This window comes from Chenopodium quinoa, unplaced genomic scaffold (genome assembly GCF_001683475.1).
Source record: "Chenopodium quinoa cultivar QQ74 unplaced genomic scaffold, ASM168347v1, whole genome shotgun sequence".
NCBI lineage: Eukaryota > Viridiplantae > Streptophyta > Magnoliopsida > Caryophyllales > Amaranthaceae > Chenopodium > Chenopodium quinoa.
The window spans coordinates 11082677-11154765 of record NW_018742204.1 but is presented as its reverse complement, the minus strand read 5'-3'; the positions used below and the strand labels follow the sequence as shown (position 1 = coordinate 11154765).

General features: G+C 35.8%; 2 protein-coding genes and 1 long non-coding RNA gene across 22 annotated transcripts; all 3 read right to left on the bottom strand.

Moving 5' to 3' along the window:
- Nucleotides 1-15897: 15897 nt before the first annotated feature.
- On the bottom strand, nt 15898-19909 carry LOC110718291. The gene is made up of 3 exons (XR_002510893.1): nt 19487-19909; nt 17720-17740; nt 15898-16133 (listed from the first exon to the last, which is right to left on the bottom strand). It is a non-coding gene; the product is annotated as an uncharacterized LOC110718291 (long non-coding RNA).
- A 6621-nt stretch (nt 19910-26530) lies between these two features.
- Nucleotides 26531-36866, bottom strand: LOC110718154 (ABC transporter C family member 3-like). 2 transcript variants are annotated; one of them, XM_021896992.1, is made up of 10 exons: nt 36695-36866; nt 30534-32371; nt 30345-30431; nt 29638-30246; nt 29171-29335; nt 28417-28708; nt 27813-28333; nt 27667-27730; nt 27326-27565; nt 26531-26940 (listed from the first exon to the last, which is right to left on the bottom strand). In XM_021896992.1, the coding sequence occupies exons 1-10, from the start codon at nt 36702-36704 to the stop codon at nt 26807-26809; spliced, it is 3960 nt and encodes a 1319-aa protein (XP_021752684.1). In that variant the 5' UTR covers nt 36705-36866; the 3' UTR covers nt 26531-26806. The 2 variants fall into 2 exon arrangements, with proteins under 2 accessions (XP_021752684.1, XP_021752751.1); XM_021897059.1 differs by lacking the exons at nt 26531-26940; nt 27326-27565; nt 27667-27730; nt 27813-28333 and having other exon boundaries at nt 28508-28601.
- A 2838-nt stretch (nt 36867-39704) lies between these two features.
- On the bottom strand, nt 39705-44506 carry LOC110717071. Of its 19 annotated transcripts, none has more exons than XM_021896862.1 (6): nt 44133-44499; nt 42376-42405; nt 41570-41634; nt 41167-41271; nt 40120-40186; nt 39705-40031 (listed from the first exon to the last, which is right to left on the bottom strand). In XM_021896862.1, the coding sequence occupies exons 3-6, from the start codon at nt 41614-41616 to the stop codon at nt 39720-39722; spliced, it is 531 nt and encodes a 176-aa protein (XP_021752554.1). In that variant the 5' UTR covers nt 41617-41634; nt 42376-42405; nt 44133-44499; the 3' UTR covers nt 39705-39719. The 19 variants fall into 19 exon arrangements, 18 of the variants coding, with proteins under 18 accessions (XP_021752554.1, XP_021752497.1, XP_021752157.1 ...); XM_021896805.1 differs by lacking the exon at nt 44133-44499 and adding an exon at nt 42738-44126; XM_021896465.1 differs by having other exon boundaries at nt 41167-41788; nt 44133-44506.
- Between the last annotated feature and the right edge of the window lie 27583 nt (nt 44507-72089).

Here is a 72089-nt window from a genome sequence, read left to right as displayed (position 1 = left end):
TAATGGTGAATCTTAGGCTAGGTAAGCTAATGATGTAAGGACCGAGCCCCCAAGTCTAGCTCTAAGTGAAAAGGGATGAGCATTGGAGATTCCTTGATATGATCATGGTGCAAGTGTGTGAATGTGAATATGAATGCATGTTTATTACGGCCGCACCTCGATGTGAGGTTGCCTACGTATTCGTTAGGAATCAGGCCGAACGTAGCTCTAGCCGAACCTCGCACAAGTGTGTGTACCTCAAAAATGTCTTTTAAGGGTTGTAACGCGGTTAGGCTAAAGGTTATAAAAGAAGGGGATAAAGGCTCAAGACCCTAGACAAGCCCCCAAGGTGTGTAACCTTGCTTCTGAATCTTTGTATTTTCATGCTTGGGTTTCTACCGTTTTTTTAGCTCTCTTTGCTTTAGCATTTATTTTTATTTTTATAAGTGTGAGCAATCTCGATCATGCGGTCTATCACTCACTTAGCATTCATGTTTCTCAGGCACGGTACCGAGCACTTGATAAGAGACGCAATCTGAGACGTGTTCTTATCGAAGATATTTTCATATCAAAGACATTGGAACTCTTGCCCTTTTGTACACTTTTATTTATTTTTTTTGCTTATTTTAATTTTCTGAATTCAGTCATGCTTTTTAGAATTGCATAAGTTGCACACCATCCCATCCCAAGGTTAGGTAAATGTAGGTTGAAAAAAGAAAGGTCTATCGTTAGACGAGGCTCAAAGTGGTTTATGAATAAAGGATTTGTAAATTAGAAAGGCGAAAGGAGATATGATGTGGCTACAAGGGTTGCCTTAAATCATTGGTATACCTTGTGTTTAATTCGACATTGTTTTTTTTTTTAATTTAATATAATGAAATGATCAAAGGTAAGGAAATAAATGCTCATTTTATTAAAAAGGGAAAAGAAAAGAAAAACTACAAAAATAATCTAAAGGAAAAGAAAAGGTACCTATGCTAGACTTATTGGGGATAGGAAAAAATGAAAAAGAAATAGAAAAAGAGGTCACGAAATCTTGTTGTTGAAGCTCGCCTCTTGTCTTGTGTTGTTTCCTTTATCATCACTCGTTCTTCTTGTTAACTGGAGGTATGGGAAGCTTGTTATTATCAATCAAATGTTGGATAGCCTCCTTTAGCTTCCAACAGCTCTCAGTAGTATGACCCCTACCTTGGTGGTACTTGCAGTGTTCGTCTGGATTCCAACTAGGCAATCTTTTCTTAAGTGGGGGATCTTTAATAGGTCCTATGGGAGTAATGATTCCCTTGGCATGGAGTCGATCGAAAGCATCATCGTAGCTGATTCCGATAGGGGTAAATTCCCTTTTCGGTTGCTTTCGATTACTCATGGCTAGGATCTCACTAAGGTCGAAAGTATCAACACTATTACTGGAGTAGGTGTTTTCGGAAGAAGAAGGATAGTCGTTCTTCTTCCCTTTACAGCCACTGATACTATTGTTACTAATCTTCGCCTTCTTGTCGCGTGGAGGAACATGAAGGAGATTTGAATCAATGAGATCTTGAACACGATCTTTGAGGGCGAGACATACTTCGGTGGTGTGATCACGACCTCTATGGTATCGACAATAAGAATTTGGATCCCAATTGGGAAACCGTTTTTCAGGTGGAGGGTCTTGACTGGGACCAATGGGGTGGATAAGACCTTGATCGTGAAGGTAGTCGAAAGCTTCATTGTAAGTCATTCTTATTGGCGTGTATTCTTCAACGGTCCGTTTTTCTTGTGGCTTAGGAGCATTGAGTTCTTCATTAAACTCTTGGCGAGAATTTTGTTCAATGGCCATCACCCGATTTGCTAATCCTTCTACCACATTCAAAAGCATGGCAATGACGTCTTGCAGTTTTCGAATTTCCTCTTTTAGACATGACGAGTCTTCCTTGGTATTATCTAAGAAAAGACTTTCATCCTCCTCAATTATGGCCACTTCATCGAGAGAGGTCATATAAATTGTCTCGATCATAGGCTCTCCCACAGGTGTGATAAGAAGTGATGGATCAAAGGATGCTTGGTCATCTTCGATGGCTAGAATTTCGGAAGTTTCATTGTCATCGATCAGATCTTGAATGGCTTCTTTGAGTTTCCAACACTCCTCGGTGTCGTGACCCTTTCCTTGGTGATATTTACAATGCTTATTAGGATCCCACTTAGGTGGCTTGGCTTCTGGAACCGGATCTTTGATGGGCCCTATGGGCATGACTAGTCCTTTGTGATGTAGCTTCTCGAAAGTCGTTTCATAACTCATGCCAAGTGGAGTGAACACCCTTTTTGATCTTTGGATTCGTGGTTTAGAGATGTTTGTAGCATGTACCTCACTAGAGGAATAAGAAGGATGGTCGCTCTTCTTTCCTCTCGCACTATTATCTTTCAAAAGGTCATCTTCAATGTCAATGCCTATATTATAAACACCTTTGAAAGTATTCAAGTCGTGTTGGTACTTTAAGTGCTTTGAATACTTCCCTTGGAGATTCTTGAAAAACATCCTCACAGATTCTTTTTCGGTAGGAGCCTTGACCATATTAGCAGAAGTTTCCCTCCATTTATTGAAGAAAGAAGTGAACCCTTCGTTTTCCTTTTGTTTTAACATCTCAAGTTGTTTGTGGTCTGTTTCGTCTTGGATGTTGCATTTATATCTATCTATGAAAGCTCTTGTTATCGACTCCCAAGAAGAGGTTTTTTATTTCTCGAGAGAAAAGAACCATTGTTGGCAAACAGTTTCGAGAGATAGTGGGAACAGAGAGGGAAAAACCTTCTTATCGATACCCTTAATGCTCATTATAGTTTCAAATGCTCTTAAATGAAAGTATGGGTTATCAGTTGCTCTGAATTTTGGGATGTCGTTGGCGTTGAACTTTTGCGGAAGGAGTTCCTTGTCCAGCGAGACCCCTTGTGAACTCATGCCCTGAAATTTATAGTCACTAGATAGCTTGCTTAGACTCTCTTGCATGAGGTTCATCTGTTGTTGCTTCACGGGGTCATCGACCCTAAGTGCGAGAAGTTTCAGTGTCTCAGTCACAGTATCTAGTTGATTCCTGAGCTCATTGACTTCTTCTTGAGTTGCCATTATCCTTTTAGCCTTCCTCTTTTGACGAATCGGTTTATCGAAAAGTGAAACTTGAATAAAGAGGTTGTCCTTGATTAATCGCCCTTCTCCTCTCGACCAAGTACTGTGGAAAAGGAATTTGGGGATATTCATTATTAATTATTTGACTCAAACTTTATTCAACATGCAATGGATGGAGGAAGTGAAGAAATATTGGAATAGAATGTGAAAGAAGATTTAGATGGAGGGATATGAAGAATTAGGAATAGAATGTACCCCTTGACTCAAATGACGGAAAAGACCGAATTGTGCATGAACCTAAGACATGGTCATGGTGATGCATACTCGAAGTGTGTGCTTAGACTAGTGAGTGTAGGTGACATGTTAAGACTCGTGTCATGACCATGTGGCTAGACAATGTGACTAGACTCAAGCAAAGACTAAGTTAAGACTTCACGTATATGCATTAAACTGGACAGACTGTGGTAATTTAGTCATAACTTTTTATCTGTGACTCTTATTGGGAAGAAACCAACGCCAAATTAAAGATAAAACTCGGGGCTATAGATCCATATGTTGTACGACTCGTAGTTATTCCTATAACTCCGGATATGACCAAAACAAGTTAACGTTTGTGCAATATACGGGAATAAAAATTCGGGTTGACTTAAAGGAACTATGACTCGATTTTATGTTTATTTATTAGCTCAAATTAATTAATTAATTAATTAAACAAAGTCCTTTAGTCATTAATCAGTTTATTTAGTCTTAACACAAGTCAACAAACGGTTAAGAGAAACATAGAATATATATGCACAACAAATAATGCACAATTAGTCAAGTAGACACAATATGATGCAATGCGTAATACTGGCATATTTCTGGCTCGGTATTAAAGGAAATTGGCGCCAGCAAACAGAGACTGGCGCCAGCTTTTAACTGTAGCGCCTGGCGCTAATACTGGCGTCCGGCGCTACGACTAAAATGCTAGCGCCAAGCTCTGGCCCCTGACGCTACTTCCCACATGCCTCATCAGCTTTCTGTGCTCGATAAAATCTTCCAGTTTCGCGCGGTGTTATTTCAGTCCTAGTTGTGAAAGACATTTCTCAAATTTCCTACGTGTAAAATCCTATGTTTTTAACTCATTACGGATGGTCTTTCCAATGAGATCTTTTTTATGCATATGACAATAATGTTAATCAAAATTACGCACATGAAATACTTAGAACTTTTCGAGTCTCATCCACTCATTCTAAATCATTGCTGAAACAAATTCAGGAATTAAAATAGAAATCCTCCCCAGTGGAGTCGCCAAAAACTGTAGGGAATAATTTCAAGCCTTTAAAATCCCACTAGCTCGAACCCCACTGTGATCATACACTAAAGTACGGTGGCGTCCAAAAGGGAAGAATATAGAGCAAAAGAGTCGCCAACAAGTTTTTAAGGAACTTGTAAACCATTCACGAGGTGAAGGTTACACCCCTTAACGATCCAAGAGATTGTCAACTCCATAAGGTCATGAACCAAATAAGGGTTCGGGGATGATGGTACAAATCCAACCTAAAAGAGATTGAACCTGCCCTAATAATAGGCCTCTACTTTATTCTGATCGTGTTCATGTGCGCTTTCTGACTAACATGCAATCAACCTGTTCATCTATGTTGGTTGAATATAATGCACAAACAAATCTATTATTGGAGATCACTTGAATTATAATCACAATTAACCCTAAACAAGATTATTAATTATCTTATTAAGCGTGATTACAAGTACAAAATTCCCTTTAAACATGCATAAAAGGTGTGATCAAGCAATAACAATATAAATCAAGCAACATAATAATCAAAGTATAAAATATAATCATGATTAATGAAATAATCATCATAATAACAATCATATTAACCATAATAATAATCATGTTAATATTAAAGCATAATAATAGCAAGATCCTAGGCATGATACTAACAAGATTAATAACAAACCCTAGCATGTCACTAAGCAATAAAAATCAAATCTTTAACCCTAACATGATACTAACAATCATAAATATTAGGAAGAGCATAGGAAGCATCACAACAATCATATTTAATACTAAAATTACCCTAGACATGATACTAGGAATATCATAATAACAATATAAACATGATTTCTACATCATAATATCAATTAAAACCATTAAAGCACTTACTTTGATGCCTCGTACCTCTTTCTAATAACAAAATACACGCGTTAGTAACTTCAAGGAAAATAATAATCAAAACAATTAAATTAAATAATTGAAATAGAGATTTGGGACCAAACCCTCAGAAATTAAACCTTTCACGCCTAGGGCGAAGGCAACTTCGAATATGGCTAGGTGTTTCTAGATCTTGTGAATGCAGAATCTTGTATGAAAAAGCAAGAAAGAATTGAATGAAAGAATGCTAAAGAATTAATGATTGTTGATGAAAGCTTGAGAATTGGTTGTTGGTGAATGTAGATGATGAATTGGTGAAAATTGGTGAATATCGAATCCAAACGGAATTTTTTAATACGATATTTATAGAGAAAATCAGCCAAAAAGATAATTTAACAAAACAGAGTCTGACGCTCAGGAAACAGAGCTGGCGCCAGGCGCCAATGGCTAGCGCCTGGCGCCAACCCTGATTCCAGGCGCCAATGCCTGGGGTCGGACGCCAAACTGGATTTTAACGCGTTTTCGAAAATCTGATAAATTTCCCGTACAGGAAGATAAAATAATATAATTTCTTCGAAAATGCTATTTGATTTTGATTAAAACTCTTAAAAGTCAACAAAGATTCTAGAAGACTAAAACCATTCCTAATTGCATTAGGAATGATAAATCACATTAGGCCCTCCCCTAGATCATTGGGCCGCACATAAAGCTCAAACCGGGCCCAGTTTAGTAAATTGGCCATAACTTCCTCAATATTCAACGGAATTGGGCTTATAATATATCATTGAAAAGGTCTTTGCAAGCCACATCCAACTACACTACTATTGGACCCATATCATGGACCAACCAAACTGAATTGGCTGTTTTCTTAAAATAAAGTTTTCAAAAACAGAGAGAGCAGAAAAGAAATAAAATCTTTCCGCAACACTAGACCTTTCCACACTTTTGTTTCATTCGATTATGATTTGATGTGAAAGGTACTCATCACTGGGTTTAGTTTTGTGGAGGCACAAATGGGTGTCTACAGTAGGCAACCCTTTACGGGTGCGGCCACTTTATTTTTCGACATCTCCGCGTTCCAGAATTAATTAAAAATTCAACAGAAGATCGGCGGATTATCGCCGTCGCAGATAAGAGCCTGGCACCAGCCAACAACCATCAGCGCCAGCCGATGGAATTGGCGCTTGGCGCAAGACTGCTCTGGCAGGCGCCTACCGCAAATATATGGCGCCAGTTTCAAAATAAATTCTGGGCAAATCTCAATGTTTTTCGGAAAATTTTCGACTTCCGTACTCGAAGAATTTCTGGAAGAAATCAATTTTTTCTGTTTTCATTGCTTTAATAAAATAAATTTAAAGTAAATAATTTAATTAAAAGCTGAAATTTCATTAATAAAATAAAATTACATTATTGATGGAATTTAAATAAAGCTGAAATAAATTAACCTTAAATGAAAAATAAACTAAGTCTAATAAATTGAAAGTTAAGCAATGCTCCTAATCCTTCTTTTCTTTTCTATCCCTTTTCCAATTTTTGTCTGCTTCCTCCTCCTCATCCATAACTTTAGCTAGTAGGCATTCTTTAGAGGACCTACATTCAATCTTAGAATAGATAGTCTCCCCTTCTGCTAATACTCCATGTTTCTTTTCCACCCAAGTCTTTTTATCTGTGGTGTCAGCTTTCCTTTTCCCTTTATCTTTGGTGACACCTTTCTTCCTAGGCATTGCAGGTGTTTTGAATTCAACTCCTGCACCTAAGCGTTCCTTGGCAGGAATCACCCTGTCACCTAGACGACTCTTCACATCAGTTTTACCCTGATCTTTCTTCGAATCCTTCGAAGGCTTCTTCAGCAACCACTTCTTCACATCATTGGACAAAGAAAGAGGAACCTTTTGGGTAACCACTTCCCATAAAGGTCTAGCACTCCAGTAAGCATCAAATCTGTTCACTTCTTGAGAAACAGGGTACTCATAGGGAAGACGAAGATCCCCGGAAGGAATATTCTGAAGCAAGCCGTATTGTCTTTTTACCCTGCAGGGGTAATAATAAGTCACACGAGACAAGCTTGGAAGCCGGCAGAAAGGTTGCTTGTTAACACCAACCATCCTTTCTATTTTCCACCATGGGACGACCCACTTGATAGCAAAATTGCGAGATTCAAAGACCTTTCTCCATCCATGGCGCCCAATTTTAGGAAAGCGTTTCTTCCTTCTCACGAAGCAATTGGGAGTATACTTCTCAATATCGTCCGGAGGGCTAATTAATCCTAGCCTTTCCATTAGCCACATCTGTAAAAAATTGCGATGCAAATAAATTATTATTACAATACAAAAATATATATATTTTTTTTTATTTCTGTAATTAAAAATATTATTTTTCTACCTGTAATAAAATTGGAGAGCCACGTAAAGGTGCTTTTGGGTCCCTTTTCAATTCATCAAGACTAATCCTAGTCACTCCAACTATCAATGGCATTGGATTTCTCCCTGATTCAATTTGTTCTAAAACAGTGGTTATAATTGATTGACCTTCATTATTTTTACCACTACTAAGAAAAAATTGATTAAGCATGCAAAATAAGAACGCCCTTCTTCTATATATATGAAATGATTCAGAAAGAGGTTTATCAAAATAATGGGGTGCAAATTCTTTCAAATTCACTATGTTACCATCTACTATTTTTGATAAATCCCTTTCTTTCAAATTAAAGAAGCGCCTCAAAATCCTTATAATAATATGGATCTACTCTAGGGATTACTATGAGGTTAGGGATTACTATGAGGTCTATTGCAGGGAAGCCTAAATTTTAGCACCAAATTCCTCTAGCAAAGGGCTAATCTCATCATACCCTATTCTAAAGCAATGAGTATCAACATTCCAAAATTCTAGAGCGGTATGTATGAAATCTAATTCAAGATCTACCCCTTTGATGCCATAAATTCCCCCCAAGTGAAACAAATCTAATTCTTTTCTTTCTCTAGTATTAAGAGATTGACACCATTCATGAGTGTATTGGGTGAAGGTTTTGGTGGCTAAAGACATGATTATATTTTTCTAAAGCAAAGAATTATTTTACTTGCTGGAATTATGAGAAGAATCGGCTGGGCAGAGGGCTATTTATACGCAAATTGCGAGAATTTTTAATCAGAACGAAATACGGAATCAACGTCAATTGGCGTCAAAACCCCGTAATTGGCATATCAGATGCGTTTGCTTAAATCACGTTTTTAATTGACGCTGATTCTGTATTTCGTTCTGATTAAAACGCGATTTAAGCAAACGCATCTTATATGCGCAAAATTGTTTGTCACACTTCTCTTGCACACACAAACATACACATAATAATAGCAAACAAAATAAACTCAAAATAGCATAAATATGCAAAATGTGTCTAAAAATAGTGAAGTCTAAGGCAAAGTTCTATGAAAAGTCAAAATAAAATATACACAGGAACAAACTACGGCGCCGGAGGACGTATACCCATCATATCATAAAATTGCGCCGTACGAGGATTCACCTCTCCAGCTCCAGCTCCAGCTCCAGCTCCAGTCTCCGCGGGAGGAGGAAAACTCAATGTAGGACCACTCCACCCAGGATCAACCTGATGCTGAGGCTGCGGAGGCTGCTGCGATGACGAGCCTACCTCGTACATCCCACCACCTCTGAAAGCCGAGGTAGCCTCTCCTACCGGTGCAGCATGAGCACCCTGAGAAGAAGATCTCGATCCCTCTGCAATGTCAGCACGAGCAGCCTTAGAGCGACCGCCTCCACCCCCTGACGTAGTACGATGACGTCTCGAGCTAGACCTCGCCGGATCCCTCCGCACCTCAGGTCTCGTGTGGGTGTGAGAAGCAATAGGCTGGCCGTGTAAAAAGAATGAAATCAGAAATAAGGCAAAATCGAAGCGGTAATGCAAAAAATATGTAAAGAAAGACTACCTCTTGAATGACGTCGTACCGACGGCAGGTGGCTGCATTCCTCATCCGAACGAGCTGGCTCCGGAAGGCATCTATACATCGTGCCATTGCCAAAACCACCTGGCGCGAAAACTGTCAGAGAAATAAGTCAGTAAATATGCATAATATATGGACAGAAATTGCAAATAAATCAAGCTTACTCAAGTCTGGTGGCGAGGAATGGACCGCTCTACAAAGCCCTCACCCTCGGGAGCCGGAGGAATCATCTCCTCAATCGACCCATATGTCCCCTGGTAATGGACGGACATACGGGGTGGCACAAACTCAGCAGCACCCGTCCTGAAAAAGCAAAAGTCAGTAAGACATTACTTGGGGGCTACTTCATGGAAAGTAAAAGCTAAAAATCTTACCCTCACATCCTCAGCCGGTACGGGGGCTGGAGCTAACAACGGCAATAGCTCCTCAGCATAGCACTGCCCAGGGATCGCGTAGGACCGCCAAGGGGTACCAGCTCCCTCAGACATGCTCAACAACCGCGCATCGTCGAACATATGACGCGGTGGAGCAGCCGGAACGACGAAGACATCAAAGGAATGTTGTCTAGCAACCCTTTCTCTTAAGTACACGATCGCTCCATAAGTCCCCAGGAAATAGCGGCGCTCAGCAGAATACTGTGCGGCTAACCCAGCAGAATAGCCGCCCCACGGTCAGTACACCACCTCAGGCAGAACATCAATCAGGCGAGAGTATACCTAAACCATCGCGAAAGAGCAAATAAATAATAAGAAGTCGTACCGCGATGATCCAGTTTCGGACATGTGTAGTAGACATATCCACATGGAGGCCGCCCCAAGAAGCACTCACTGGAAATCCGCGCGGCGATGGTCTCGCCGGCGCAGCAGAGGGGAAGTACTCGTAGAACCAGATCTACAAGGAATAAATTGTGAGTAAATGCTAGCTAATATGTAGAGCTAAACTTTATAGGGAATAATGTTTACCTCTACGACCTTCCAAAAGGCGGACAAAGCAACATTCATCCCAAACGACCGGTGTCGACACGAGTCTCTCAATGCACGAACAAAGTCAGCGTAGGCCAAGCTGGCCCAGTCATAAGTCCCGATCCGGTGAAGTTCGCAGACAGCAGGAAGGTAATAAAGCAATGCCCTACTACCTTTGTCAGGGGAGAATGTCCCTGACAACAACATCAGCGCAAAGATGCGCACCCGCTGCTCTCGGGTAGTCGCATCATCATCAAAAGTCGTTGCCAACGTTGAGCGGCGAATTCCCCTAGCACTAAACTGAGTCGTCTCGACCTCAGCTCGGGCCCGAATAGCGATCGGCCCCAACAGCTCCTCGACCTCCGCAGAAAAGACGTCGATTCCACTGTCGAACGACAGTGGCACAGAGGTGAACTCTAGTCCTGTAATGAGACTGTAGTCCGTAGGGGTGACCATCAACTCGCCCCAAGGGAAATGGAAAGTGTTGGTGGTGTCCCAGAAGAACTCCACCAAAGCGCGCACTACATGATGACCCCCGCTGGAGGCAACCATAGCCTCGGAGGTCTCGAACAGGGTAGACAGTCCACAAGACTACAATAGGAGTCTCGTATCTCGATCCCTGGCGATGTAAATCTTGTACAAATCCCCCAAACCACCACAGCGCGTCCTCCCGACCGTGATGCCCCGTCTCACCCTCTCGGAAATGTGGTGGACGGAGGCGAAGAACAGGGTCCGCTCATCCCACTCGGGAAGTCGACCAAGCGAAGTAGAAGGTGTGATGTCATCCTCTACGGGCTCATGCTCCCGTCAGGTATTTCCGGAACGTGAACCCGAGCCTCGCTGTCTAGCCATGCTACATTGTGAAAAATCATCATAAATTAAGGTTCTATATTATCTAAGGTTCGCCTAGCCGCATGATACTATGTTCGCAAAAAAAAGAGTACGTAGTACTAAAACAGAGCACAAATTCAAATTGAGCATATACGGCATTTTTTCAATCAATCACACAATTTCTTGCAACACTATAGTGATTATTGTGATAAATTGGACAAGAATTGCTAGCAAAAACATCAAGAACAAGTCACATTATTCTTCATGACCTTAGGAGGTCCAACAATGGAAAATTGCTCATTTCTTCACCAAATCGAGTCAAACAAGTCTCAAATTACTCCCAAGGAAATATATAAACATAATCAAGCAATTTCATGGCATAAAACTTGACAAACAAAGCAAATTGAGCATTATAAATTTCGAATTTACATGAAATTCGTGAATAAACATGCCAAAAATTCATAAAAACTGATGCGAGTTTGAAGAAAACTTACATAGATCGGGAAAGTAGATGAAAAGAGCTTTAATTTGCAACAAATTTGAGTAAATTCGGTTGAGAAATGAGCAAGAACCGAGCAATTGAAGTTTTCGGATTTTTTTCGAGCAGTTTCGCGACGAGCAAGCAGCAAAATGAAGAAGAAAGGGGTATTTAAGGAAATCCCCGTGCTGGAGCCAAGCCCTAAGCATTGGCATCAAAAATTAGGCTTTGCGCCTGGCGCCAATCTCAGCGCCTGGCGCTAAGGCTGATTGAGTGGCACTGATAGCTTTTCAGCGGCGCCAGAGCACCCAGCCACTTGGTGAGGTTGTTCTACCTTTCTGTAACATATTTTTGGGTTCCTTGGTACGCCAGTTAGCCCCTCTAAGAAATTTGACATGATTTAGTAATCGGCTTGATTACATAAAGTGATCGACCTGATAAAAGATCGTCTCACTTAGCTTGAAGCACCTAAGCATTGGCTCATTAACAAATAAAAAGCACCGGCGTATAGGTTCAAAAGCAAAAGACACTGACATAATGGTTCATTTGCAAAAGGCACCGATATACAGGTTCAAAGCAACAGAAGCACCGACGTACAGGCAGCGGAAGCAAAGTTCAGGCGAACTTTTAAAGATCGACAGGCATGGATCTTCGGTAATTCTCTTAGGAAAATTATCGCATCAAATGAGGATGACTTCAAGAGAGGATATCTTCGACGGCATTTCCTAGCTTATGGAGTGTTGTCACAAACAACTGGAGGTAATTTCAGGCGAAGTTATCTTCGATCATATTCCTTTGGACGTGGAATATTATCAATGCGGATGGAGATTATTTCAAGAGAAATAATCTTCGATAGTATTCCCTTGGACGTGGAATATTATCAATGCGGGTGAGGATTGTTTTGAGAGAAATACTCTTCGATGATGTTCCCTAAGACGTGGAATATTATCATAGCGGAGGAGGATCATTTCAGGCGAAGCAATCTTCTATATTCGGAAGCAGTTACAGGCGTAGCGGTTTTCAAGCGGGATGGCATTCTCTAGCTTGCAGGAGGTCATCAAAATAATCGGTTACTTTCGGAGACGCGTGCTCGATGGTGCAAGATACGCGTTTCTTAACTCTTTTATCTGTTTAACTAACGTTAGTTTGCAGGTATCGGCGTTGCAAGAGTCATTTAGGATCGCAAAACGTTTTGAATCATTCTCCGTCCCTATCGATACTTTGACTTTTGTTTTCGAAACTCGCGTTTCTCCAAACTCAGTCAAAGTGGGGGCTTCTGTAGACACCCATTTGTGTCTCCCCAAAAAAAAAACCCAGTGATGAGTACCTTTCACGTCGAATCATAATCGAATGAAGCGAAAGTGTGGAAAGTCTAGTGTTGTGGATAGTTTCAATTTCTTTTCTCTTCTCTCTATTTTTGAAAACTTATTTTAAGAAAACAGCCAATATAGTTTGGTTCGTCCATGATATGGGTCCAATAGTAGTGTAGTTGGATGGGGCTTGACAAGAGCTTTCCAACGATATATTATAAGCCCAATTCCGATGAATATTGAGGAAGTTATGGCCAATTTACCAAACTGGGCCCGATTTGAGCTTCATATGCGGCCCAATGATCTAGAGGAGGGCCTAATATGATTTATCATTCCTAATTCAATTAGGAATGGTTTTAGTCTTCTAGATTCTTCTAGAAGGTTCTTTTCATTCCTAATTCAATTAGCATTGATAAATTGACTTTTTGTTGACTTTTCAAAATCAAATAGCATTTTCGAGTAAGTTATATGATCTTATCCTCCAGTACGGCAAACTTATCTGATTTTCGAAAACGCGTTAAAACCAGGCTTGGCGCCTGGCGCTAGTGTTGGTGCCTAGCGCCAGTTAGCCAGGGCTTGCGCCAACTCTGTTTTTTGTGCGTCAGACTCTGTTTTGTTTATTTTATCTTTTTGGTTGATTTTCTCTATAAATAACGTATTAAAAACTCCGTTTTCACTCACCAATTCTCACGAATTTTCACTTACAATCAGTTTTCCTTCGCAATCATTAATTCTCTAATCCTCTCTTAATCATTCACCAATTCTCACGAATTATCATCAACAATCAGTTTTCATTCATCATCAATTCTCTCTAATTGTCTTTCAATTCTTTCCTTGCTTTTTTAATACAAAATTTTGCATTCACAAGATCTAGAAACACCTAGCCATATTCGAAGTTGCCTTCGCCCTAGACGTGAAAGGTTTAATTTCTGAGGGTTTGGTCCCAAATCTCTCTTTCAATTATTTAATTTAATTTTTTTGTTTATTATTTTCCTTAAAGTTACTAACGTGTGTATTTTGTTATTAGAAAGAGGTACGAGGCATCAAAGTAAGTGCTTTAATGGTTTTAATTGATTTTATGATGTAGAAATCATGTTTACATTGTCATTATGATATTCCTAGTATCATGTCTAGGGTAATTTTAATATTAAATATGGTTGTTACGATGCTTCCTATGTTCTTCCTAATATTCATGATTGTTAGTATCATGTTAGGGCTAAAGATTTGATTTTTAATACTTAGTGACATGCTAGGGTTAGTTATTAATCTTGTCAGTATCATGCCTTGGATCTTGCTATTATTATGCTTTAATATTAACATGAACATGATTATGATTGTTATAATTTATTATGATTATGATTGTTGTTATTACTATGATTATTATTTTTATGATTATTATTATCTTGATGATGATTATAATTTTATTGTTGTGATGTTGATTATTACTTATGTTGCTTGATACATTATTTATTTTTATTGCTTGATCACACCTTTTATTCCATGTTTAAAGGGAATTCGTACTTGTAATCACGCTTAATAAGATAATTAATAATCTTGTTAGGGTTATTGTGATTATAATTTCAAGTGATCGCCAATAATAGATTTATGTGTGCATTAAATTCAACCAACATAGATAAACAGGTTTAGGGTTAATCTATTGATTGCATGTTAATTAAAAAGCGCACATGAATACGATCAGAATAAAGTAGAGGCCTATTATTAGGGCAGGTTCAATCTCTTTTAGGTTGGATTTGTACCTTCATCCTCGAACCCTTATTTGGTTATAGACCTTATGGAGTTGACGATCTCTTGGATCGTTAAGGGGTGTAACCTTCACCCTGTGAACGGTTTACAAGTTCTTAAAAAACTTGTTGGCGACTCTTTTGCTCTATCTTCTTTCCCTTTTGGACGCCACCGTACTTTAGTGTATGATCACAGTGGGGTTCGAGCTAGTGGGATTAAAGCTTAAAATATTCCCTACAGATACATTGTGATAACAATACTACCTTGGCAAGGGCTTATAGCCAAGTTTATAATGGTAAGTTAAGGCACATTGGAGTACGACATAGATACATCCAAGGGCTTATCAAGGATAGTGTGATCACTATTGATTATGTTCGAACGAATCTAAATCTCTCCGATTATTTTACAAAGGCATTGGCTAGAGATGTTAACAATAGGATGGCAATCGGATTAGGATTGGAGCCCTAAATAATCACAATTAGGAGGATCTCAACTTAACACTCAATAAGACGTTGGGTCTTAAGTTCAATGAGATCAATTCTCTTATTTGATGATTGGGAACTTGTTTATTCATCCAGGGTAAAGTTCCGGTTTACTGTGATGTAAAGAGTTGTTTTAAACTTAATTGAATTCCTGATAAAGTGATTTGGTCACATGAGCATGTTGGAAGTCTACCTATGTAAGTACGAGGCTTAGCCGCTTCAAGAAGCTATTAGGGACATAGCTTTGATTTACTTATGAACAGATATGGACATATGGCTTATAGTGTCAAGTTAATATGTATTTAAGTAATTAATCTTATGTGTGTAATATCTTCAAGTTTCCAATATGTGTTGCTTTTGGTTCAAACGTTTTACGATACCAAATGGATACAGATTCTTGAATTGTATGTTGCACTAAGTGGGAGTTCAAGTCTTTGTACACTTTCATTTATGCATAAGATTGTTTTGTGATGATAATGTTATTTGCAATGAGTCTTGTTAAATACTCTAAATTGGGGAGGATTGTTGAATGATTTAGAGTATTTACGATAAATTCCATGTTGTATAATTAATTGCTTAGGATATGGTATTGTAATTGATTAAACAAGGATTAGAACAAGAACATAACCCAAGTAGCAGCAGCATATCATGTTCAATTGGAACAAGGAAGATGACTGAATTCAAAGGGGAAATTATCAGACGCCGCAAAGCCGCCCTATCGAGCTAGCACAGCCCGATCAGGCGCGCAAGCAATACTGGGTTGGCTATAATCTGCTGCCCGATCGAGCAGTCACCACCCAATCGGGCGCGCGTCTGAGGTTGGTAGAATTGTCTGAGGTCTTAATTTTTTTTTTAAAAAAAAACTTATTTAATTTGATTTTTGTAAAATGTAAATTATTTGATCCAAACAAAAACACAGTTCATCTTTATAATTTGATTAACATTTATACAAGTAATATGTAATATCTATAGATTACATTGATTTATACTTTTAAAATTCATCTCTTCCAGACCCTTGCCTTTTCCAATTTCAGCAGCCCCTTCACTTTGTGCTCATTGGCATACCCCTTCCAATTTTAGCAGCCCCTTCACCGTATGCTCATAGGTGGCCCTTTTCTAATGTACATGGTCTTCATAGCTAGGCTGCAAAAATTAAGCATCAAATAAAAATAAATAAATAAAATTGAAACTAATAGAATAATAAGATGATCATAATGAATTGTTCCTCAGCTCACTATCACTCATCTACATTAACCAAGGAAGAATCATTCAAATTACAACAAATTAATATAAATTCTAGATCAATGAAAAATGTGAAGTCTTCTTGCGCAAAAGCTACATGCACCAACGCGCTTCTTCCAAACCATCAAATCATCAATATGTAACTAAGTCAAACATAAAATTTTATACTACGTATTCACCTATATATTGGAAACACCAAATATCTAATGTCTAATTTGATTCATTTCAACAGATTGGAGGCTATCACAGCACCACCCCAACATTGTCTTTTGTGAAAACATTATTATTGTTGAATGGTAATTAAGTTTACAGGTCATCAAGGCAAACATCCATTGTAAAATTTCATCCTGAAGCTAAGGAATAACTTAACAATTGTATCACGCTAAATTGAAGTATCAACCATGATCCCACATTCTCCAATATGACTCAATACATATTCATAAACAATCCTTTTAAGGCTATAAATGAACATCTCTACTAGTCTTGACCTATCCCATCCAATAGAACTTAAACAATATTTTCTTAACAGTATCATCTGTAGGGAATAAATTTCAAGCGTTAATCCCATAGCTTGAACCCCACTGTAATCATACACTAAAGTACGGTGGCGTCCAAAAGGGAAGAAGATAGAGCAAAAGAGTCGCCAACAAGTTTTAGGAACTTGTAAACCGTTCATAGGGTGAAGGTTACACCCCCAAACGATCCAAGAGATCGTCAACTCCATAAGGTCATGAACCAAATAAGGGTTCGGGGATGAAGGTACAAATCCAACCTAAAAGAGATTGAACCTACCCTAATAATAGGCCTCTACTTTATTCTGATCGTATTCATGTGCGTTTTCTGATTAACATGCAATCAATAGGTTTAACCCTAAACCTGTTTATCTATGTTGGTTGAATTTTAATGCACAAATAAACTATTATTGGCGATCACTTGAATTATAATCATATTAACCCCCTAACAAGATTATTAATTATCTTATTAAGCGTGATTACAAGTATAGATTCCCTTTAAACATGCATAAAGGCGTGATCAAGCAATAACAATAAACATCATCAAGCAACATAATAATAATAATATTAATAATAATTATAATCATCATAATAAAAATAAATTATAATAATCATAATCATAATCATAATCATAATCATAATCATAATCATAATCATAATCATGTTAAAGCATAATAATAGCAAGATCCTAGGCATGATACTAACAAGATTAATAACAAACTCTAGCATGTCACTAAGCAATAAAAATCAAATATTATCCCTAACATGATACTAACAATCATAAATATTAGGAAGAACATAAAAGACATCATAGAAATCATAATTGACATTATATTCTTTACCCTAAACATGATACTAGGAATTTGTTGTTGTCATTCAAAACATCAAGCATCCTAACATGATACTAGGAATCATAATAACAACCTAGACATAATTTCTATATCATAATAACAATAAAACCATTAAAGTACTTACTTTGATGCCTCGTACCTCTTTCTAATAACAAAATACACGCGTTAGTAACATCAAGGAAAATATAAACAAACAGTTAAATTAAATAATTGAAAGAGAGATTTGGGACCAAACCCTCAGAAATTAAAATCTTTCACGTCTAGGGCGAAGGCAACTTCGAATATGGCTAGGTGTTTCTAGATCTAATGAATGCGGAATTTTGTATATAAAAAGCTAGTTTAGAAAAAGAGAAAGAAAGTAATCAAGGAAAATCTTAATGAGAGTCGGTGAATGAAAATAGAGAGAATTGGTGAATGATTAGAAAAGAATGAGAATGAAAACTGGTTGTAGGTGATTATAATTGAAAACTGGTTATCGAAAACGGAGTTTTTAATACGTTATTTATAGAGAAAACCAGCCAAAAAGATAAAATTATTAAAACAGAGTCTGGCGCACAGAAAACAGAGCTGGCACCAGGCGCCAACATTAGCGCCAGTGTCTGGCGTTAGGCGCTAATCCTGTTTTTAACGCGTTTTCTAAAATCAGATAAATTTTGCCGTACAGGAGGATAAAATCGTATTTTTTCCTCAAAAATGTTCTTTGATTTTAATTAAAACTCTGAAAAGTCAACAAAAGTCAATTTATCAATGCTAATTGAATTAGGAATGAAAAGAACCTTCTAGAAGAATCTAGAAGACTAAAACCAATCCTAATTGCATTAGGAATGATAAATCATATTAGGCCCTCCCCTAGATCATTGGGCCGCATATAAGGCTCAAACCGGGCCCAGTTTAGTAAATTGGCCATAACTTGCTCAATATTCATCGGAATTAGGCTTATAATATATCGTCGGAAAGGTCTTGTCAAGCCCCACCCAACTACACTACTATCGGACCCATATCATGGGCCAACCAAACTGGATTGGCTGTTTTCTTTGAATAAGTTTTTAAAAACAGAAAGAAGAGAAAAGAAATTAAAGCTATCCGCAACACTAAACCTTCCACACTTTCGCTTTATTCGATTATGATTCAACGCGAAAGGTACTCATCACTGAGTTTGGTTTTGGGGAGACACAAATGGGTGTCTACACCATCAAAATTCAAAAGTCCCACCAACAATCTCTACCATGGAAATTTGTTTAGAGAAATAAAACATCCCCTCAAAGTAATAAGGAGGCCAGGTAGAATCGAGGCTAGGGACTTCTCTACCTCCTGAACCCTTATACTTTCCAAATCACTAAGAACATATTCTTCTACCCCATCTCAAGATTGGCTGATCTAAATGGAATTTGCCAAATAGGCTAACTATAGTAGACAAACTATAAATTATAATCTTAATATATCACTTTACAACTCCATCAAATACTTACATCTTCAAGCCAAAATCATTAAATCAATAATTTTTCCTATAAATTGTCAACTTTAAAAAAATTAAGAAGCAATAACAATCCACATTATCAATCCTAAGTCTGAGACACAAACTCAGAACCACATAATCACAAATTTACCCCAGATAAATCTAAAATAAACATAGTAAAATTTAAAAAATCATACCCCACTTCATAAAAATTAAAAATGTCATCATACCCTAAAAACGTAACAATTAAATTTCCCAAAAAAATTCATCAACCTAGAAACTTGAACTAAACCCCACCATTACCTTATACTTCAATTCAAAAGAAATCAATTTCGGATATTAGTCCTCATTACATCATTGATCATTTCCAACAAGTATCAAACCCTAAGAGAGTGAAATCAAATTAAAAGAAAACAATTGCAAAATCAGAGATACCTTGTATGAAATTAGAGAAATTTTTTTAGGTTTTTGAGAATCGGGAAGAAGATTGAGGTCGACATCTGAATAAATGAGCTCAAATCAGAGCAGTACCACCACCGGATTTATTACCATCGCCTACGAGTTCATCACATTCCTCCTAACCGTTTTTAAAAATCGGATCCTTTATCACTAATATCTTCTTTGCCATTTTCAAACTTTAATGAGCTCAAATGGTTAAAAATGGTTGAAAATGGTGAAATATGGGTTGAAAATGGTGAAATAAGAAATGACTGAGTACTTTTTTTTACACAGAATGATCGAGTACTTCAAATGGGTCAAAAGCAAATAAAAAATCAAAAAAGTAACTTTATATATCTAATGTATTATACCATATATCAATATACAACCTTTTTTCTTTTTATTTTGCATATACTTCACTTTTTATTGTTTACCGGGCCCCACCCCGTTGAAAGGAAGCATTGTTCTGTTAAATATGCATTTGCTAATGCATATCCAAACTTCATTTCTACTTCCTCGTTGTTATAAAAACAAGATCTAACTCTAACAATAGTTTTCATGTACTTGGATCTTATGCCTTTTTTTAGGCCTTACCTAATTTCAACTTCGGGCTTAGACTTTGTACTAGCTATATTAGTATCTTAACTAGTATAGTGTCCGTGCGATGCACGGTTTATAAATCAAATTATTAAACCCGTAGGAAAAATAAAAATGAAAACAAAGGTAATTCATTTGCTATTAAGGGACTTGATTACTAATGGTCAATAAAAAAAAATTAAAGAAATGTTATTTGAATAGTATTCTATGTTATTTGAATTTCTTTTAATTTTTTATAATGTTATTTTATTAATTGAAAAATAATTTAATAATACTCCACATAGCTATATAAGAAGTGAACTAATTTATTTATATCTCTTGTTGAAAAAAACTAAAATTTTCTTATCATACCATCCGCATCAGTAGCTACAATCAATCTTATATATACATGTTTTATTTACCCGTCGCACTCATTAAATCTATAGACACAATAATAACCTTATATATATTTGACCTACCAGAACATATATTTTCCTAAGTTAAGCATTGTGCCAAAAACTATATATTATATAATAGTCATATATATAACCAACAGCTGATTAAATTAAATTTAATATACAACACAAATACTTCGTATATAGATATGGATACTAATATATAAATAAAATATACGGAGTATATATTACTAAGATTTATCCCTACCTTAATTATAAAATGGTTAACAAAACTCTTATAATAGTGCATGGACATTTATATATCTAAAAATGTTCTTTTTACATATATTTTCCCCCATTTAATTTTAAAAGCCTTAAAATTGTCTCTTGAATTCGCTAAATTGATTTAAAAGGTTATGTTTATTTCAATATTTAAAGCCATTTACTATTTTCATTTCCTTTTGTTTTAATTTTTCTATTTAGAATTTATTAGACTATTAGGTTTCAAGATCAAAGTCAATATCTTTTTTCCGTACAATCACTAAATCAAAGTCCCTCAACTAAAGTTTTGGACATTTCATAGTTACACAACATCCAACACATTTATTGATTATATGCAAATAATTTTAATAAAACTACGCATTCGATATAAGTTATTAAACAATTTAACTATATATACATTTTGATAGGTTTATATCTTTCATATTAACAAAAATTTACAAATGTTATTATTATATTTAGAAAAAAAATTTAGACTTTGGAGTTTTGTATAAGATAGATAAAGGATAAGTTAATTCCCGTCATATATGCATTGAGTTTTGGGTGTCTATCCGGTCCACTCTTTGGGCTAATCCAGATTTGAGGATCTGTTCTAGGCTATTAGGTTCCACTCCCCTTCCGATTGTTGTTGCAGGGGAGCAAACACAGGTCCTCCTTACCAAGTGTAGTCTCAATCACCACTACACCAACAACCAAACACTTGGTATGGAGGACACGTGTTATAAAATATTATAATATATACATATACTTTTTTATATTATAAAAAATATTATATTATATATACATATTATTATAGTTAAAAGTATTATTATGTATAAAACAACATAAATTATTGCACATGATTGTTGTATATCTAGTATAGTACATGAGCAATGCACGATTTTTAAATCAAAATGTTAGTTTTTATAAAAAAAATTCATAAGTAATAGCATTGTTAATACGAATATTACAATTTAAAACACGAGTAATAGTTATAATACATTTTATATCTATCCTTTTTCCGTCAAATGTCTAATTCAATTTAACATTTATTCTTCTTGTTTAGATTGGTTATTGGTTCAGTTTTTTTTTTTTTAATTGCAAGAAAAACAAAAGGTCATTGTAAAAGACATTGTATAGAAAATGAAAGGCCGATTAAAATTAAATTTTTGTTCAAGATTATGTATTTTTTTCCAAGACAACATTTCGGCTCAGCATTAAGTATTTGTCAAGGAGTACAACAAACGATAAAAGTAATTTTTACACTATTTTGTATCTTTATCAAAAACTTTTGTATTCAACCGATTACTTGAATTGAATTTAGGATAACTTGTAGACTATTTTGGGTAACTTTTATCAATAAAGCATAAATAACTTTCATTCATTACAGGGTAGCTTTTATAATAGGTGCACAATATTTTATTGTACATCTGATTTTTTTTAAATGTTTGTATTGATTTCATAATTGACGTCAAACTAAATTATATCGATTTTATTTAATTTTCATAAAAAAAATATTAGCCTTTCAAAATACGAAATATTTGTTTCCTTAATTATACCACTATAATCATATTGTTTCAAATTAGTTATTATTCTTAAATTGACTATAAATAAAGATTGGAAAGACTTTATGGATTATTTGTAGTATTGGAAAGTATATATTTATTATAAAAAAATTAAATCAATATTTATGTTAGGAAATCATGAAAATCTTATATGTGGATAGAAACTTGTTTTTATTGTTTGAAGTTTAACAAAAATAACTATGCTTATTGAATATGTAAACAGTAATTATATAGATACATTTTATACTTAAGATAAGCCAATGAGAGAGTGACATTTGTCATCCTCACATTGAGGCGCTTGTCTTTTAGTATAATATTTAGATTAGTTAAATTTTACAATTAAACATTTTTTTTATTTAGAAAATCATATATTTCGAATATCCAAAAGAGATGGAAGCCCCCTACAAGAATTTACAATTGAGATCAGAAGAAAAGAGATGGAAGTGAAGAGAAAAAAAAGGAGAAGAACGAAGGAAAACCTTCAAAAGAGCAAAAAAAAAAAATCTAGCACTGGAGGCTAGAAAACCCCCCCAAGGGAAAACCCTAGAGGAAACCAAAAAACCCTCCCAAGGAAAAAACCTAGAGGGAACAACAAGATGTAAGTGGGGTTAATTTATTTTTACTAAATATAAATTATTTTTACAGATTAAAACCAATTATCTTTACTAATTAATTAAAAACCGATTTCATGTTATACCCCTTCCGTACCATAAAGGTATTTCAGTATTCCGTTTAAGGTCGTTTCATAAAGATGTTTCAGTTTCTACTTTATTCCTCTTTTGGTAAGTAAATACTATTTTTCTAATACCCCTTACCCCACCACATGGGTCTACTTTATCTATTTAACATTACCCATGTGTCTAGACAAGTTTATCTCTCCTACACTAAAAGTCAAAGAAGGAACCCACTTGCATTTGTTTATTATTATTCCTTGGTCTATGGAGCTATAGTGAACTAGAACATTTTTGTGGAACGGAGGGAGTAGTTATTCTGTAATTCTACTGATTTTTACTGATTAAAACTGATTTTTACTTATTTGAACTTATTTTTACTGAAAAACTGATTTTTACTGAACATTTTTTTTTCAAGGTGAAGAGAACAAGGCCTTGGTAGATTAATGCTATGTTCAATTCAACTTATTCAAGGAGTTAAGTGCTTATTTTAAAAAAAATATATCATATCAGATCAGAAAACATCAAGTAGATCAAAATACTTCAATTTAGATCAGAAAAATTAAGATCAGATCAAATCAATATTTTTAAACATTGTACTTAAAACAAAAAATAAACATAATAATGATGATGATAATAACAATCAAAGTAAAATGATTGCAATAGTAATAATAGTATAAATTACAACAATTAATGCATCATAGATTACATCAAGCTAATTTAGCGAAAAATATATCGTTTGACAAACTTCCATCTAAACTAGTTGTTAATATGCACTGTATATACGTTTGTTATTAACAATAAATAATGAATCAATATTAAAAATTTTATTTTCATTCAAAAGGAATACTTAAGTTGCACAAAAAAAAAAGTTGCTTGTGTCAAAAAAAAAGTTGCACAAGCAACTTATATATATGACCAAGTATTCTATACTCTAAGAAAGAAAAACTATCCAAAACCATTTAAATAATTTTTTATACTTAGGCCATGTTCACTTCAACTTCTTTTTACTGAACTTAAATTATTTTTACTGATTAAAACTGATTTTTACTTATTAGAACTTATTTTTACAATTTTAAAACTTATTTTTACTGATTAAAAATGATTTTTACTAATTAAAACTTATTTTTATTGATTTTATGGTGTATTTGTTCTTCGAGTTTACTGAATTTTACTGATTGAAACTGGTTTTTACTGAACTGAACTTATTTTTACCGATTTTAAAACTTATTTTTACTTATTAAAACTTTTTTTACTTATTAAAACTTATTTTTACTGAATATTATTTTTGTAAAGTGAAGTGAACAAGGCCTTAGTTGACTTAGAGTGGTTCTGTATACACCTAAAAATGTCTCCCCAAAACCAAACCCGTTGATGAACACCTTTCACTGCCATTATTGGTCGGGTTGAGTATTTAATCTTTGGGGTGCTTAAATCCATGTTCTATCCAATATATTTCATGAACCAATCCAATTTCTAGCTCATTTCCCTAAACCATAACCTATTTTCCACTTTTCGTGTCCACGTCGCTATACAATTTTGATCCAATTATTATTTTTTTATGGTTATACAATTTTGATCCAATTATTATTTTTTTGGATAGGCCTTTAAATAAACTTTTCAACCATATATCATAAGCCCAATTCCGAGCTATAACGAAAAAGATATGAGCAAAACACTAAACTCGGCCTAAAACCGACACCCTTCTACTAAAACGGCCATATCTTAAAATCTACAAATCATTTTGACCTGATTCTAATTGGGTTGGAAAGTATACTTGATAAGCTTTCCAATGAAAACGCCGCGACGCGGCAAATGCTGATGTGTCACGGGGCTTATTCCCGTGACACGGTGCCCTTTTTGTGTAATTCTGCACATTTAATCCACTGTGTCACGGGATTTTGCACCGTGTCACGGTGCAATTTCCCGTGTACGGTGCCCATTCCGTGACACGGGGATATTCCATGTAATTTCTGCGTACTTTTTACACCGTGACATGGCATACTGCACTGTGCCACAGTGGACAATGCTGTGTCACGACATGTCTTTCCGTGTCACGGTGCACATTCCGTGACACGGGATTGCTTTGTGTTTTCTCCACGTAATCCCTAAACGCGTTTTCACTTCCCATAACCTAATTATTTCCCGCGTCACTCAGTTTTCCCCGTGTCACGGACTCACGGGATCTTCCCCCGTCTGACAGTGCCTGGCACCGTGTCACTATGCTCTTTGCCGTGACACAGTGTTATTTTTTTAGGGTTTTTATCTTTTTAGGGTTCCGCGTGTTCCCTCTGCTCATTTTCCCTATAAATAGGCCCCTCCTTTCCGTAGTTCGGGGCACCAATAATCATTCTCTCTCACCTTACACAAAAAAATCATTCTCTTCTCCCTCTTTAACCTAATTTCTAGCCTCCTTATTCTTCCATAATAATTCCCCTAAGCGCTCCAAGGAGTCTATACTTAACCCGAGGTTCCGTCCTTTAATCAAGGCGTGAAATGTACAAATAATTGAGGGTTTTGACCAAATCAACTCTACTTTTTATTTAATTTAATTTAATTTTCATTTACTTTATATTTTTTTATTGAAGTTACTAACATTTTATTCATGATGTAGCAATTTAAAGGAACGTGCGGAATGTGAGTAATTAATTAATTTAATTACTTATTTTATTTTTACATTGCTGGTATCATGATTAGTTTTATTTATTATTCGATTTGACTAACGCTATTATTGTTAAATTGCTTCCAATATTAATGTTTATTTTATTATATTTTATGATCACCATATTTCATGTTAAAAGGAATATGTAATTGAAAATCACGACTAATAAGATAATTTGGACAACCGGTTTAGGATATTTTTTAATCTTGTTATTTAATTCAAGTGATCACGATATTGTAGAATCATATGTTGCATTAATATTTAACCAATTTAGCTTAATAATAGTTTGGAGCAAATTGAATATTTTGTTTGTATGCCTTTGAGATCGTAGGAATCACTTTTCACTATAAGAATCGAGTAGAGGCCAATACGGGCGAATGTGACTCCATGACTCACTTTGTACCATCATCCCCGATCCTCCTTTCGTGGTTCTGAATCATATGGAGTTAGTAATCTCATGGATTATGAATGGGGTGTAACCTTCACGGGTCAATCGTTGTTGCCTATCGTTGTCCCTTTATTCGTGGTTGTCTTTTATGATCCGTGAACGGTTTACAAGTTCCTTAAATACTTGTTGGCGGCTCCCTACTTTCCTTGTCCCTAATTGTATATGTCAATTCCCACTTCCTAAGAGTGCCAAGCATATTCACACATGCTTTAACGTAGGCGCACTTCGAACGACGCCTACAGGTTCATAAGCTGCTTGTATAGTAAGTTTCACTCTGAAGGGATATGAGGTGAATTAAGTGATGCACTAACAAATTATTAACATCCGGTTAACAAAAAGGGTAATTAGATGTATTCATCAAAAACTCGGGGTATTTGGTGAATTTTGAAAATATTACGGGTATTTCATGAATAAACTGAAAACTCGGAGACATTTCATAAAAAAACTAGTTTATAAAATGAGCACAATGTTAAAATTAAGTGGAAAGCTTTGGCATATAAACGGTACTAGCGCTATATGCACACGATGTGTGCAAAATTTCATTATAGAGATGATAGAGTAATTGTTTTCCTTTTACAATTATAACCTTACTAAAAGGGTATTATAGGTATTTTATGTGGACATCATTCTCTCACCCCTTCCCTTATATAATAGAGATACCTCAAATTAAATTTCGCAAGTTCAATTTTAGAAGTACATGTACATGACAGTTGACACGCATTGTGCCTAAGAAATGTAGTGATCATGAGTCAGAGTAGTCTAAAAGGTTGGCATTTGAATTAGGGGACCTTGATGTATACTCTGCTACAAGTTTTGAGAATGAGGATGACTTGTTATGTAACAACCTCATAGGAGAATCATACTCTTCGACGGATCCTGCAAAAGACATCACAAATACATTAAATTGTAGAGATGCATCATCAACTTCAATTGAATGTATTGGAGGTAGAGTCTAAGAAATATAAGAGTTACACCCTCCGTCTCTTTTTATATGCTACATTCTGACTTTGGACACTATTTATATAGAAAATTTGACCGTCTTTAAGTTTATATACGTATGGAAAAATATAGTCATATAGGATCTTGTTTGATTCGTCTCAATATGTATTTTCCAAATATATAATTTTTATAATTTTTTCCTATATATAATTTGAGATACTAAGTTTTGAAATTGTGTCCCAAAAACTGTGCAAAAGAGAATGTAGCATATAAAAAGAGACGGATGTAGTATATATCTACAGATAGGAGGTATTAGTATTACCTTGACTAAGAAGCAAGACCATATCGCTGTCAAGAACTGAAGTAATGCGATGTGCAATGATAATGAGGGTACAATCAGAAAAATGGTGCTTAAGAGTTTGCTGGATAAGATTATCGGTGGTTGTGTCAACTGAGGCAGTTGCTTCATCAAGGACTAACACCTTGCTTTTCTTGAGTAGTACTCGTCCAAGGCAAACTAGTTGTCTCTGACCCATGCTCCAGTTCTCCCCATTCTCATGAACTGTATGCATTGTTGCAAAAACCAAGCATTGGCATCTGTTTAAAAAACTTTGTATATACAAGTCACAAATATAATTGGAATTAATAGATATATAAACATACCTCTAGAATCCAACTTCTGATCCATCTTCCTCACCTCATCTCCGAGTTGACACATGTCTAAAGTCTGAGTAAATTATAAAGCATTTGAGTTAGCAAGTATAGTTTACTCAAAAATTATTTACCAAGGGCAAAAGACAAAAACTCACATCCCATATTTGTTCATCTGTGTACTGCTCAAGTGGGTCTAAATTGCTTCGAATAGTTCCTTGAAACATGGTTGGATCTTGAGGTATAATGCTTAGTCTTGATCTCAAATCTTGGAGTCCAATTGTTGAAATATCAATGCCATCAATCACAATACAACCAGCGGTAGGTTCAACTATCCGGAAAAGTGCCTGTATCAAAGTTGATTTACCACATCCTGTTCTTCCAACAATACCTGTTTTCATCCCTCCCGGAAACGTGCATGTCACACCGTGTAGAACAAGTGGCAAATGTGGAGCATACTGGACCTGCAAATGATGAATACCGACTTCCCCATGTGATGGCCAAGAACAATCCGGCCTGTTTTCTTCTATGATAAGAGGAGCCTCACTTGGAATGGTCATGTATTGAAGAATTCTCTCCACCGTTATCATTTTGTTTTCACAATGGGAGAAACTCCATATTAGCGCAATTAGGCTCTGGTTAAGGGTGAGCCCATACATCACAGCTAACCCTGCAATTGCTGTGCATGAAAACAAAAGTTGTAAATTAAATTTACCAAGAAGAAGGAAATCAAAGAAAAGAAATTGATACAATATAACATACCAGGATCTAAGCTTTCTGCAAAGTACATCATGAGAACCAAAAGGAAGGCAAATGTAATGCAAGAGAATATATCCAGCCGCAACATTAGCCATTTCATTGCGGCAGCAAGTTGGAACTCAGGGCGAGAATATGCATCTACTATTTTCATATAAGTTGATTGGAATCTTGACTCTTGATCAAAGCTCCTAATAGTTGATATTCCAGAAATTGTTTCAGTAAAATATTGAATAACAGGAGCTTCGCAAACTCGACTCAATCTCGATAGTTCTCTTGATGCAGGCATATAGTATTGCTGCATTTAGTAAAATAGACGCATGGTGCTTCAGAATATGGTCGGGAACGGTATTGACATACTATAGGTTCGAAGCCAAGTATTTATTCAGCAAAAGGCCAGTTTAAGTGGTATAGATATCAAAATGACAAAATCCCAATTGAAAGCTAAACACAGATATTGATCAATCTTACTTTCTGTAATAATATAATCATATTAACATGATTTTGGTAAGATCAATAAACAAAAAACAAAACGTAGAAGCAAACATAATCTCGGGCATCCTATTTTTCCCAATCTGTAGGTTACATAATGCCTAATCAAAGAAAGTGTTAGGTTGATTTTTTTATCCACTTATTTTGAGAAACTTTTAGTGTCCCCTTCACCTATATATTGAATGTAATATACATAGAAATTCAATTCACCTACTTTTCATACATTATCACCAGTTATTTGTAGGATCACATCCTTAAAAGGAATTACCTGATACAAGATGGAAGCGAAAAGCAAGGGGACGAATATGACCAAAACCTCCCATGCTACTGTAGACATCACAGCAATAATTCCCAGAAGTTGGACGATGTCAAAAATAAGGCCATGAAGTAGGGACGGAATTCGAGTCTCCACAGAACTTTGATCTGTTGAACACTAAATAAGATGAAGTGTATTGAACTAGTTAGTAAAAGAAGATTAAACCTAATATCTCTTTTGTGACAAGTGTTAATCAGACTCATCATTTCATCTCAAGCACCCGTTATGTATCCTCAATACTCCAACATAGGTATGACACTTACACTTCTTTTCATAAAAAAAATGGAAATTTATGTGAACTAGTCAAAGTCTGACAGAGTGCCTGAGTCCTAGTAGCATAGATTGTGATTTATATTTACTATTCTAGTTATTTGGGAACAGAAAAAATAAATTAAGTTAGATGAATGATCATGACTTACTCTGTTGAGAATTCTTCCAGTAGGTGTAGCATCAAAAAAGGACATAGGAGCACGGAAAATGGTCGCAAGCATTCTATTGAAAAGTAGGGTAGCAGTTTTGTATCCTGTGGCAAGAACAAGCATGTCTACAACAAAGGTGCAGAAACATATGCCAATGGCCAAGGATGCATAGACAATCATTAGTGTGGATCCACTAACAACAGGTCTAACATCCTTTGACGATGGAGATGCCCATGCTAACCAATAATTGCTCCCTATTTGAAGAATTTGTAAGATAATTGAGGCTAGAACTACAAGAATCACTAGAACCCCTCCATATGCAGTTGTAATGTATGTCCAATAGACTAGAAATCCGACTCTTCCCCTCTCTCTTTCTTCTTCTGATATGAGTTGTGATGCAGGTGGCAATCCAGCAGGTTCATTATCTGCTTCACCATCCACATTGATGATACTTGCTGTGTCGTCTGCAGAATTATGAAATGCCTTGTTGGAATCAAGTGTAGACGACAGAGCAGCACTTTGTGCACCTACAAGTTGTATAAAATCGGACCCTTGAACAAGGATGTCATCGTACTTCCCAACTTGTGCAATCCTTCCATTTTTCATGACCTTGTAAGAAATTCAAAGTAACAATAAGATTTGTCATAGAAGTTAGGAGACTTGATATAAGTGAAGAAAAGTAGAAGCTATATTATTACTGAACTCACCACAATTAGATCGGCAGCGTTTAAGAACTCAACTTGATGAGTAACATATATAACAGTTTTCTCCCTCAGAAGACCAAGCAAAACTTCCTATAATCCAAAATAAAAAAAAATGGTATTTCTAAATTAATACTTTAATAATCTTTCTACTTTTGTGCATATAAAACAAAGGAATGATATAAATAATTTCACCTTAAATAAATGAGAACCAGTATGAGCATCAACAGCACTAAAAGGATCATCAAATAGATAGATATCTACATCATGGTAGAGAGCACGAGCAATTTGTATTCTTTGCTTCTGTCCTCCACTTAGATTGATACCTCTTTCACCAATAACAGTTTGATCACCAAATGAGAGGATCTCCAAGTCCTTCTTAAGACAACAAGCTTCAAGTACTTGATCATATCTTTGAGGGTCCATCTCCTTCCCAAACAATATGTTCTCTTGAACTGTACCACTTTGTATCCAAGGTGACTGTGCAACATAAGCCTTCGTCCCACACAACTTAATTGCTCCTGTTATCTTAGGCATTTCACCCAAAATGCAAGAAAGTAAGCTCGACTTGCCTGAACCAACAATACCACATATGCCAACCTTCATACCATGATATACTTTAAGGTTTATATCTTTTAATGTTGGATTGGCATGTGGTGAATTATTATCCCATGTAAAGTTCCCATCAACAATCTCAATTGATATATCAGAACTACCCAATGGAAGCTTCGCTAAACCATCATATTGGATCACATCAAGAGAAAGAAAAGAGGCAATTCTTCCAAGGGAAACCTTGGCTTGAACGAGTAAGGATATTGTATCGGGGAGGAGGAAGATAGGCTCTTGAAGAACCCGAAAGGTTGCAAGTGCGGACAAAATCTGCCCCATTTCGAGTGGGATTCCAATATATATACAAGAACTAAAAGTAACCAAAGCCACAGACGTTGGACCTATTCCATAAAAAAAACTTATCACTACTGAACTGTATAGATACTTCTTCAACCATTGCATCTCAACCTTTCTTATTTGAAGAATCTTAGACAAAAAACTCATCCCCCATCCTTGAAACTTAAGAACTCTCATATTCCTTAACGTCTCAATAGTAACCTTCATTCTGTTATCCTTAGATTCCATTAATTTCTTTTGAAACTTTTTCTGCCATGTGATAAATAAAGAATTTGCTACCATAAAAATAAATGTTACAACGAATGCACCAACAGAGGCAAGAACTCCCAACTTACTGTATAAAATAAGCAGTGCTATAGAAATTTGGAAAAAGATCAACCATGTATCATGCAAGTAGACAATGAAACCTTGAATTTTCTCGACATCAACAGCCACGGCATTAATAAGTTCTCCTCCACTCCTACTACCACCCTGATCGCCTTGCAATTGTGATGATGCGGAGGGAAGGGCCAAACACTTTTCATAGAGCATTACAGTTATCACCCCACGAATTCTAAGTCCAATTTGTTGCATCTTAAAGATCCAGTGTCTTCGTATGAAATCCACAAGAAAAGTTGAGGTACAAAACGTTAAAGCAAGAATGTAGCCTTGATTATGAAATATCTCCCTCCCACTAAGACATTGAACAAAATCATCAATGAGATATGGAGCAATATATTGAGCTAATGTGTATAATATAGCCAATAAAGCTGTCCAAATAATTTCCTTCCAAACCGACAAGAAGAATGCCTTTGTAAGCCTGAACTCAGTAGTTACAACTCTATTCTTACGAGTACCACCAACATTATGAAGAAGCCTACTTTGGAACACGGGAACTGCTCCAAATACGCTATAAGAAATGCCTAGTTGAGGGATATCGTCAAGGTCTAAGGTGTTTTTCTCAACACCAAGAGCAAGTAATGGAGTTAGCCAAGAAAAAAAAAGAGTACGTAAAAGACCAGCATTTTCGTAAGGAGTTACTGTATCACACCCTCTAGCCTTAACCTTGCTATTTGAACAAGAATCAACATGATCCAAAAGGGGCTCTTCAAGATTAGAGACATCTTGATTCTCACTTTTCAAGGACCCTACAAAAGTTTGATAGAGAATCAAGACAATGAATTTCATATGCATTTGCTAATTTCTACAAGAATTGTCAACGATTTCATACGCACTAGTTAATTTTTAGGAAATTTTGTAAATAACCACCCCTAAAAGCACACTTTGTTGAACTAACCACCCTTTTTTTACAAAATTATAGAATACCACTCCTTAAACTTAATTAAAACCATTGGCGGTCACCACCCTTTCTCATATTCCAGCCAGTATTCCGACTTAAGGAAGACGATGAATCGTTGTCACTTCAACCTAGAATCACTGTCGCTTCAACCTAGAATCATTGTCGCTTCAACTTTGATAGGTATTCGATTTAGATGAATTAGTGAAGAGATTCCTTTGTAATTTCCTTGATTTGGTGCAAAAATAAGTAGATTTTGAAAATTTTGGGATATTGTTACGGAGTGTTAGTTTCAATACTTTCAACTGAAGGGAGGAAAAAAATTGAACCTTTATAAAAAGCCCATAGAGTAGCCGTTATGTAGGCCTCTAAGTCAAAATTAGCCGGAATATGAAAAGGGGTGGTGAATGTGATCGCTAAGACCACACTGATGGTATAAAAAATCATCCCTCTCTCTACCACTTCCTCACCCCTCCACGTTATTTATATCACAACATAATATACTTTCCTCAAAAATAACCCCACCCATGGTATAAAAAAAGTTTACCACCACACTTTCGCTCTCCTATATGTATTAATTATACAATTAATTTAATTTAATTATAATTATAATTTATTTTATTATTGGGAATAACTAATTAATGTTTGTAAAGTTAATTAAATAAAATAAGCAATTTAGGTACTAAAAAGCAAATTTGAAAAAAATATATAAAACTATATCAATATGGGTGTCTATTTGTAGCTCTTGAAAAATTATGATCTATGGTAATTTTTTTCATAATTATTACTTTATAATTTTTTCTTAAAATGAAATTGAAAAAAATAAAATAAAAAATACATATAACCAGGCCACATGGCGTGACCTGATTGGTTTATGTTACACGGGGACCAAAGCAAATGTTTACTATGGGATGTTTTATACCATTCAATTCCATGGTATACTTTTACACCATCATTGTAGTAAAAATTATTATACTTCCTCCGTTCTTTTTTTATTGCACCATAGGAGGTTGACACAAGATTTTTGGTAGTGGAAAAAAGGATGAGAGAGAAACGTAAAAATATAAGATTGTCCATGTGATTGTATACATAAAAAAAATTAAGTGTTGAAAAGTAAGGGTATATTTGGTATTTATAGTGTGAACACTAGGGGTGAACATGGTCTGGTTTGGTGCGGTTTGAGTCTAAACCAAACCAAACCGCAAAATACGGTTTGGTCAATTTTCCAAACCAAACCAAACCATATTAGTATTGAAACCAAACCAAACCAAACCGTAATAATGCGATTTGGATTGCAGTTTATGATGAAACGACATTTTTTTCCTAAAAATTGTCATATATTAATAAACTTATAATAAATTTCAAATAATTAGCCCAAAGGAATTGAATTATACTACAAATTTTTAATAAAAATAACAACCAACTAATCAAGTGCTAAGTGCTAACACAATAACACATAATAAAAATAATACATAACAAATTAACAGTGGAAAAAAAACATAATACTTTGTCCAAAATAATAATTCATACTACATTATAGTTATATGACCTATTGAATTTTAAGTATTGATATTTGAGATTGAGTATAGAGTCTAGTAGTATACTGACCTTATAGTTTTCTAATGATTTTTCATTTTTTATTTTTTTTATAATATATAATAACTATTTTAATTTATTTAAAAAGTATATAAATATTAAAATGCGGTTTACTGGTTTACGGTTTGGTTTGGTTTATAATTTTTGAAAAACCAAACCAAACTGCAAACCGTATTTCCCAAAAAATCGAAAACAAACCGTAAACCAAACCAAACCGCTAAAATGCAGTTTGGTCTGGTTTGGTTACGGTTCAGACCAAACCGTGTACAGCCCTAGTGAACACAAGTATTTCTTTTCCTAAAATAGAAATGGTGTACTATTTGTGATAGTTCCTTGAAAGGCAAGTGGTGCAATATTTAAAAAACGGAGGAAGTATTTTGGATGAATATTTATAATGTGATATAAAATTATACCACGAGTGTTGATCCTCCAACGGTTTAAGTTTAGGGGTGGTATTATATAATTTTGTAAAAAAGGGATGGTGAGTTCGACAAAGTGTGCTTTCAGGATATTTCCTAGTTTCTGCAAGAATAGTCAAGGATTTATACAGTGATATACTGAGTTAAGCACACAATTAGGTACTTAATTGTTAAAAATTTCACCTTTTAGGTACTCAATTATTTTTACTTTGCTTTTGGGTACTGAGTTAAGAAATTAGGCCAAAAAAATTAAATCAGCCAAAGAATTCAGTACCTTGGGTTAAAGAATTTAGTACCCTTGGTTAAGTATGTGGGCCCCACCCGATTAAAAAATTCGAAAGTCAACCCATTTTTTTTCCCTTTCTTTTTCTTTATTCCCCTTTTTGCTCCTTTATTCATTCCCATTTCTGGAAACTTTTCTGCGAACGTCGAAGAACAACGAGCAACCTTTGTGCTTGAATTTGGGGAAAACGACACCAAAAGCCGCCATTTTTTTGAGGTAAGCTCAATTTCTCATCGTTTATGTTGTTAATTTGATATAAATTTTGGATTTTTTGCCCATTTGTTGATGTTTGTTGCGACCTAGGGTTTTCGAATTTTGGGGTTTTTTTTTTGAACAAATTGATGATGTCGATTGGTTGTGGTTTTTGTGTTAAATTTGGGTTTTCAAATTTTTTTTTTTTTGACAAATGGTTTTGGATGAATTTGTTAAGCAACAATGGCTGATTTTGTGGCAGAGTTGAACTACCAGCAGCAGGGGGAAGCAGCAGCCTTTCTGTTTCTGGTTTTTTTATTTTTATTTTTTTTTCTACAAAATCTGGCAAAACCTTGCAGAATTTATGCCTAAATAACATGCTCAATGAACCTGTTTTGTTGCTGGTTAAGCTGCTGTTTTTGATGAATTTTCTTGCTGTTTTTGATGAATGAATTTTGATGAATTATTATTGATGAATTTTGATGAATTTTCTTGCTGTTTTTGATGAATTTCTGCCAGGTTCATGCCTCTTTAAATAGAGAAACCAACGGCTAGTTTCTTAGTCAAATTTAATACAATTTTTTTTAAAATATTAATTTTTTAATCGGGTGGGGCCCACATACTTAACCAAGGGTACTAAATTCTTTAACCCAAGGTACTGAATTCTTTGGCTGATTTAATTTTTTGGCCTGAATTCTTAACTCAGTACCCAAAAACAAAGTAAAAACACTTGAGTACCTTAACTCTGATATACTCCGTCTATTAAAGAAAAACAAAGAAAAAACAAAATTGAACTGCTATAATAATTATGCGTTGAATCGTCTACTTAAATACTAGTACCAATGTACCATGAATGACACTATAACACCGACCTAAACAAAATCACGGAATCTCCCGAAAAAAAAAAAAAAAAAAAAAAAGAATTGGTAGTTTTGGTTTTTTTTTTTTTTTAATCAATTTACTACTTCATAAACATTGGCGGACTATTATTACAAGGGTAATGTTATATGTAGTTCTAAGGGTTATATAAGCATAAAATATACTTTTGGAAATTGTATAAAATTAGGAATTCATGACAAAAACACGCATAAATCAGTGTTATTAGTGTTTATATTTATATTTTTTTTTAACTTTTTTACGATTTTCAAGTGTAAATTTAATGCCTATATGTAGCCTTAAGGACTATGTATAACATTTTCCTTATTACAAATACTACAAAAAATATTTACAAAGACATGTACCAATTACCTCGAAACCACGGAAAGATAATAATCACTTGACTAAATAAGCTAAGACAATTAATTTCCAACGAATGAGTAGAAGTCCGTGACCAAGATAAGTACTACTTCCAGTCCAAATTACTCGCAACTATGGGTATTATTTGTGAGATATATAAAATATTTCAAAGTTACTGAATAATTTGGACCAGAGATAGTATAAAAAACATATGATAAATTAAGAATCTGAATATTCTTGTATGATAAAAAAAAACAAAGAATTAAGTATTAGTAAAATTTTTAAAAAGAAAAGGACAAGAAGGGAAATTGAAAATAATATATGCGTTTGCAATCATTGATCACCATTGTTGAATGTTAAAAATGAAATCACTAATAAAAAGCATAAATGTTCATTAATTAGGGAATAATATAGGAGTATATTATAATTGATGCTGTAAAAAAAATACCTCGAGGCATTGTGATGATTATACAACGTTGGATTATGATTTATGAAGGGAAGAGTAAGTGTTGGTGAGAATACCGGCGAGTAAGTGTTGGAGAATGGAGCCAGCAGGAAGGAGTCTACGCTGCATCACGCATTGCCTATTCTATCTTTTCTTTTTCCTTCTGAAAATTATAACTACCTTATAGAGAGGAGGGCCACCTCAGAAGCTCTGTGACGTATGTTAAATTTGACCATAGTTTTGTCAAAAAAAAAAATTGACCATAGTTGTTTTCAATTATTACTAGCCGAGTACTCGAGATAGGGAGTCAAACTTAGTGGCTCTATTATAGAACTGTGTTTGATGTAGCGCAACCCATAACCATAATAAATTGAAGATGAGCAACTTACATATGAGCGGTCGATAGAGATGGGACAACTTTTTAAGTATATGCGGCTATTTCACCAAATGTCATTAAAGTTTTCAAAATTCACCAAATGTTTCTAATTAACTTAATAACTAATCTATTTTAAAATCTTGCAATGATACAAAATTTGAGAGAATCTTCTAAATTATTCTGAATGTATAATAAAAATGTGAATTGACAAGCATGCATAATAGAAAAAGAAAGAAAACCTTTGAATTTACTAACTTCTTCGTGTTTTTTTAAGTGTTACACTTTCCATTTTCGGTCGTGGTTTTTTAAGTGTTACACTTTCTTTGTTTGGTAAAAAACTACATTAAAATTTATATCTATCTTCTCTTATGGTCCCCACCCAAATCCAGTACCACAAACTTTTAAAAAAATCGGGTGTACAATAATTATTGTACATCCATTATAAAGATAACCTAAAGTAATTAAAAGTTACCCCTGAAATGAAAAAAAGTTACCCCAATATGAGTTAAAGTAACCCAATTCAAATAAAAATTATCTACGCTTTATTAGTAAAGAATCAAATTTTAAATGACTAAATATCAATTATTAGTGATTGAATGTAATTAAATTGCCTTTATAAAACTTTTCTTGTTGTTGATTTATATAAAAATTGTATGCTTAAAGTTACCCAAAAAAAGACAAAAAGTTATCCTAAAATTAGCTAAATGTTACCCTTATACTACTCGATGTACACTAATATTAGTGTAAACCGAATGTATACAAAAGTTTTTGAATCCAGTACTACTTTTTTATTACTCCCCCATCCCCGAAAGAACGACTCATTTGGCCTAATTTTAATCCCAAAAAGAATGATCCATTTGCATTAAAACACCCATTAATTTGCAACAATATTTGTGCAAAATTAGCTTCACTCTATAAAAATTTGATTTTCCATGTAATTTTATTACTTTCTCTCTCTATTTTTTTACAAACCCCATGGAAATTTATCTTTCTTAATACTCACGTAATCAACCCAAATAGATCGTTCTTTCGGGGACGGAGGTAGTATATCTTTCCTCTCACATTCATTACTTTTCAATAAACTATTAACCCCACTATCTTTCTTTTACAAATTTTAATACTCCAATTTTAATTAAGACAATTAAATTGCCTGAAACTATGTGCTGGTCAAACTGTAACACTTAAAAAAAACGCGGAGGGAGTAGAACTTATTTTGCCTGAACTTACTAAAATACTATTCCCCCCGTTTTTAAATACTTGTTCCATTTCTCAATGTGCGGAGTTTTAGGAGAAATTGGAGAAAGTAACAAAATATGGAGGAAGTGGGGGTAAAAGTAGTGGAGAGAATATGAAATTAATAAAATATGATTTATGTTGAGTCCACTAGGTGAGAAATCAATTAAATATTGTAAATTTTTTAAAATAAAGTACTTAAAAATGGCCGGAAAAAAAAAGTGAAGCAAGTATTAAAAAACGGAGGGAGTATAAATATTGTAATGCCCTAGATAAAAACATGTACACGTCACCCTAAATTATTATATTTTGTCATATCAACTAAGTATTATCCTCAGAAAAGTCTACTACTCCCTCCGTTTCTTTTTACTCGCAACAAAAGGGGAAGAACGGACTCCTAGGCAAAATATTGAAACCATGATTAATGAAAAATAAGGGCATACACTTAAGTGTGTTAATCCTACTTAATTTTTTTTAAAAAAAATCAAAGTTAAAATCCCAGAAATTGGAATTCACGAAACACCACCATCACCTATCCACCTATTACCACCACCACCACCTGTCCACCTATCACCACCACCAACAAAGACCGAACCCACTACAACCCACCACCATCCATCAGCGATTTCGACCCAACATCGGCGCACCGCCCCCGATTTCGACCTAGCACCACCCCCTTCGACCCACAACCCCGGTTTTGCACCACAACCCACCACCTATTTCCTCCACAACCTCCGATTTCGACCCACGACCCCCGACCCACAACCCCCAATTTCGACCTAGCACCACCCACCTATTTCGCCCACAACCCCCCGAGAAATTCTGGGTATGGTAGTGGTGGTGATGGTAGTGGTGGTGGTTGACAATTGAAAGTGATGATGAATTTAATTGGGAGGGGAATGATTTTGGTGGAAATGGTTAAGTTAATTAATGTAAAGTTTAAGTTAATAAAGATAAAATCAGTAATTTAATTAGAGTGTTTAAAAACAAAAGTAAGGGTAATTTTGTAAAATCATAAAAAAAAACCTACCGTAAAAGAAAAGAAAAAAATTGTTGCAGGTAATGTGTAATGGCTAAAAATGGTAATTGTTGCGAGTAAGAAACGGAGGAAGTATTAAATTCATTATCGGTTCTCATTAAATTGTTTCTACTTAAGGTTTTGTTCTATCCGATTTATTTTGTCCCATCTACCAGTCTTACGTTGAAAATGGAAATGCATACATTTAATGCTGGCACTCTCTGTGTTGTATTCTTAATTATTTCTCTTGGTAATTAATAAATACCTCTTTAATTGCCAAAAAAAAAACGTTATTAGGTACTTATGACGCTTAAGTGCACTATAGCCAATTAAAAAAATACAACACAGAGAACATAAGTAGCAGTTTGTTGAGCGATAGTAGCCTTGTGATTGCGCCCCATCTAAAGACACGAAATCCCTAGACGGCCCATGCAGAGCACGTAAGTAGGCATAGGATATTTGTGCGAAAGAAGTCTTGAGCGATTCTTAAATTTTGAGTAGTAAATAGACAATGTTTTTGAGTTGCTTATCCTTAAAATTTTACATGAAAACTTGGAACTTAGAGTCAAACTATAAAGAAGGGAAACAATTGCGCAAGGCAAAGAGTAGAATTCAGTATTCCTAATGTCTTTAGTAAAACTGTAAAATCCTCTCACCACAGCCACAGCCACAACTGGAGCCGATGTGAAGATGATCACCACAGCGTCATTGAACTGCAATTCAAGAAAAATAAAAACATTGAAAAATACATCTTAAAAGTTCAGTTCAGTGTAAAGGATGTCAAAAAGGAGGAAAACTTACCCATTTGGAGCGGGCCTGAAGGGACTTGAATCTGGTGTCAGCTAATATTTTCTGAAGAGTTGCGGCACTGAAATCACCATGAAAGAGGAGAAACCTAATATAAATGATGTTCTGAAACTGTCTACATGTAAAACTGAAGGTGATTCAGACCTGCAGAGGCTGAGATTTGTGCATATACATCAGAAAAAACAAATTGATATTACTTTGAACAATAGACGTATTTACTGTGTTCCTTAGCTTAAGCTTCGCCGGTGTAATGAAGAATAAGTTCACCTTGATGAATATCTAACTTTATGTGGTTAAGAGAGTCAAATAAGTTACAGACATAGGCATAGAGAATGCAGTAGAAAGCTGCCATGATGGAAAATGGCACAACAGCGAAAAAGCTGTAAATTTTCCTGCATAACGAGCAATATTTACAAGTATGATATAAAGGAGTATATAGTAATCGTTTTTAGATCTTGGATAATAGCTCTTTCACATTTTACTGCGATAAGTTTTACATATAGGAAAGTTATTAGCTTTACCAAATGTTGAGAATAATAGCACAAAACCAGGAGAAATTTGGAAAACTCTTCTACTTCCAACTCTCGTCAATCCAAGCAGACCAGCACAAAACACACCAAAATATTGCCAACAATAAACATGAAAAGAAAACATTCACACTGATAACAATCTTACACTGAAGCAGTAGGGCCAGCCACAGCACCAAATACACCATTCAACAATGTCCCAACTCCCTAACTGAAACCGTTGTCAGTGTAGATCCAAAATAAGATGCAGCATACATGCAGTTACATGATCAAAGTTCACGTAGTAGTATGGGAAATGAAATCTTAATAACCTACTAGCCAGAAAGTGCCCAGGCTGATTAATGATGGAGGCACAGGCGTAGCACTTGCATATCATGCAGCTGCTATAAATGTGCCAGTACACGGCAGCAAAAAAGTAATTGAAAAAAATTTGAATGATATGAAACTATAGATTTAGTCACAATTATCAATGCTAATTTGAACAAAATGAATGCAATTATATTGTAGAGCTAACCTCAAGTCCTCAACCAATGCAACTAGTTCAGCAAAAACAATTGGAGTAGCTTCTCTCTGATTAACAGTTGGTTTTCCCCATTGAAATGGCCATGGCAGATATACCCTACATATACCAGAGTAGCGCAAAGAGATTTGACATGAATTGCTATTGACGGTTTTGCACAGTTTCTTAATCATTACTCACTCAATCACTAATAGTAGCCACATTTTCATTTTAAGCCATTCCAAGCTCAGAGGCCACTTTCCGATTTTCATATGCTAGAAGTTTTAACTTTTTCATCACCCTGAATAAAGTTACTTTACATATTGAAAGATAGTTCTGGAATTCTAATTCAATTTCTTAGAAATGACGCCCAAGCAAATGTGGAATATTATTAGGAACAAAAGGCATATTTACTTACAGCTGCAAGCAATTTATATGTACTGATTTCTGACCAATCAGCTTCATGTATCAGTTCTGCACGATCTGCTCGGCAACATAGCAGATTAGTTGGAAATCTGTGGTTATATACACCACTTGAAGTAAGGATTAAGGCATAAATCCAGGTGATTGTTGTCGAGAATATGAGTGCATATCGATCAAATATCAGTTTGTTTGCCTTCAAAACACCAGACATATACTGTTTAACCAAAAAGGAAAAAAAAAGAAAAAAAAAAAAAAAGAAAAAGAGAGAGCTAATTATAGCTGGCAGTGCCTAAGTAAAAGTCATTAATTTTAGAAGCAAATAAAGAATAAAACTTTAGATTGGACCAAGTATAGAGATAGATGGCTAAAGAGAAAATATAATTACTTGAGAAATTATAAGCATTAAAACTAACTGGGGAAGCCTAATTTCTACACAATCTGCCAGCTGCAACAGAAGATATATTCAATGTATGTTTATTATACAATATGAAATAAAGACTAATACTCTATAGTAAATTATACAACAAGTACATACAATAATAAAAATAAATAAATAAATCATGTTTTACAGCCTTCACCAGCTTTTCAATTTGTATGATTAACTATGGAAAGTGGGAGTATAACTAAGAAGAATTGAAGACTTCAAATCATAAGAACTATATTAAGCAGCAGAGCCAATCCCAGATTGGCGTTGCACTTGTTCAATTTGGCGTAATGATCTTCTATTGTAACCCATATAACTAAAAACTCACAAAATAACAAGCTATAGAAACAATATTTTGGTTAAATGAGGTAAGTTACCTGTGAGGACTGTGTTGAGCAGCAAAACACCTTGCAATACATCAAATTTTAGTGAGAATCTCTTTTCTAGTAGTAACTGTCCACAGAACCATTTTGAGGAAAAAAAAAATGCCACTATCAAGGAAAACAGTGAATGATAAATCCACATAATATCAAATTTACAGCATAATAGAATAAGAAAAAATAAAAGGACATATATGTATAGAGAAAAGACAGGCAAGGTTAACAAGGACAATATTTTAAGAGCAGAAGATGCGATAAGTTCACATGAAGTAAAAGCAAAATCCTCAAAGATGAATGCAAAAGAAAACATAAACTAGTATACTTGTCACTTTGTCAGAACTATCACCTTTACAACCCACCTCACCAAATTTCCATGGGATGGAATAGAGCATCCAAGATCTTGTTTGAGTTCCTTGAATACATTTCCAAAACTCGAAGGAATTTTGATTCCCTCAGGTACCTAGGACAGAAAATGCTCAGATATTGAAAATAGAATGTCCTAAGAAGTTTCGAAATGGGTGACTTGGGTAATTTTGTCCCCCGTATCTCATTGATTATAAGCAAATACTAGTCTGCTCAACATTAACCATCTTCCAGAAAGTATGCAATGTTAATTAATGTACTTTCATTGGAAAGCATCGGCAACAATTGAAAGAGCATATATCCCAAATGAATCACAAGTCTAGTGTCTATATATACCATGCTGAAACTTTTGGCACACCAAGCAAGTCTAGTGTCTATGGCTCTTAAAGAAGATGAATTATAATCTGAGTATTTAGTGGAAATATACTAATTTCATCTTGCTTTGATCCAGTAAAGATAAAACCTTCAACTCCACACACATTAAATGTCCTAATGCTTAAGTTTTTAACGGCGTACCTCTACGCCCCCCTACAGGCTCCACACTCGTTATTAAGTCACACCCGAGCACACTTGTAGCCGCACAAGCACTACAACACAGCCCTATGGAAGCAGCATCTACACTACACACACAACACAAAAATACACCAATCCTTACTCGCCAAGTCTCTCCTGCATATACAAAACACAGCCACTACCACTCAAGCACACAACAGTCTCTGTACAATCCAAATAAACTCGCTAGCATCATTTGCTGAAGCAAACAGCAGCCTGCAATGATATGTCTAGTAGCTGCTTGCTCCAATACCACACTAATTAGCACAACTATACACACAAAAATTTGGACTACTGTTTTAAATTGGCTAATTCTTCTATTAACAAAATCAATCATTTTTAGCGTAACTTTAAACGATAATTGCAACAACAAAATGAAGTCCAAACTTCATCTTATATCTTTATGCTAGTGATATCCTTAGAAATCATTCGAAAAAGCTTCTTCAATTAATGGAATTACTAGCAACAAAAATAAACTTTAGAAATTACTATAAGTCAAGCACGAGTTCAAGCAGAATTAGATCAGTAACAAAATCATGCTAACATGTAAAGCTATAACATTCACTAGATCAGAAATTGCCTAATATTCATAACAGATGATTCAAATTCTTTTTCTCGTGTTTACTTTCAATACTTGAACAAATAATTCCTCATTTTATTGAGATAATCCAAAACAACAAAATTCGAAGAACATACACATGGACAAAAACGCAAAAAAGTAGAAATAACACGAAATTTGTCGAGAATCAGTTGAATATATAAATAGAGCAACAAAATTCTTGGCAAAATCATAAGAAACAACGGTTTTACCAATAGCAAAGAAAGATATATGGTTATACCTAGCCTATAACCTTAATTGAAGTGAGTAGATTGCTCAGCATGCTTCTTGTCCTCCATAGAAGCGCTGCTTCCGCCATTGATGTTCGCTGAAGCTCCAGTAGCTCTCGCGACCACAAATTTTCCCAACCATTAGATTTCACAATTGCTTTCTCTCTGCTAGGGTTTGTTAGTTGCTAGGGTTAGAGTATTGAATTGTGATTCGAAATAGGGTTAGAGTAATTTGGATATGGCGAACGGAATGAGAAGTCGGCGATTTGGGGTGAAGAGAGGAGGAGATGGCGAAGGGGAGGAAGAGAGTAGGAGAGAGAGTGAAAGGGAAAATACTACGAAGTATGTGCGTATTTGAATTGTATCCATACTCAAGGCAGCCCTCTCCTTTTACATTTCAATTTACCATATTACCCCGACTTACCACTGGAAATTACCAAATTGTCCGTAATATAATATACTTCCTCCGTTCTTTTTTACTTGACCCGCTTTGACTTTTACACTATTCACCGCTTCTCATTTGACCTTCTTTTGTGAATGATATGTAAGGAAAAATATATTCATATGATATCTTTTTCAATTCGTCTCAATAAGTAGTATCGTAATATACAACTTTTATAATTTTTACTTCTGAAGAATTAAAGTTATTGATCGCTAAAGTTTTGCATTGGCAAGCGTGATAAAAGAAACAGGTCAAGTAAAAAAGAACAGAGGAAGTATATACTTCCTCCGTTATTTTATTATTGCACCACTTGCCTTTTTAGGAAGTTTCACAAATATTGCACCATTTCCTCTTTAGAAAAAAAATTATTTGTGTTCACACCACAAATACCCAACATTTCCCTTGCTTTTTCACACTTACTTTTTAATTTATCAATATGTCACATGGGCAATTTTGTATTTTTACCTTTCTCTCTCTTACTTTTTTCCACTACCAAAATATTTGTATCCAACACCTATGGTGCAATAATAAAAAAAGGAGGAATTATATATTATAAAGGAAAGAAACAAGAAGTTAGACTAGTCTTCTCTCAAGGCTATAACCCAACTTATCTGAAATAATAAAAAAAAGAAAATTTACTATCTAAAAAAGGATCAATATCCTGGTGCGTTTGCATGAAATGACCTAACGAAACAACATAATCTGCTGCTCTATTGCCCTCTCTATAGATGTGCCTGGATTCGACGGAAGAGAAAAGACGAAGGAGCTCCCTTATATCTTCCAGGAATAACTGAATCTTCCACGGGCACTGAGCTTTACCCTGCAAAATATTAATTATAAGTAAGTTATCCCCTTCAATAAAAATATGGGAAAAACTGTGGGACTGCGCAAGAAGAAGACCATTGCGAAGGACAGTAGCTTCAGCAATAAGAGGCGTAGCCAATATACAAAGACCGACTACAAATATGATTACCCAAGTAGTCTTTGATAACTACACCTACATCACCTGAGGTTCCACGTACAGACCCGTCAAAATTTATCTTAACAAAATCATGATGAGGAGGAGACCAGGAAATTTGAATGGTCCGAGAATTAGCATTAGAAGTAGAATGAACTAACTAATTATCCATAGAATCCAAACAAGAGCGCAACTTCTATTCATGAAAGATTTTTTGGGCACGGGATAAGATAGCCATAGAAGAGAAATTCATGTTTTGAAAGACAATTGAGTTTCTAGTTTTCCAAATACTCCACATAGAAGTAATAATCTTAATCACAGAAAAAGTAAAATTCCCATGTAAAATTCTAAAAAGCTGATAAAAATTATTATGAAGAGGAACATGACCTAGCCAATTAGTAGTAGGGTTAGCAATCCAAAAACGTTTCGTAAACAGACATGAAAGGAATAAATGATCCTGTGTTTCAACATGAAAATTACATAAAGGACATGTATTGGGAATGTCCAACTGACGATGAGCAAGATTTGCTCTATTCGGAAGAGCGTTATGAAGAAGTTTCCAAACAAAAAATTTCAATTTTGGAGAGATATCTAATTTCCAAATCCAAGCAAATTCCCACTTAGTGTGGGAAGATATGTTATGGGCTAACCAAGTAGTAGATTTTACAGTAAAATCGCCATTGTTAGACAAACCCCAACAAGGTTCATCTTGGATAGACGAGGAAGGAAGAGGGATACCTTGAATAATTTGGAATAAATTAATAGGAACAAGAAGAGATAGGGTCGTAACATCCCACTCATTAGAATCCGTAATAAAGTTATCCACAGTGAGATCTAGATTATGGATATCTGAAATTTCTAAATTTAACATAGAAATAATATTTTCAGAAGAGCACCAATTATCCAACCAGAAAAGAACACTAGCGTCATTACCAATTTTCCAACGAAGTCCTTTAAGAAGAAGAGGGCGGGTTTGGAGAATCTTTCTCCAAATCCAAGAGTCCTTCGACTGAGGCTTATACTCAAAAAAGGTTTGTTTAGTGAGATACTTTGCGATAATCGAACGTGCCCAGAGGTTATTTGGGTCTGAGATTATTTTCCATCCCAACTTTGGTTAAAAAGCCGAATTCACAGCTTCAGTCATACGCAAGCCTAAACCGCCATAACTTTTGGGCCGACAAATTTTATCCCAAGAAATCATGGGGATTCCATTTTTTTGTGGAGACTGTTTCCAAATAAAATTTCTATAAATCTGATCCAATGAGGTAGTAATAATTTTAGGAAGGCGGGCTGTGGTCATTGAAAAGGAAGGTAAAGCTTTCAAATTATTCTGAATGAGAACAGTCTTCCCAGCTTTGGAAACTGTATTATAAGATCAGTTGTTCAATTTCTGTTCTGCTTTAGTTACTAAATGCTGGAAATTATGTTTCGTAAAAGATCGGGTTGTAAATAAAACACCCAGATATCTACCCAAAAATGACTTTGGAGTCATATTAAAATAACTAGCCAAATTTCTTTTTTTCGAGGAAGGGACTAATTTAGAAAAACAATAGAGGACTTGTAGAAGTTTATCATTTGACCAGACATGACCGAAAATTCACTAAGTATGTTTTGGATGTGAGAACAAGACACTGGAGTAGCACGAAAAATTAATAAACTGTCGTCTGCAAATCAGAGGCAAGGGATAATAAGAGAAGATGAGGCAATTTTAAAACCTATACCTGATTTACGATCTAAAGAATCTGAAAGTAGCTTCTTCGAGAGCACTTCCATACATATAACAAATAAGACTGGTGATAAAGGATCTCCTTGACGTAATCCTCTAGAAGGGATAATCATATTAGAAGTACTGTGATTCACTATTGGAGAATAGGAAACAGAGTTTACACATCCCTTTATCCAATGGATCCAAGTATCGTTAAAACTAAAAGCCGATAGAGTAGCCCAAAGGAAATCTCATTCAACTCTATCATAAGATTTTTCCATATCTAATTTTAGTGCCAACCAACCTGTTTTATTTTTTAACTTATTAAAAATATTCAGTATATCTTGAACTAATAAGATATTATCCTGAATAGCGGTATCTGGGGCAAAAGCATTTTGGTAAGGACCTATGATCTTCTTTAAAAAAAAAGGCTTTAAACGATTAACTAGAATTTTTGAAATTCCTTTGTATAATGTCTTACATAAACTAATTGGTCGAAATTAACTAGCCTTAGTCGGATTATCAATTTTCGGAATAAGAGAAATGAGCGTGTGATTACGTTGGCGTAGCATAATACCATTATAGAAGAACCCCCGACAGCTTTGCAAACATCAGTTCCTATGATAGGCCAGTAATATTGGAAAAATTTAGGTCCAAATCCATCAAACCCAGGAGCTTTATAAGGGCACATATCAAAGAAAGCATCTTTGATTCATCATCAGAAAAAGGGTTGGTTAAGTCAGTATTATCTGAGAGTGAGATAACAGGATGCATCCACGGTATAGATATAGGTCTTGAGTAATTATACTCTGATTTAAAACATTTAGAAAATTCATTAAAAAACAGTTGAGTAATCTCTATAGGAGAATCTACCCAAACATCTGCATCATCCTGTAATTTAAAAATTTGAGGTCGATGTTTTTGATATTTCATCGTGTCATGAAAATATCGAGAATATCTATCTCCTTTAGTTAACCAAGATTTACGAGCTAGTTTTCCCCAATATTTCTTGCCAAACAACAGTAATTTTTCCCTTTGCTTTAGGTTACGCAGTAAATGTTGTTTAATGTGCACATTAGAGGGGAAAGCTTGTAGTTGTTCCTCTACATTCTTTAGTTTTTCCTGATTAGTGACCAATTTTGACAGGATATTACCATATGTTTTAAAATTCCAATGCTTGAGATCGGTTTTTATCCGAGTCAATTTCTGAGTTATGCAAAAGAACCTGGAACCAGTTAATCTATGTGCCCAATTCTTTGAGACTATCATAAGCCTCTGAATCTAGAGTCCAAGCGTTTTGAAAACGAAAAGATGATATCTTTTTCAGACCTCCATTTCAGAGATATAGAAAAATTGGGCTATGATCAGAACATGTGAAAGATTCATAAGACAAAGCTACATGAGGATATTGTAGTGCCTAACTTTGGCTAGTTAAGCTTCTATGTAAACGTTCATACACTAATTGTGTATGAATTTGTTTTTTCCAAGAAAATGCCATACCAATAGGACGAATGTCAACAACTTGCGTAATTTGTACAAAATTTTGCAATTTTAAACACCTACGAGGTAAAGGTGAAATGCCTCCTTTCTTGTCTGTCAAACATAGTAACTCATTATAATCACCTATTATACATACACCAAGGAATGGAACAAGATTGAACAAGCTGGGAAAAAGGTTTCCAAAAATCCATCTTTTGACTTTCTTGGGCCGGGGCGTAAATACCAAATAATTCAAAAACAAAATTTGATGTGTTATCGGTAACACGAAGATGGGCTAACCAATGAGAAAAACTAATAATATGTACAGTAACACATTTAGTATTCCAACAAATCCACATTCCTCCACAGTGGCCATTTGGGTTGATAAAATGAATTTCATTGAAGGCTAAAGTTCGTGATAATCTCCGACTTGTAACTATATAAACCATGGTTTCATTAACAAATAAATATCCGGATTAAATTTTTTCCGAATAAAAATAAGTTCACTAATAGCTTGGGACTTCTTAGCTCTACATATATTCCAACTCATTATTCGTGGATTATTCATTGAACAATTTGACAAAAAGAATACTGAAATTTCGAATTTTCAATAAGAATGTCACAATTGTATCCAAAATACATGGTCAATGGCCTGAAAGGAATGGTGTCTTTCGAACAAGTGTATTATTCAGATAGCGGGTTCAAAATTATTAGAAAGCTAATTTATTCAGCAAGGGCAAGTGATCGGAATGCCTGAGTGGAGGTCGCTTCCGGTCAGTAATGTTAATGTATAATTAATATTATAGCTTAATCTTGACTGAACCCTTTGGGTCACACCCTAGCAAATATACGAACCGACTCGACGAATTAATTCGGAAGAAATTAATTCGTCGCCCGATTATTAAATATTTAAACGTCGGAAATTCGAGCTTAGAGTGTGGAAACCGAGCGTCAGAAGTCGAGTCAAAATAATAAAAGACGAGACACAAAAATAATAAATCAACAAGACAAAATACCCCTAGCATCGGAATACCCCGTGCAAACCGAGTGCTAGGGGCATTTGGTATAGTATGGTGGCTAGCATGCGCACCAAGCCGAGCCTAGGCTGGCTGGTGCGTGCTAGCACACCAATGCTAGCACGGCATGCTAGTTGTGCTATGCCAACGCGCGCAAGGTGCAAGGCACTCAGCTAGCAGCCCGCATCATTGATGCGCGACTTGCTGGCCGAGTGCGCAAGCAGCCCGCACAAGCAGTGCTGGGCGTGCTAGGCCAGCAGGGCCAAGCAGCCCGCACAAGCAAGTGCTGGGCGTACCAGGCCAGCAGTGCCAAGCAGACCGCACGCTTGTGCTGGGCCTGCTGGCAGCCGCACATGGCAGCCCACCTTGGGTTGCCTTGGTGCCCAAGTGTGGTGCCTTGTGGAGCATTGTGAGGGGTAGCTTGAGGCATGAGGTGGCGGTTTTTGGAGAGGGAGTGGGGAGCAAGTTTGGTCCCCCCCCCCCCCCCTCCAAATGGTCCTCACCTACCTCTCTCATGAGCTTGCCACTTGTTGATTTATTACTAGTTTGATTATTTATTTTATTTTAGCTTTAAAATAAAATGGAAAAATCAAATTCTCCCACATTGATGGGAGAGCTTTTTCAGTCTCTTATTTTCCCTAAAAATACCTAAGTTGGGGTATTGAGAAAATCACTTGAGTGAGAGTTTAAAAAGGCATCACCATTGTGAAAACCTTTAAACTCATTTAATCACTCGGGTTTTGGTCGGACTTTGCTAACTCCAAGGTAGCGGACCTAAAAAGTCGGTGTTCGTCCTTTGTGGGTGGATACCGTTGGAGGCTCTCGTGTGAGCGGGACTAAAGCGTTCAAGTAAGAGCCCGTCTTTGAGGGCGAAGCACGCGTCAAAGTTGGACTTACCAAACCCCAACAGCGGTACCGGAGCCACGCTCGTTTATTTTTAAAATCATAATATTTTTTCAAGATGATTTTTATGGCTTAATTTTTCTGGTTTAAGTTGCTAATTAGATTAGTAGCTCGTATTATCTATTTTAACCTCGTATTTAAGCTACCTTCAACCCCAAACCCAGATTTTGACCCAAAAATAGTGAATTTTGGGTGAAAAACGTGTTCTCGAAATGGTTTTATTCTTCCAGGGGGCGGTTTTTAGCCAAAAAACGACCAGAAATGCTATTTTCGAGTGTTTTTTTCGTTTTTACGAAAAATTTTAAGCCTTTCTAACCTTGAAAATTAATTGCATATTTATGGTGGTTATGTAATTTGTTCAATACATATTTTATATGCAATTTTAAACCTCTTTAGGCATGATTACTTGGTAGTAATTTGTGCTTGAATGCTTGGTTTTATTTTTCACATGATTGCAAACTAATTGAATTAAGTGTGAAATTGTTGTTCTTTGAGGCTTCCAAGTATTAAAGATTCAATCTTTAATTATGTTAAGTGATTGAAACTTTATATTACTAAATTCCATGAATTTTTGTTAAACTTTATTGATTTAATCATTTTTTAGTTGATTGGAATCATAAAGTTTGAAACTTTGTGATAGAAAAATTATTTATCTTCATATTGGAAGATATAATTTTTTGAAGGATTCACAAGTATAAAAGTTGGAATCTTTATTGAGTTTATGTTAATTTTTCCAACTTTCTCTTATTTTGTCAAAACTCAAAGTTAATTTAAATTAATTAAATTAATAGTGAGTATTTGCCCTATTATTTTTATTGCATTAAGTTAAACCAATTTAATTAAAGAATGGTTCTTGGGAATTATTTTGGTTGCATGCACTTTAAAAATTTTATTTGAGTTAGACTTATTTTAATTTTAATTTTGCTCATTAAAATTAGTTCTAAAATTAATTTAGAATTAATTTCGAAAGTTACGCAATTTTTTTTTTGGGGGATCAAATCCCGAGACTAATGGCACGTAAAACAAGGCATAAACGCCCTTGTCTAGCCGGGCTGCATAGCAGCCCGCATGTGGCTGCCATGCCCTGTGCGTGCAACCATCGCGTGGCTGGTGCGCGCGGCCGCAAGCAGCAGCAGCACAAGCAGCGCAGCACAGCAACACGCTGCCATGTGCGTGCGTGTGTGCTGTGTTGCGTGCACTTGGGGCTGTTGTGGCGCGGTGATGCGGGGCACGAGCACATGGTGCACCATTTAAACTTGGTGCATGTATCATGTAATTAGGGGTATGCGTAGACGTTGCTCGCGAAGCAGTGTAGTGCAATGAATTCGTTCAACATGGCTATCAAGGGCCACGTTTTTTATGTGTGAAAGTTCGCTGATGTGGGCGGTGTAACGCTTAGCGACATCGGGCCCACTGCCACGTTCATTGAGCATCTAACGGTTGTGCGAAATGTGAGCACTCCGTGTCTTAGTGCTAGGCACTTAGACACTTTGGACTACGTAATTTTGCTTAAAAATTGTCTTTTTAATTATTTTTATTAATCTAATTTGTTTCAATTATTTTAAAAAATTTTGGAGGCTAGGCCTCGGTTTTGAGAGGCATTGGCAAAATATATTTTGACAAATTTTGGGAATTACCGGCTTAATTAATTGGATTAATTAAGTTGGATGCGGAATTTAGTGGGAGCTTCAAATATTAAATTGCGCTTATTTACATAACCGGTTGAAACAACTTTGACTGGTTTTAATTAGGCGTGTTAATTGGATTAACCACCTAGATTAGTTACTAGTTCACGCGTGTTTTATTTGCATTGTTACTTGTTTACCGTTGTAAAATGCATGGGACATTCACAAATAATGAATGGATGAATGGAATGTATATTCTCTCACAGGTTTTATGAAATGGCAACTAGTGGGGCCCGATTAGGATAGAAAATACGGACTGCGATCCGTGATGTATTTTTGTAAATCTAAATACGGTCTGCGTACCGTTGAGTATTTTTGTACCTTAATATTTAGATTATTCCTAATCGTAGATACTAGTATTTGCATTTAATTATGGTCAAGTCTTGAAGATGGAGTTTCTTGGAAGACGTAGCCATGAAGTTGCAAATGAAGACCTTTTGAAGATTTGAAAATCTCAAGGGGTCATGCTAGTTTCCAAATGCATCTATATTTATGTTTTCAATATATATATGTTTATGTATATGAATTATATGTTAGATGCATGTTTAGGATTTCGAATGTTGTGATGATTAATTAAGTTCACTTAAATCAACCAACATAGAAACCCTAGGTCCCTAAATATTGAGTAAAAACTTGCCATTCCAAAAAAACCCTTACCGGCCGAACGAGGGTAGTGATGGGCTACGCCAAAGCGAGGCATCACTACCTCTCCTAAGAAGTAAGGCATACCGGGTATGCAAGTTGGTTTTGGTTGTACTCAACGATATGAGTGATGGAGTCCTAACATGTCGTGGCAAAGTGAATAAATTGTTGAGAGAGCATTAGATGCGACGATTTGTTCAACCAAGAGTGGCTTGGAGCCATTAGCAAAGCGTTGCTTACCTTAGGAGATTGAGTGTCAAGACAAGCCAAAGCATGCTTAACCTCTCTTTGTTTATTCGGATTTTGGAATCGACTTATTCTCACCAAATTGGGGACAACTTTAAATGTATGAATAAGACGTTTTAAATAAGTTTGATTACAATGCATGAATTCAATCTTATTTAACTTTCATGAATGGTTTTTCATTAAAAATTCTTTCAAATGTAGAATCATGTCTTCAAATATCGACAACAATCTTATGTTCCCAGAACTTCCCGAGAAGTTATCATTTAACTTGAACTTGGTAAACTTCAAGGAATAGGAAGAGGAACTCCGTTTGACCCTCCGCAATTGCTACCTAGAGCATATCTTGGATACTCCCATCCCGAGTTTCTACTCAAAAGGGATTATGAGCGATATGGATCATGAGGAGTGGAGTTATGATTGCAAGAGAGTCTCTCGACTCATGGCAAACTCCATTCCGGAACAGTGGAAGAAGAAATTCTTCAACTACCTTCCGGATGTACTTCTCAAAGCTCTAGAAGATGTGGTCAATTTGAGGGTAACAAAGAGTGACAAGGGCAACTATGATGGACTCGTGGAAGAAGTGACTAGGTCATTGTCTAACATGAGGATCAAGCCACCGCAAGATGGATGTCTTAGCAAAGAAAGGCAAGAAGTATGGGCTAGGGTCTATAGTGCAAGACTTAGACCCGGGATGCCACTTCAAGCCCATGTGCAAAAGATGACAAGGTTATTTAACCATCTGGAACTGATTGGTAAACCGGTGGAGGATGAGCAAGCGGCTCATATGCTTCTAAGCTCACTCCACTCGGGGTATGTTGCAATTAAGATGCGATTTACCAACAATCGGAACAAACTGTACTACAAGGAAGTTGTCCAAGAGCTCCAAAAAACCTATTCTTGCAAGATGTATGCTCCAAGCTCAAGAAAAAGGAGTTCAAAAACAAGGCAAAGATGCACTGCTTCTATTGTAGTAAGCAAGGCCACTACAAAAGAGAATGTAGCGAGTATTTGGAAGATGAGGCAAGAGGAAAGATAACCTCAATCTCAGGTATCATCCACACACTTGAAAATAAGCAATTTATGAGGTATTAGATACCGAAAAAAAATTTACTCATTTTATGCTCTTATTTCAGGAACGAAATGAGCGATGTTTTTCAAGTGGTCATGAGTACACAAGTGGAAGATGAAGAAAATCTATCCAAAGAAAGCTTGTAATCTCATGTATTTTGTCTAAATTCTAAAACTTGTTAAGTTTTATCTACCATACCTTGATCTTGCGACGTTGAACGTCATTTTAAACCTTGATCACAAGACCTTTTTGTTTAAATGTCTTGTTTATATTTATGAAAATTACACCTTTTGTGTGTTTGGACAAAATTGTTTATGATAATACCAAAAGAGATAAGACCATGGAGTCAAACCAAACTTACTTGTGGCATTGTCGTCTTGGCCATATTAACATCAAACGCATCAAGAGACTTTTTCAAGAAGGTATTCTTGACTCATTCGATTTAGAATCGTTTGAGAATTGCGAGGGATGTTTATTAGGCAAGATGATTAAACAACCATTCTCCAAGCTAAGAGAAAGAGCAGGAGACTTATTAGGTCTAATTCACACTGATGTGTGTGGACCAATGAGCTCAACCACAAGAAATGGACACCGATATTTTATCACCTTCACAGATGACTATAGTAGATATGGTTATGTCTACCTAATGTCTCATAAATCTGAATCATTTGAAAAGTTCAAAGAATTTTAGAGTGAAGTTGAAAATCATCTTGGCAAGAAAATCAAAGCCCTTCGATCGGATCGAGGTGGTGAATACTTGAGCCAAGAATTTGATGACCATCTGAAAGAAAAAGGTATACTTTCAGAATTGACACCACCGGGAACTCCTCAATGGAACGGAGTATCCAAAAGGAGAAATCGAACCTTGTTGGACATGGTATGATCAACAATGGATCTTAGTGATCTTCCTATCTCTTTCTGGGAACACGCACTTCTAACTGCGGCACTAACACTGAACCGTGCACCATCAAAAGCTGTAGAAAAGACTCCATATGAATTATGGACAAAGAAACCTCCTAGGTTGTCTTTTCTAAAGATATGGGGATGCGAAGCATATGTCAAGAAATTGATTTCTGACAAACTTCATCCCAAATCTGACAAGGTTTACTTTGTGGGCTACCCAAAACAAACCAAAGGGTATTACTTCTACAACAAATCGGAGAACAAAGTGTTTGTTGCTCGCGATGGTGTCTTTTTGGAGAAGGAACACCTTTCCAAAATGACCAGTGGGAGGAAAATCGAACTCGACGAAGTTCGTGAGGATGAGAAACAAAATCAAAATGGCAGTCAAAGTGCTCAAACAGCATCTGTTGACGCAGGTCAAAAAGATCAAAATGTGCAAAGTCAAACCGACAATGCAAATGCTCAATCCATCACCTTAATTAGGTCTCAGAGGCCGAGATCTCAACCTGATAGATATCTTGGTTTAGTGTTAACCGAGATATCAGAGGACATCCTGATTATGGATGGAGATGAATCGGGAACCTACAAGCAAGAGATGGCAAGCACTGACTCTGCTAAATGGCATGAGGCCATGAGATCTGAAATGGATTATGTTTCGGGGTTTTCTGATGTCCTGCGGGAGAGTTACAATTCCGAGACTGGAACCGGACGCCTGTACCTGCAAAATAACGGAGACTCCTGTGAGCTCCGCCTCCAACGGTCAAGTTAGTACCTGATTAAGGAGTAATTAATGCGGAAATTAAAGTAATAAGGTCTCTCTAGGTGAGAGTGTTTAATGTAGGTAATCTGCTCTGTTAGCGAGATCAGCCGGTTATTCGTAAACTTCTTGTGTCCCCTTAATGAGGATTAAGGGAGGTATTTATAACCTTGGGAAACGTGTCCATCCTAGGTTTAGGTAAACCTAGGGCTGATTGGGCTTCCCTCTGAAGTTGGGCCTGGGTGGCCGGGTTCTCCATTAGGCATGGAGTATGCCACATGTCGTGACATAACAGGTCCAAGGTGGACGAATAAGCGCGTGCCACGTGGCAAGTCCTGACAGTTCCAACTAGGAGACACTTGGCAGGACCTGATTGGTCCACGTGGCGCATTCCGATTGGTGGGAGCAAAATCCCCTAATCAGATTCCATATTTGAAAATCAAGTCTGGGACTTGGTTGACTTACTCGAAGGTTATACACCTATCGGATGTAAGTGGATTTTCAAGATGAAAACCGACAAAGATGGAAATGTATTCATTTACAAAGATAGATTGGTGGCAAAAGCTTATAGATAAGTTCATGGTATTGATTATGATGAAACCTTTTCACCAGTCGCAATGCTTAAATCCGTTTGGATCCTCCTAGTGATTGCTGCATATTACAACTATGAAATATGGCAGATGGAAGTCAAAACCGCCTTCTTAAATGGTATTTTGGAAGAAACTGTGTACATGACATAGCCAGAAGGTTTTATCGACCAAAACAATGCTAGGAAGGTTTGTAAGCTTAAGAAGTCCATTTATGGACTAAAGCAAGGTAGCAGAAGTTGGAATCCGCGATTCGGTGAAGCCATTGGAAAGTTTAGTTTTATCAAGAATCCAGATGAATCTTGTGTTTACAAGAAGGTCAGTGGGAGTGACATCGCCTTCTTAGTCTTATATGTCGATGACATATTGCTCATTGGAAACAACATTTCGTTGTTAGAGTCTGTAAAGGCCTGGCTTGGAAAATGTTTCTCAATGAAAGACTTAGGAGAGGCTCAGTACATAGATCAAAAAGGATAATTGGATTGAGTCAAAGTACTTATATTGATAAGGTACTTGCTCGATTTGGCATGGAATGGGCCAAAAGAGGTCACCTGCCAATGTCACATGGCATAACCCTGAGCAAGAAGTAGTGTCCACAGACACCTGATGAGCGGGAAAGAATGAATCTGATTCCATATGCTTCGCTTATTGGATCAATCATGTATGCCATGATATGTACTAGGCCAGATGTATCGTATGCCTTGAGTGCTACGAGCCGTTACCAATCAGATCCAGGAGACGCCCATTGGACTGCGACCAAGAATATCCTAAAGTACCTGAAAAGGAACAAGGATAAATTCCTGGTATATGGTGGTTCAGAAGAATTAGTTGTTTAAGGTTATACCGATGCAAGCTTTCAGACAAACAGAGACGATTTCAAATCGCAATCTGGATATGTGTTCTGTCTGAATGGAGGAGCGTTCAGTTGGAAAAGTGCCAAGTAGAGTACAACTGCAGATTCTACGACTGAAGCCGAGTACTTAGCAGCTGCTGAAGCGGCTAAGGAGGCTGTTTGGATTCGTAAGTTAATTGGTGAACTTGATGTTGTACCCTCCATAAAGGGTCCAATAGCTCTCTATTGTGACAACAATGGAGCTATTGCTCAGGCTAGAGAGCCAAGGGAACATCAGAAAGTCAAACATGTCAAACGGTGGTTTCACATGATTCGAGAATGGAAATTAGAAGGTGAAATTAGAATTTGCAAAGTTGGAACGGATGACAACGTAGCCGATCCACTTACTAAACCTTTGCCTCAAGTGAATCACAACAAGCACGTTGAGGCAATGGGAATCAGGCATGTAGGAGATTGGCTTTGATTTCTCTGTTTAGTGTTTTAGTTAAATTTTGAACACTTAATGTAAGACACTAAGAAAAATCATTCAAGTTTTGGAGTAATATAAATTTCATGCAGTATTTTATTACTCCGTTTGCTATTTAATTGTGATTTAGGATTAAATAATGAGTCCATTCGATTCTTGGAATATTCAAAATAGGGTATCAAGACTAGTCTTGATAAGGAAACACCTATTAAGTGAACATTGAATATTATAATCGAAAATTGTCCCTAATCGAGGTCATTTAAACGATGGACGATTAATGACCAATTGAGATTAGTGTGTAGTTTGATTTATAGCACTGTTTCTTGTGCTACGAGGACATGATTGTCATAAATCATTTGCACAGGTATTGGTTTAGAACCATACTGGATCAACCTATGAGAATACTTTAAGAGATTAAATATCGGCATAAGTATACTTCTCATTATGGCTATCGGAACCTATTTCCTTGACCATGAGTATTGTGAGTTCTCTTGTTTGAGTACTAGTCCGTTTTGATGTTGTCAAACGTCTGCCGTAATAGGGGATTATAACGACAACACTCAGGCGGCTAGGTACTCTGAGTAAGAGGAGCTACATTACAAGACTAGGAATGTTCCCCTACTTAAATAGGGAAGATGTCTTTGTTGTATACAAGGCCTCTCGTAGAGCGAGACTTTAAAATGCATGGCCGTGCTCGGATGGATTTTAGAAATCATCTGTTAATTGACAGTCGGACTTGGAATCGAGAAACACTTCTGGATGTAATAAGGATGACACAATAATCTTACCTTAAAGTTCATGAAGAGACATTAAGCGACATAGGAAAAAGGTTGTACATTAAATGCACACTTGTCCGGAAGGACAAGTGGGAGATTGAAAGGAATGGTGTCCTTCGAACAATTGTATTATTCAGATAGCGGGTTCAGAATTATTAGAAAGCTAATATATTCAACAAGGTCAAGTGATCGGAATGCCTGGGTGGAGGCCGCTTCCAATCAGTAATATTAATGTATAATTAATATTATAGCTTAATCTTGACTGAACCCTTTGGGTCACACCCTAGCAAATATACAAATCGACTCGACGAATTAATTCGGAAGAAATTAATTCGTCGCCCGAGTATTAAATATTTAGACGTCAGAAATTTAAGCTTAGAGCGTCAGAAGTCGAGTCAAAATAATAAAAGACGAGACACGAAAATAATAAATCAACAAGACCAAAATACCCCAAGCATCGGAATTCCTCGTGCAAACCGAGTGCTAGGGGCATTTAGTATAGCATGGTGGCTAGCATGCGCACCAAGCCGAAACTAGGCTGGCTGGTGCATGCTAGCACACCAATGCTAGCACAACATGCTAGCTATGCAGGGCCAACGCGTGCAAGGTCCAAGGCACTCAGCTAGCAGCCCGCATCATTGATGCGCGGCTTGCTGGACGAATGCGCAAGCAGCCGCACAAGCAGTGTTGGGCGTGCTAGGCCAGCAGCGCCAAGCAGCCCGCACAAGCAAGTGTTGGGCGTGCCAGGCCAACAGCGCCAAGCAGCCCGCACGCTTGTGCTGGGCCTGCTGGCAGCCGCACATGGCAGCCCACCTTGGGTTGCCTTGGTGCCTAAGTGTGGTGCCATGTGGAGCATTGTGAGGGGTAGCTTGAGGCATGAAGTGGCGGTTTTTGGAGAGGGAGTGGGGAGTAAGTTTGGTCCCCCCTCCTCCAAATGGTCCTCACCTAACCTCTCTCATGAGCTTGCCACTTGTTGATTTATTACTAGTTTGATTATTTATTTTATTTTAGCTTTAAAATAAAATGGAAAAATCAAATTCTCCCACATTGATGGGAGAGCTTTTTCAGTCTCTTATTTTCCCTATAAATACCCAAGTTGGGGTATTGGGAAAATCACTTGAGTGAGAGTTGAAAAAGGCATCACCATTGTGAAAACCTTTGAACTGATTTAATCACTCGGGTTTTGGTCGGACTTTGCTAACTCCAAGGTAGCGGACCTAAAAAGTCGGTGTTCATCCTTTGTGGGTGGATATCGTTAGAGGCTCTCGTGTGAGCGGGGCTAAAGCTTTCAAGTAAGAGCCCGTCTTTGAGGGCGAAGCACGCGTCAAAGGTAAATTACGATTCTATCCTATATGTTTATTTGTTATGCTTTATAATTATGCTTTATGGTTTTATTAATGCGAGTGGTTCTTTGGGTCGGGGTCGTTTCCACGGTAAGTTGGACTTACCAAACCCCAATATGGCCTTGATAGGCTAGCCTAATAGCTTACATTAAAGCAATAAGTAAGAAAATATAGTGAAAAAGATCCATCATAACATGCATACAACTAATGAAAAAGAGATAGCAAAAGTAAAGACTACAATAGAGTATAGTGTAATATGCATAAAAGAGGCCAACTAAAAGAGGCCAAAACAAAAGAAGTTGTGACAACAAACTAAGAAAATTGAATAAGAAAGTAAAGCACCAACTTCTAAGCGAAAGTATATAACAAACAAGATAAACAAAGCTGTGTGGAACTTGGCATTGAGAATATACCAAAACCTGCACTGCACCAAATGCCCTACCTTTGTTAAATAATTACACAAAATACCCTTATTTTTTGAAGTACAATGTCTAGTTTGAAATTTAAGGAAACTAGCCGTTAGTTTTGATTTTCACCCTTTTTTTTGCATAAATACTCGATACATAGCATTTCTCTTATTTGTTTAACCACAAATTTTTAACACCATGAGTTATCAATCTAAATAATCCTCCTCAATGTATGATTATTTTTGTGTAAGAGTTTCAAACATCCTCTATTCATAAAAAGAAGTGTCGGAGACCTCGCAAACAGAGAAAAAGAGGGCCAAATGAAATAGAGGTGATTACTTACGGGCTTGGAAGGAAAACGGATCGGGCTATAGTTGAGATTTTGTCCAACGGACTTAATATAGCAAACTGAAGCACCTTTTATGCGGCTTGACAATTAGTTTATATACCCACCCTAGTAAACAGTCTGGGCTTGTCCGCGGACTAGCTAGCGGACTCAAAAGTTCTTACTGCAAATTTTCTCCAACTACAACAAGATCTGTTTGCAACTCTTACACAAAAGCTCTCATACATTGAGGAGGATGATTTAGATTGATTTCTCAAGGAGTTAAAATTTTGTGGTTAAGCAAATAAGAGGATGCTATGTATCGAGTATTTATGCAAATAAAGGGTGAAAATCAAAACTAACGACTTGTTTCCTTAAATTTCAAACTAGATGTTGTACTCTTGTACTTTAAAAAATAAGGGTATTTTGTGTAATTATTTAACAAAGTTAGGGCATTTGGTGAATTAAATTTTATTGCTAACGGAACTTTAACGTCAGGAGTATTTTGAGGTCACGGTGTGAATATTAACAAACGTCAGTGGCATTTGGTGAATTTTGAAAATTTTGAGGGTATTTGGTGAATTTTTAAAAAGTTCAAGGGCATTTGGTAAAAAAAACCGAAAATTATAAGTAGGAGCAGAATAAATCAAGTGTAGTAGCTGCATATATAACGGTTTACCATGTAACTTAACCAAACAAAAAATGACAACAGGCCATCTAAGAAAGGGAATGTTGAAAGAGATAACCAATAGGCAAACAATAGACCAATAAAAGCCGATGCTACAGACTTGCAAGATTGTGGAGCTGAAGGCTTCTAATAGGAAAATAAGAGTGGAAACCAATAAATCAAACCAATAAAGAAAAATTGGCTATAAAGTGAAACTAATGAATATTTTATTATGTTCATAACCCTCACATAGGTGAGCAACACAAAAACAAGCAGTACCACTAGATCCGCTATACATGGGAAATGAGAGGCTAGTAGAGAAACTACATAAGTACCAAGAAACAAAAAACTATACTGCATCAATAGTCTATATAGATAAGTACATAGAAACCTAAAACTATATTGCCTCATTAGTCTATACATTGGTAGCAAAAGCATCAGGCAACCCCAAAAAAAGAAACATACTAGCCGACGTTAGAGGTTCACATTTTAGTAGTCTTAGAGGTGACTGAATCATCAGCAACCTCTACCCTTCTTCACTTCCCAGAGTCAGAATTTGGTGCATCCACTGCCATTGCATCCAAAAATTCTTGTTCTTCCTCAAGAAGCAAACATGAAGCAAAAGGTTCATTTGCTCCCTACTCATACAAAGAGAGAGTAGAAAACTCAGAAAGAGCAGAGGAGCTAGCTTCCTAGGTTGCTCCCTCTAGTAACATTGCTTCATTTTTAGAGTTTTCCCTAAGGGAATCCTCTATATTCTCATTAAAGAGAAGATTAAAAGCATTTTGATGAACTAGAATAGGAGAACAACCTGGGGTAGGCATCATCTTTGGAACATCAACCTGCTTAGGCCCTGAAGAGGTAGTGGCCAGAACAGGACGCACAGCAGGAGATTTAGTGGTAGTTCCAGGTTTAAAAGCTCTAGTAGAAGGCCTCCTAGACTTAACAAAAGGAGTAGATATCTTAATTGGTGTAACCTTAATCCATTTACCTGGAATAGGCTGATGAGGAGTACCTTGAGAAGAAGGAATAGAAGGGTCTCCTTTCCCTAAATTTAATCTTTCAATCATCATGTGCATAGAAGATTGCACCTTATCAAGGCGTTCCTCCAAATTGTGAGAGTCAAGACCACAAAGAGGACAAACCTCAACCATTCCCTCATAATTCAAATGAATTTGCCTAACCCCGGAAGGAAGTTTAAGAAGAAAGGACCCCGGAATTAGGTTCACAACAGAGATATTGATCAAAGCTTTTGTAAATCTTACATTTTTTCTGAATTTAGTGTAATAATTGGAAGGAATAGTGTTCTTTGAACAAGTGTATTATTCCAATAGAGGTTCAGAATTATTAGAAAGCTAATTTTTCACTAAGGTCAAGTGATCGAAATGCCTGGGTGGAGGCCGCTTCCGATCACTAATATTAATGCATAATTAATATTACAGCTTAATCTTAACTGAACCCTTCGGATCACACCCAAGCAACTAACGAGCTGAAGCGACGAATTAATTCGGAAGTAATTAATGAGTCGATCGAGTAATTTATATTTAGACGTCGGAAATTCGAGCTTGGAGCGTCGAAACCGAGCGTCGGAGAATCTCAAATGTCGAGCCAAAATTTAGGAATTGGCAAGACGGGAAAATGCTTCATGTAACAAGAAAAAACCCTTGCCACGCAAAAACAAGGGAAGTGCGCCAAATAGGAGCACACCATGTGGAAGCAGCCACGTTGGCAGCGCGCCATGGTGGTAGCGCATGTGGCAAGGGGGCCATGGACCCGGGTGATGGGTCATGGACACGGGCCAAAAGAAAGTGGCCCAACCGAACCCAACTTGGGGCTCAAGGTTAGGTGACACATGGTTAGCTCACAATGCATGTGAGTTATCTTGGGGACCAAGTGAGAAAGCGGTCCTCACCTAACCATGTGACACTTGTTACTTATTCCTTGGTTTATTTAACTAAGGGTTGATTTCATCAATCTTTTCCATGTGGGATCTTTTTGTGAAAAAGTCCCACATTGAAAGATGAGTGGAATTCACAAGGAAGCTTTCCTTATAAATAACCAAGGGATGGCTTGGGATTGTTCACTTGAGTAAGAGTTGGATAAGGCATCACTAGAAGAGAAAACCTTTGAACTCAAGAGTTAAAAATGCATCACCTTTGTGAAAACCTTTGAACTCAATTACTCGGGTTTCGGCCGTGCCTTGCTAACTCCAAGGCATTGGACCTAGTCGGTGTTCGAGTTGTGGGTAGGTCATCGTTGGAGGCCTTCGTATTATCGAGGCTTGCTTTTAAGTAAGAGCCCTAGTGGTCGAGCGAAGCACGCGTCAAAGGTATATTTATTATCTTAATCTTGTCATTAAGTTAATTATGTTTATGGTTTTATTTATTGCGAGTGACTCACCAAACCCCAACAATAATCTATCTTAATATACTGACCTACATGAGACAATAACCCAGAGAGACTTTTATCAGACCAGAAATGGACAAGAAGCAAGTGTAACTTCACCCATTGATCTATATGATTAATAGTGGTAGTAAATTGATAGAAATCAGGATCTCACTTTTTAAGAACAAAGTTAAGACCTTGAACAAACCAAGGTCTACCCTCCTATACCAAAGATAAATCTTCATTGTTATTAAATTCAATAAGATACACTTATTACCCATAGCATGAACTGAAATATCACCTTTTAAAGCCCAGATTTTTCTAATTTTACCTTCTATAATTCTAAGAGGGATAACATCACTAAAGATCTTACCAACCAAACATTTAGACTCCATTACTCTAGAGATCTCATCATCAGGACAAGGAGTGATTATCAACTTTTCATCAGCTAAAACCTCTATTAAGGGTGACTTGGGAGGGTCACCCTTAGAGATTTCAGCAGTATCATTTCCTGATTTAGGGGAAAAGGCATTATAATGGAGATGATAACCTCCAACATCCTACTGGTGTGGGGGTGAGGCAATACCTCCAACTATAGAACTAGGGTCAGAGACATGTCCCTGATAGTCTAGTTGGAGCACACTGTTTGAATGACTAACGGCATAGGATGAGAATGCAGAAGCATAGCTAGAAGAAGGGATGGACGTTTGAGAGAATTGACAACTAAACAAGCAGAGAAAGATTAAGCAAAAGATGGTACAAGTGGAAGAGAAGCACCCAAGACTATACCTTTTTATAGAAGAAAAGGGCGGGAAACTCAAATAAACTCAAATTCGACAACTAATTATAGATTGAAATGGAACGAAAAATATAAAAGAGCCGTGTTTAGAGTTTGACGAGTGCCACGAACGAAAAAACAAAAATTGGGAAAAACGGATCAAGATCAAAAGCCCTTGATAAGGATAATAAACAAACGGATTTCGGATGTAAATTGAGCAAACTTTGTGAAATTTCGTAACAAAGGATCCTACCAAAACCAAAATAGGAACCAAAACAATTGAAACTTGTAACAAAAATAGAATCTGATTGAAAATTAGCACTAAAATTTGGCAAGAAGACAAAAGCCTTAAGCGAATTTCTTTGTGAGAATTAGAGGATCTGATGGAGAAGAGGGCAAATGGATCAGGGGGTGGAGTTTCCAGAGAGTATTTTCTCTCATCTCTTTCTCTCTCTAGAGATAAGCCACTCGCCAAACCAAAAGATGTTCATTTCTTATTGCCCGTAATATATGTCTACAGTACCCCATTTATCATATGGTTCTGATTTTCGATCAAAAGAGGGGACTCGTGATTTTAAGAAACGTTATTTAACTAGGGAACTTTCTCTCTCTAGAAAAATTACTCGAATCAAAATTTCTCCTTCTGAAATGCTGATATTACTTGATGAATTTATGGAGAAGTGGAATAATGAAAATAAGATAATACACTCGGATGCACCATGTGCATGATACACCCGGGTAAATAAAAAAGGGCAGAAAAAACATACAGTGTTTGATAAAGAACATACATGTATTTGACAAAGAACATACCTTTAATATGTTCTTTGAGTGTGATCTGTGTGTTCTTTGGTTATAAATATATGTTTTTTACATTATAACTTATGTTATTTAACATATGTTGATTAAACATACATGGTTTTTGGGTTTCAATAATATAGTATGTTCTTTGAGTTTGATCCGTGTATTTTTTAGGTATGAACTTTATGTTCTTTAACATTTGTTATTTTGAAATTTGAAAATAAAATCTTAAATTATTTTTAATTGAAAATAATATTAAAGAAAAAAAACTAAAATTATTATGGCAAGTTGAATTTTTTGGAGAGTGTAGATACCCATTTGTGTCTCCCCAAAATCAAACCCGGTGATGAATAGCTTTCGCGTCAAATCATAATCGAATGAAGTGAAAGTGTGCAAAGTCTAGTGTTGCGGTTAGTTTTTTTAATTAAAAATCTCTCTTTCTGTTTTCGAAAACCTACTCTATTTTATGAAAATAGCTAATCTAGTTTAGTTTGGTCCATGACAAGGGTCCAATAATAGTGTAGTTGGATTGGGCTCAAAAAGAGCTTTCCAACGATATATTATAAGCCCAATTCCGATGAATAATGAGGAAGTTATGGCCAAATTACTAAACTGGGCCCGGTTTGATTATTATATGTGGCCCAACGATCTAGAGGAGGGCCTATTATGAATTATCATTCCTAATGCAATTAGGATTAATTATAGTCTTCTAGAAACTTCTAGAAGGTTTTTTTGAATCCTAATGTGATTAGGATTGATAATTATGTTTTATGAGTTTTATTTGGAATAAAAAGAAGTGTTTTTATCAAAAATAGAAAACGCATGGAAAAAATCTTCTGCAACGCCAAATGTCGGGCTGTCGCCGGCGACATGAGCTGTTGTTGGCGACAGAGTCGTGTTTTATTCCTTTTCAAACTCTGATTTTTTCCGGACTATTTTCATTATAAATAGCGTTCTTACACCTCCGGTTTTAATCATCAACTCTCATCAAGAATTTCTTGATTCTCTCTCTCTCTCTTTCTAAACCAACCCTTTTTGCAAACAAAATTCCGCATTCACAAAATCTAGACACACCTAGCCAAATTCGAAGTTGTCTTCGCCCTAGACGTGAAAGGTTTGATATTTATGAGGGTTTGGTCCCAAATCTCTCTTTCGGTTATTTAATTTAATTGTTTGTTTATTACTTATTCTTGAAGTTACTAACGTGTGTATTTTATTATTAGAAAAAGATACGAGACATCCAAGTTGTAGGCGTCGTTTGAAGTGCGCCTACGTAAAAGCATGTGTGAATATGCTTGGCACTCATAGGAAGTGGGAATTAACATATACGATTAGGGACAAGGAAAGTAGGGAGCCGCCAACAAGTTTTTAAGGAACTTGTAAACCGTTCACGGATCATAAAAGGCAACCACGATAAAGGGACAACGAAGGCAACAACGATTGACCCGTGAAGGTTACACCCCATTCATAATCCATGAGATTACTAACTCCATATGGTTCGGAACCACTAAAGGAGGATCGGGGATGATGGTACGAAGTGAGTCATGGAGTCTTATTCGCCCGTATTGGCCTCTACTCGATTCTTATTGTGAAAAGTGATTCCTGCGATCTCAAAGGCATACAAACAAAGATTCAATTTGCTCCAATCTATTATAAAGCTAAATTTGTTGAATATTAATGCAACATATATGTAGGGAATAATTTCAAGCGTTAATCCCCTTTGCTTGAACCCCACTGTGATCATACACTAAAGTACGGTGGCGTCCAAAAGGGAAGAAGATAGAGCAAAAGAGTCGCCAACAAGTTTTAGGAACTTGTAAACCGTTCACAGGGTGAAGCTTACACCCCTTAACGATCCAAGAGATCGTCAACTCCATAAGGTCTTGAACCAAATAAGGGTTCGGGGATGAAGGTACAAATCCAACCTAAAAGAGATTGAACTTGCCCTAATAATAGGCCTCTACTTTATTCAGATCGTATTCATGTGCGTTTTCTGACTAACATACAATCAATAGGATTAACCCTAAACCTGTTTATCTATGTTGGTTGAATATTAATGCACAAATAAATCTATTATTGGCGATCACTTGAATTATAATCAAATTAACCCTAACAAGATTATTAATTATCTTATTAAGCGTGATTACAAGTACCAATTCCCTTTAAACATGCATAAAAGGTGTGATCAAGCAATAACAATAAATATCATCAAGCAACATAATCTTAATCATCATAATAACAATTATAATCATCAAAATAATAATCATCATAATAACAGTTATAATAATCATAATCATAATAATCATGTTAAAGCATAATAATAGCAAGATCCTAGACATGATACTAACAAGATTAATAACAAACCCTAGCATGTCACTAAACATATAAAAATCAAATCTTTAGCCCTAAGATGATACTAACAATCATAAATATTAGGAAGAACATAGGAAGCATCATACTTTTAATCATACTTGATATTAAAGTTACCCTAGACATGATACTAGGAATCAAAATAACAACCTAAACATGATTTCTATATCATAATAACAATAAGAACCATTATTGCACTTACTTTTATGCCTCGTACCTCTTTCTAATAACAAAATACACACGTTAGTAACTTTAAGGAAAATATAAACAAAAACAATTAAATTAAATAATTGAAAGAGAGATTTGGGACCAAACCCTCAGAAGTTAAACCTTTCACGTCTAGGGCGAAGGCAATTTCGAATATGGCCAGGTGTATCTAAATCTAATGAATGCGGAATTTTGTAGGTAAAAGGCTAGTTTAGAAAAAGAGAATAATCAAGGGAAACTTAATGAGATTTGGTGAATGATTGAAGAGAATGAGAGAGAATTGAAAACTGGTTGTAGGTGAATCAAAACGGAGTTTTTACGACATTATTTATGGAGAAAATCAACCAAAAAGATAAAATATCAAAACAGAGTCTGGCGCACCTAAAACAGAGCTGGCGCCAACATTAGCGCCAGGCGCCAATGCTAGCGCCAGGCGCCAATGCTAGCGCCAGGCGCCAATGTCTGGCGTTAGGCGCTAATCCTGTTTTTGACGCGTTTACTAAAATCAGATAAATTTTTCCGTACAGGAGGATAAAATCGTATCTTTTCCTCAAAAATGTTCTTTGATTTTAATTAAAACTCTGAAAAGTCAACAAAAGTCAATTTATCAATGCTAATTGAATTAGGAATGAAAAGAACCTTCTAGAAGACTAGAACCATTCCTAATTGCATTAGGAATGATAAATCATACTAGGCCCTCCCCTAGATCATTGGGCCGCATATAAGGCTCAAACCGGGCTGAGTTTAGTCAATTGACCATAACTTCCTCAATATTCATCGGAATTGGGCTTATAATATATCGTTGGAAAGCTCTTGCCAAGCCGCATCCAACTACACTGACCCATATCATGGACCAACCAAACTGGATTGGCTTTTTTCTTAAAATAAGTTTTCAAAAACAGAGAGAAGAGAAAAGAAATTAAAACTTTCCGCGACACTAAACTTTCCACACTTTCACTTCATTCGATTATGATTCGATGCGAAAGGTACTCATCACTGGGTTTGGTTTTGGGGAGACACAAATGGGTGTCTACAATATAATTCTAAAATATTAGTGATCACTTGATTTAACAACAAGATTAAAAAGGAACCTAAGCCGGTTGTCCAAATTATCTTATTAGGCGTGATTTTCAATTACATATTCTCTTTAAACATGCAATATGGTGATTATAAATAATAATAATAAAATACACATTAGTATTGGAAGAAATTTAACAATAATAGCGTTAATCAAATTAAATATAAAATAACCTCATGATACTAGCAATATTAAAATAAAATAAGAGTAATTAAATTAATTAATTACTCGCATTCTGCGCGTTCCTCTAAATTGCTACATCATAAATAAACTGTTAGTAGCTTCAATTAAAATATAAATCAAATTGAAAAAATTAAATTAAAAAGTAGAGTTGATTTGGTCCAAACCCTCAGTCAATTATACCTTTAACACCTTGGTTTAAGTATAGAACTTTGGGTATTGTATGAACTTCTTGAAGTGCTTAGGGGAAGTATTATGGAAGAGTAGGGAGGCTAGTGTTTAGGCTAAATAGGGAGAAGAGAATTATTTTATGATCAAGATTTTTGATGATTGAAAAAGGGGAGATATGACCTCTATTTATAAGGAAAAAAGAGGGTCGAAGAATCAAGAAAAGATAAGAATTCGAATCAGATAAAACTCTTGCGATAGACAGCAATTTTTGCGGTTTTTGTTTTTATCATATCTTTTGATCCAGAAATCAGAATAAGATAAATAAGATATAGTTGGAAAGATATTGAAGTCTAATTTCTTACCCAATTAGAATAAAATTAAAATATTTTGTAGAATAAAAGATGTTTCTGAAATAGTGAGACGGTGTCAGTTTTGGATAGAGTTTGACATTTTATTCATATCTTTTCCGTTATAGCTCAAAATTGATATTATAATATATCATTGGAAAGATAATTTCAAGGGCTATCCAACCATATAAAATTTGGATAACAAATATGAGGCACGAAAATAATATCTGTCTATCTTTGAACGTTTTTCAATTCGGATAAAATTAGGACTTTAAAAAAAAGGAGTTTTATTCAATTTCAAACTCTTTAATCTTATCTTTTCAAAAAGGATAATTAAGATATTTTAGAAACTTGTAGAAGCTTCCAATTAATCCTAATTGGTTTAGAAATTGGATTAAATCATTTGGACCCTCCACGTGATCATTGGATCGTAGGTAAGGTGGGCTTAGGTTCGGTTTGGGCTCAGTTTAATATTTTGGTCACAACTTATTCGTTATAACTCGGATTTTGGCTTATAATATATCGTTGGAAAGCTCTTTTCAATCCCCATCAAAATATTCAATCATTGGACCCAGATTTTGGACCAAAATAAACTATATTAAGCGTTTTTATAAAAAGGACACGAAATGAATGATTTTAAAGGATACAAAATGAATTATTTTGGGTTTAAAGGCACGAAAAGAGGAAAATAAGTTATGGTTTGGGGAAATGGGCTAGGAATTGGGTTGGTTTATGAAATGGAAATATGGATTTAAGCACTCCAAGATTAAATACTCAACCCGACCAATAATGGCGGTGAAAGGTTGTTCATCATCGGGTTTGGATTTGGGGAGACATTTTTAGGTGTCTACACAAGTAAGTGCTTTAATTGTTTTATTGATATTTTGATATAGAAATCATGTTTAGGTTGTTATTTTGATTCCTAGTATCATGTTTAGGATGCTTTTCTTAGTATGATGTTTAGGGTAATGAATAAGTTCCTTATATCAATTATGATTTCTGCGATGCTTCTTATTTCTTCCTAATAGCCTGTTAGTATCATGTTAGGGCTAAAGCTTTGATTTTTATTGTTTAGTGACATGCTAGGGTTTGTTATTAATCTTGTTAGTATCATACCTAGGATCTTGCTATTATTATGCTTTAACATGATTATGGTTATTTTTATGATTTATGATTATGATTTTATGATGATGATTAAAATGATTATTATGTTGCTTGATTATATTTATAATTATTGTTATTTCTTGATCACACCTTTTATGCATGTTTAAAGAGAATTTGTACTTGTAATCACGCTTAATAAGATAATTAATAATTTTGTTTAGGATAATTTGATTATAATTCAAGTGATCGCCAATAATAGTTTTGTTTGTGCATTAATATTCAACCAACATAGATTAAACAGGTTTAGGGTTAACCAGTGGCGTATCCAGGATTTCCGAACAGTGGGTTCGGAATAAAAAAAAAAGGAACGCGATTACATTAATTAAATATTCAGTACATTAGTTCAAATTTCGGATTACAAATGAATTACACTTAGAAAAATTAAAAAAATAATAATAATAAATTAAAAAAAAACCTAAAAAAGCATTCTTCGAGTTTTCATACTTTGGAAGCGTATCAATACATCATCATCACTCACTCTAGCAAATAAGTCTCTCTCAAGAAAAGTGACTAAACTATCATTCAATAATTGATCGCCCATACTATTCCGCAACTTATTTTTTACATAAGTCATTGATGAAAACACTCGTTCCACACTTGCAGTCGCCACCGGAAGGATCAATGCTAGTCGTATAAGCAAGTAAACCAATTTGTAAGAATTATGCTTATTTGTTTCAACAAGCACCATAGAAAGCTCATTAATATCCTTCAAGTCTCCAAACCTTGCATCTTTGCGCATATCATCAATAAAAAATCCAAGTTCATGACGAAGTGCAGTCATTGTCATATCATTAGTTGGAATTTTTATATTTCTCATTAGCTTCCGAGGAGTAAGTGCAAAAAGATTCAGCAACAGATGTCTTTGGGTTAATGAAATTTTTATATTTCTCATTAGCTTCATTATGTAAACTACCAATACCACCCACATGAACATCAAATCTACCAATCTTATTCCATCCTCTAAACCCCCCTTTAACAAAGTTATCATTAACAGCCATATGAGTATCTTTATCCCTGAACAGATAGCACACAAAACAGAAAGTTGCATCCTTCTCAACACTATATTCAAGCCAATCATATTTATCAAACCAAGCAACATTAAAGCGGCGCATACCTCCTATTTGTCTTCGAGGGAAATTATGTGTTCGTGGAGCACAACGTTTCATTGTAATATAACCTCTCCTCACAGCATCTTGATCATTAAGAGGATACTCCAAAAATGGAATTCTCTTCCCATGGTCATGTGAAAGAAGATCATTAT

Bases quoted from the DNA above. Each gene is read 5' to 3' on its own strand.
- LOC110718154 (XM_021896992.1), bottom strand. The intron at 28,709-29,170 runs GTAATTCCTTTT...TACTAAATGCAG, and splicing joins TCGCTTCCATCTTGTATCAG to CAATACTATATGCCTGCATC. The intron at 27,566-27,666 runs GTATGTTTATAT...CAATGCATACAG, and splicing joins TCAGAAGTTGGATTCTAGAG to TTCATGAGAATGGGGAGAAC.
- LOC110717071 (XM_021895796.1), bottom strand. From the start codon at position 41,345: ATGATTAAGAAACTGTGCAAAACCGTCAATAGCAATTCATGTCAAATC. The intron at 40,187-41,166 runs GTTAGCTCTACA...TGGTGATTTCAG, and splicing joins GCATTGGTTGAGGACTTGAG to TGCCGCAACTCTTCAGAAAA. The intron at 40,032-40,119 runs GTAAGTTTTCCT...CTTGAATTGCAG, and splicing joins TTCAGGCCCGCTCCAAATGG to TTCAATGACGCTGTGGTGAT.